The sequence below is a fragment of the Anopheles merus genome, unplaced genomic scaffold, assembly GCF_017562075.2.
Source record: "Anopheles merus strain MAF unplaced genomic scaffold, AmerM5.1 LNR4000016, whole genome shotgun sequence".
In the NCBI taxonomy this organism is placed as follows: domain Eukaryota; kingdom Metazoa; phylum Arthropoda; class Insecta; order Diptera; family Culicidae; genus Anopheles; species Anopheles merus.
Window position 1 is genome coordinate 270656 of NW_024427596.1, and position 72089 is coordinate 342744.

General features: G+C 40.2%; 3 protein-coding genes and 1 long non-coding RNA gene across 6 annotated transcripts; 1 reads left to right on the forward strand and 3 right to left on the reverse strand.

Moving 5' to 3' along the window:
• Positions 1 to 11955: 11955 nt before the first annotated feature.
• On the reverse strand, positions 11956 to 15652 carry LOC121600992 (replication protein A 70 kDa DNA-binding subunit C-like). The gene is made up of 3 exons (XM_041929774.1): positions 15350 to 15652; positions 14936 to 15265; positions 11956 to 13520 (listed from the first exon to the last, which is right to left on the reverse strand). The coding sequence occupies exons 1-3, from the start codon at positions 15392 to 15394 to the stop codon at positions 13491 to 13493; spliced, it is 405 nt and encodes a 134-aa protein (XP_041785708.1). The 5' UTR covers positions 15395 to 15652; the 3' UTR covers positions 11956 to 13490.
• Positions 15653 to 15724: 72 nt separating this feature from the next.
• Positions 15725 to 29314, reverse strand: LOC121600990. 3 transcript variants are annotated; one of them, XR_006005949.1, is made up of 5 exons: positions 28933 to 29314; positions 21876 to 22391; positions 21722 to 21813; positions 21604 to 21632; positions 20989 to 21068 (listed from the first exon to the last, which is right to left on the reverse strand). XR_006005949.1 is itself a non-coding variant. In XM_041929773.1 (3 exons), exons 1-3 carry the CDS (start codon positions 28969 to 28971, stop codon positions 18381 to 18383), a joined length of 888 nt encoding a protein of 295 aa, XP_041785707.1. In that variant the 5' UTR covers positions 28972 to 29314; the 3' UTR covers positions 18315 to 18380. The 3 variants fall into 3 exon arrangements, 1 of the variants encoding a protein (XP_041785707.1); XM_041929773.1 differs by lacking the exons at positions 20989 to 21068; positions 21604 to 21632; positions 21722 to 21813; positions 21876 to 22391 and adding exons at positions 18315 to 18514; positions 19030 to 19744; XR_006005950.1 differs by lacking the exons at positions 20989 to 21068; positions 21604 to 21632; positions 21722 to 21813; positions 21876 to 22391 and adding an exon at positions 15725 to 15910 and having other exon boundaries at positions 28926 to 29314.
• LOC121600993 lies at positions 18243 to 19036 on the forward strand. The gene is made up of 3 exons (XR_006005951.1): positions 18243 to 18326; positions 18387 to 18771; positions 18836 to 19036. It is a non-coding gene; the product is annotated as an uncharacterized LOC121600993 (long non-coding RNA).
• A 1756-nt stretch (positions 29315 to 31070) lies between the features above and the next one.
• Positions 31071 to 57416, reverse strand: LOC121600994 (protein vav). The gene is made up of 9 exons (XM_041929775.1): positions 57264 to 57416; positions 48861 to 48980; positions 48666 to 48782; positions 48373 to 48549; positions 48079 to 48281; positions 47432 to 47806; positions 32006 to 32158; positions 31769 to 31937; positions 31071 to 31657 (listed from the first exon to the last, which is right to left on the reverse strand). Exons 2-9 carry the CDS (start codon positions 48918 to 48920, stop codon positions 31604 to 31606), a joined length of 1308 nt encoding a protein of 435 aa, XP_041785709.1. The 5' UTR covers positions 48921 to 48980; positions 57264 to 57416; the 3' UTR covers positions 31071 to 31603.
• Positions 57417 to 72089: the final 14673 nt, after the last annotated feature.

Consider the following 72089-nt stretch of genomic DNA (forward strand, 5'->3'; position numbering starts at 1 on the left):
GGACTACCTTCTACATTACATGGGCGGCCCTACGTACGACGTATTATGCAACAAGCTGCAAAACGCCGATCCCTACACGAAGTCATTCGACGAAATCGTTGCACTCCTGAGAAATCACTTCAACCCTGCACCGCTAGAAATCCTAGAAAACTTCAAGTTTACTAGCCGTAAGCAATTGGAGAACGAATCATTGAGCGAATACTCAATGGAGTTAGAGAAGCTGGCTAAAAGCTGCAATTTTGATTCGTACTTAGACAAAGCGCTGAGAAACCAATTTGTCTTTGGCATTCGGAATCGTGGAATACAGTCACGATTGCTGGAAGTACGCGATCTTACACTATCCAAAGCCAAGGACATTGCGTTTGGAATGGAAATGTCATTGCGTGGGACCGAGGAAATGCATGGAACCAGCCCGAGATGTGAAGTGCAACAAGTTACGGCCAATACAAAGAAAATATCATCGACAAACAACGGTCAACAGCGAAAGTGCTACAGATGCGGCGATACAAATCACATGGCTAATAGATGCCAGCACAAGCAAACGGTTTGCAGCGCTTGTGGGAAAAGAGGACATCTACAAAAAGTGTGTTTGTCTCGCCACAACAACAGGCGTCAGGAGAACACACATTATTTGGAGGAAAACGACCCAAAGGATGTTCTTCATGTGAGCACGGTCCAGAATCATGCTGGTAAGTTTTTGTTGAATCTGAGGGTCGGTCAAGGTGTACTAACATTCGAGGTCGACACTGGATCGCCGGTATCATTGATAAACATAAAGGACAAACAAAAACATCTCAAAGACATAGAAATTTTGCAAACGGACTTAAGACTAGTAAGCTATTCGGACAATGACATAAATGTGTTGGGAAAATTATTGGTCACAGTAGTGGTAGAGGGAAGAAAACTCGTATTGCCACTGTATGTAACGAAGTCCAACAAACACCCCTTGCTGGGACGTGATTGGTTACGTGCATTAAATTTAGATTTTAATCGCATTTTCAAATCTGGCACACACACTGTTTCATACTGCGATAGGGATGATGAATGCAAGTACAGTGCATTAAATGCCTTACTTCAGAAATATCCATCAGTATTCAGTAAGGAAATTGGAAAAGTAAAAGGAATTCAAGCTTCACTAACAGTACGGGAACATACAAAACCTGTGTATATTAAAGCAAGACAGGTGCCGTTTGCGCTTCGTGATGCAGTTGATAAAGAAATTAATCAATTTGTAAATGATGGTGTATGGGAGCACGTAGACCATTCTGAGTGGGCGACTCCTGTCGTTGTGGTAAAAAAAGCTGGTGGTAAGGTACGGTTATGCGGAGACTATAAAATCACCTTAAACCCAAATTTAATGGTGGATGAGCACCCTCTCCCTACAATTGAGGAACTTTTTGTGACTGTCGCTGGGGGTAAGACATTCTCTAAAATAGATCTATCCCAAGCATACTTACAACTTGAAGTACGACCAGAGGATAGAAAATTGCTCACCCTTAGTACACATAGAGGATTGTTCCAGCCATCAAGGCTCATGTATGGTGTTGCGTCTGCCCCAGCTATTTTCCAGCGTCTGATGGAGGAGGTGTTACAAGGAATAGAAGGAGTGACAGTTTTTATAGATGATATCCGTGTTACTGGGCCAGATAGTGAAACCCACTTACAGAGGTTGGAATCGGTATAGCAAAGGTTGGACAAGTACAATTTGCGAGTGAATAGGGATAAATGCGATTTTTTCGCCAAGCAAATCGAGTATTGCGGCTATATGGTTGATAAAGATGGCATTCACAAAGTTCGTAATAAAATAGACGCTATTCAGAATATGCCCATTCCTAAGAACAGGGATCAAGTACGATCATACGTAGGTTTGATAAACTATTGTGGAAGATTCTTTCCAAATCTTAGCACGACTTTATACCCACTTAATAACTTATTAAAAGAAGATGTTCCATTCCAATGGACAAAGGAATGCGAAAGTTCATTTAAAGCCGTTAAAAAAGAAATGCAATCTGATCGATTTCTCGTTCATTATGATCCTTCACTACCAGTGACTTTAGCAACGGACGCTTCGCCTTACGGAGTGGGAGCGGTCCTTAGTCATCAATACCCAGATGGTACGGAACGGCCAATTCAATACGCGTCCCAAACTCTCAATAGAACACAACAAAAGTATTCGCAAATCGATAAAGAAGCGTACTCGATCATTTTTGGTATTCGAAAATTCCATCAATACCTTTATGGTCGTAGATTTATTTTAATAACCGATAACAAACCGATCAGTCAAATATTCTCGGAAACTAAGGGACTTCCTACTATGTCAACTATACGTATGCAGCATTATGCAGCATTTCTTCAAGGTTATGATTACATCGTGCGACATCGTCGTTCATCAGAACACTGCAATGCCGACGCCATGTCTCGGTTACCGACATGCACGACTGATCCCATGAATGAAATAGAAGAACCTGATTTTATTGAAGTCAATGCCATCGAAACATTACCCCTCACTGTTGATGAGTTAAGTTCAGCTACAATTGCAGACGATACTGTCCGTGAATTGCTTCGAGCCTTAAGAATGGGAAAGAGCATTGATGCTAAATTCCGATTTGGCATGGATCAGAATGAATTTAGTTTACAGAAGGATTGCTTACTCCGCGGTACTCGTGTTTATGTACCTCCTGCTCTACGTAAAAATGTTTTAAAAGAACTTCACTCGACACATTTCGGGATTTGCAGAATTAAGTCTCTAGCCAGGAGCTATTGTTGGTGGGAGGGCATTGATAAAGACATCGAAAATGTGGTTAAGGATTGTCAATCCTGCCAAGTGTCGAAAGCTAATCCTCCTAAAACATCATTCCACTGTTGGAATACTCCAAATGAACCATTTCAAAGAGTTCACGCAGATTACGCAGGACCGTTTATGGGATATTACTATCTGATTTTAATCGATGCCTATTCTAAGTGGCCTTCGGTTTATGTAGTAAACAACACAACTACTGATACAACAATACAAGTGTGCAGGGAGTTTTGCAGTACTTTTGGAATCCCATCTGTGTTTGTTAGTGACAATGGCCCCCAATTCACTTCAGCTGATTTTACAAAATTTTTAAAACTAAATGGAATAGTACATAAGCTTATTGCTCCATACCATCCGGCCACTAATGGACAAGCTGAACGGTTCGTACAAACAATGAAGTCCAAATTAAAATCTTTAAATTGCGATCGTTCTCAAGTCCATAGTGAAATATGCAATATCCTTTTAAACTATCGCAAAATGATTCATCCTGCCACTGGTTTCTCTCCTTCAATGATGATGTTTGGTCGACAGATTCGTTCAAGATTGGATCTTATGATTCCATCGGATGACCCTGAGAGGAGTGAAATTCAGAATAAAATTCGAGAGTTGACAGTTGGCTCAAAAGTTGCTGCTCGAGAATACCTACATAACAACAAGTGGAGCTTCGGCACTATAAAAGAACGGTTGGGTAAATTACATTATTTAGTACAACTTGGAGACGGTCGAATTTGGAAACGGCACATTGATCAACTGCGTAGTGTGGGCGATAATCTTCCCATATCTACCGAGGATTCAATTTTATTGCGCGCAGAAGAGCCCAATAGCCACACTGAAGACTTGACTGTGACCTCTGACTTACCCTCGACCCAGACCCCGTTAACGGACACACAGTCTTCAACAACCAACGTTTCTGACTCTGCACATCCGACTATACAAACTGTCCCTGTGCGTTCAAAGGTGATCCAGTCGTCGACATCTACTGAGTGTGCCACCTTTGAGGGGACTTCCGGTTCGTCAGGCTTGACAGCGGATTCTGGACTTCGTCGATCAACAAGAACCATCAAACCTCCTCAACGATTGGATCTGTAGCAGAGCGGAAGTAGGTGCTTTATTTCCGGGGGAAGAGCTGTTATATACAACATTGACAGCTATGGCATGTTGGCAGCTCTGCGACTGCTCGAACGAGCAGCACTGCTCGAAACAGGAAGGGAGCGAATGAAATGTCATGCATACAAGGAACTGAATAAAGAAAACGCGTGTAACATTTGTACTGCATCAAAAATACAATACGCGGTATAGAGGATAGAGGGAGAAAAACGATTATTTTGCTCCAAGATTTCTACTTTTGTTCCGTTGGGCTGTTGCGAAATCCTGCAACCGGGTAAAATTAACTAGTTGACACAAAAAATACATTCCAAAACCAAATGTACAACGAAATCCATAACTTATTTTGAGTATAAATAAAACCAATTCCGATCATGGCAGGTCAGATTCGTTCGGACTGCCAAGATAGGACGTTACGCTTTCTAAAACTTCGTGAACCAACTATCGGCTCTGCATTCGGGCATGGGCTGACCCGTGGGCGTCATTTGTACACGGGCAATCAGTCCGCTTCGAACAGTTCGTTCAACCGGCTCTATCGGTCGTCATCGATCGTTCATTGGAAACTGTACCTAAGTCTTTGATTAATATCAATTTAAACGCTCTGGACAGAAGTGCATGTGCAGTGCATGTTCCACTGAAGTTCAAAAAGCTAGTATTAAACATTTAAAAAAATTGTTACATAGTGATGTCTACGTGTGTACTAAACGATCCTCCATCTATCGTAATAAATTCGGAATTATTCGAAAGAGTTTAACAGGCTAAATACCTAGGGGTAATCCTAGGTGACAGATTAAAGTTCCACGCTCACATTGACTGGGTCATCGCATTTTAATGCTAAATATTCCTCAATGGATGTCGGTAGAGCAGAGGATTGAGTACCAGACCATGATCTTCATTTTTGAAATGATAAAAGGCCTGTTGTCTGGGTATCGGGGCGAGAGCATAATTCGGGGATACGACATCCATAGGCACTGCACACGCAGGGCTAGTGAGCCAGGGGACCCAAACTGCACCCTCAAAGTGCCAGAAACTCAAGGTTCTTCAAAGGGAAAAATGTTCTTCAAAGGGATTCAACGATACAACAACCCATAGATATTAAGAATGCTAGAAACTTATATGCTTTCAAACGTAAGTGAATCACCTATGTGTTGTGGGCTGCCGTGCCGACCCCTGGACTTGCCGTGGCAGTTGCGCTGCCACCGGTCAACGTCCAGGAGGACGACAGTGTGTCACGCACACTGTCGCACACACTAAGCAGCGCAAGGCTCAGTGTGTGCCGAGCGCACAATTAGAGTGTGTTTGCGAGCCGATCGAGCAGGAGCTCTCGGCAGGGACGCTCGGTGCGGCTGGTGCGCGACCACCGTACTTGTTAATATAAAGTTTATTGTGTATTGTGTGATTTATTTATTATTTTATGTTGTAAACAACGTCAAATAAAATACTCTTAAGAACTGAAGGACATAAGACACAGAATTACACGTGCTTTTCCAACTGCGTACACAACGTGAATTTTCCTTTTTTATTATCTATTTCTGACAGCTCGGCCGGGTTGCCAAGATTTTACAATTGTACAAGGTTTGGACATTATTCGGTTGACAGTTGATGTATGAGGTTGACGTTTATGATCCACATACGCCTACAGCTCGGCCATCCTGAACATTTAATTGCCCTCAATTCAAGCCTAGCCTAGTTCTTAAACTAATCTAAGGTAAATGTTGCCGTTAATCATCATTAGCCTAAAGACACAAGCATGGTTCTATCCATTTTTTTAGTTTATTCGCTTCTAACACACCATCGTATGGCATTTAAGTTACCTGGCAACCATCTATATCTCTGATAACGTACCGATCGCTTGGTAAAAATTTATGAACGTTACTCGTCGCGAAACGGCGCAAATCTTGTTCATGGAAAAAATCATCCTAGGAGAGATAGATTCACCGGACCTTTTAGCTAGAATTAATTTCCACGTACTTGCTCGTATTTTAAGAAACTTTAAGCTACTAAGAGTTGACCAAACTAGACGTGCATATAGCGATAATGAACCTTAGACTGCGATGGCTATCAGATTTAATGCACATTATGACTCTTTTGAATGGAATCCCTAAGTTATCCTGTTTTTCTTGCTGTGATACTCTGTGTTATTTATTTTGTGCTGATGTTACATTGTACCGTGATGCTTCATGTTATTATAAGTTTACTTTATAAGATCAGTGATAAGGTCAATGATGGCCAATCACTTAACATTTACAAATAAACAAATAAATAGACATATGGTTCTTTATATTTTGGAATCAGTTTTTTGTTAGTGTTCGTGGTAGTGTCAACGTTAGGCTGGAAATAGACGAACCGAGATCGTCGCGGTACCGCGAAAATCGCGTATGACTTGAGCTGTCAATTCTGTTATAAAATGTGACAGATAGGCGAGATAATCGCGGTTCGTGTATGGAAGCATCCGAGGTCTGGTGACGATTGAATGTACCAAGAAGCAATATTATTTATCGATTTGCGAATCAAATTATTTATTTTACATAATTCATGCAAAATAAAGAACAAAATTCATTTCTCGACACCGACAAATCCACCAGAAAAAGTAAAAATAATCTGTTCGCGCTACCGCGAAAATCTCAGCAATACCGTAGTTGGGTATCTCTGCGAAACAGCAGGCGTGATTGGAGGCGCGGAAGATTTGACAGCTCAACTGTTCTACAACTGTTATAAATAAGGCGCGAATTTCGCAGTACCGCGACGATCTCGGTTCGTCTATTTCCAGCCTTACGTATAACTACAAAATCACCTTTTGGAATTTGGTAGCAGGTTTATGATTTTTATTGAGGTAATTTTCGTTTATCTCCTGTGATCGTTTTATATTTTCTGATGCTTTATGACGGATCTCGATCAGCGGTCGATTTACATTTAGAGTATTCTTTTCATCCAGAAATTCCTCCAATTCATCCACTACGCAACTTCGCTGTTCGATGCCAAAAAGAAGAATAGAAGGAGTAAACCCAGGTGACAACTGTTCTACATTTTTAGCTTAAACTACTTGTGAACAGCTCGATTTAACCCATTGCCTCATATAAACGTTTGAAAACATGGGTGTGTGAGTGAACAACACACGAAGTTTATGTCAGAACTTCGGTAGAAGCCGGGCAAACAGGAAGCTTGCAGTTTCGTCCTCGGTGTACAACAATCAAAACACTGAGTAAGAAGAAATAAACGATCTATCCAGGAGTATCAGAATAGCAGGGAAGCGCATTGACCAACAAAAAAAGTGAAAGAGTGTTTTACAATATACTTTTTGTTTCATACGGATTGAAAAGTACACATGTTTTTTTTGGGCCGGTAGCTTTTGCACAACGTGATGACAATTCTCAAAATGGCACCAGCAAAAACGCTTCACTCTGACGTTTCAACTGTTATAATAAGCTTAAAGTCGTTGATATCGCCAGCTCTTTAAGCTAACTTTAAGCCTGCTCTTTAAGCTTCCAGCAGCTCGAAAAACGAAAAAATCTACTCGAAAATGTCACTTGGGAAGTTTGTAGACGCATGTTTAGTGTTGTTCAAAGCATATTCTGCTGATCGTAATTGAGAACTCCAATCGCTATGATCATGAAAGTCCGAGAGCTTACTAAGCATAGGACGAAGAACGCGATTGACTCTTTCAACCTGCCCATTAGCTTGGGGGGAACTTGTGGCATTTAAGATGTGTTGAATACCATTATGTTCGAGGAAATTTTCAAATTGGTTTGAAGTGAAACACGTAGCACGATCGGTAATGATTCGCTTTGGGCGGCTATAGTATGACATGTATTGGTTGAGGATATTACAGACCTCTTGGGCATTTGTTGAGCAAGTTGCATACATTTTCGTAAATTTAGTGAAGGCATCGATGACTACTAAAATGTATTTCTTTTGTGATCTAATTGAAGGTAAAGGACCCAAATGGTCTATATGAAGTGTATGGAACGGTGCTGGTTCTTTTGGGATGCTATGTAGGCTTTTGTTATTAATACGAGTAGGGGCCGAATAAATTATGCACTTTAAACAATTTCGAATGAAATGTTCAATTTTTGACTTCATATACGGAAACCAATAATGGGTACCAATTTTGTCATACGTCTTGTCGACAGCTAGATGACCTATTTTTCATGAACATGACGAATGATGTTTTCTGACATTTCACGTGGAACGTATAGTTGTAGTCCCTTGGAAGGTGATACGCGATATACTAACCCGTCCTGCAATGTAAAACTAGCAACAGGCCCCATGATATGATATATGATATGATATGATATGATATGATATGATATGATATGATATGATATGATATGATATGATATATGATATGATGATATGATATGATATGATATGATATGATATGATATGATATGATATGATATGATATGATATGATATGATATGATATGATATGATATGATATGATATGATATGATATGATATGATATGATATGATATGATATGATATGATATGATATGATATGATATGATATGATATGATATGATATGATATGATATGATATGATATGATATGATATGATATGATATGATATGATATGATATGATATGATATGATATGATATGATATGATATGATATGATATGATATGATATGATATGATATGATATGATATGATATGATATGATATGATATGATATGATATGATATGATATGATATGATATGATATGATATGATATGATATGATATGATATGATATGATATGATATGATATGATATGATATGATATGATATGATATGATATGATATGATATGATATGATATGATATGATATGATATGATATGATATGATATGATATGATATGATATGATATGATATGATATGATATGATATGATATGATATGATATGATATGATATGATATGATATGATATGATATGATATGATATGATATGATATGATATGATATGATATGATATGATATGATATGATATGATATGATATGATATGATATGATATGATATGATATGATATGATATGATATGATATGATATGATATGATATGATATGATATGATATGATATGATATGATATGATATGATATGATATGATATGATATGATATGATATGATATGATATGATATGATATGATATGATATGATATGATATGATATGATATGATATGATATGATATGATATGATATGATATGATATGATATGATATGATATGATATGATATGATATGATATGATATGATATGATATGATATGATATGATGATATGATATGATATGATATGATATGATATGATATGATATGATATGATATGATATGATATGATATGATATGATATGATATGATATGATATGATATGATATGATATGATATGATATGATATGATATGATATGATATGATATGATATATGATATGATATGATATGATATGATATGATATGATATGATATGATATGATATGATATGATATGATATGATATGATATGATATGAATGATATCGTCTAAATAAACTACTAATTTGTCTGCCTCAATAAATTCACGTAATATTTCATTTCATTTCATTTCATTTATTTAATACAATATCTGCCATCAAGGCTAAATATAATGGACTTAAAACTAATTAAATACTAACAAAAAAACAAAATGATTCATGAAAAACTAAGCCTAACTAACCTAGTCTTGACCTAGCAAAAAAGAAAAGAAAAAAAAAACAAAGGTAGAGCGTAGAGACTATCATAAACTTAACAAAAAAAAAGAGAGTAATAGAAAACTAAGGAGAATAATTAAAGGGAATTAGAAGAAAAAATACGGTTACGGAAAGAGTTAAGAGAGGAGTCGAAATCAAAGAGATAGTAAAAGTGGTTAAACAATCTGAAACAGGAATGAAGAGGGTCATTGAAAGTATAAAGAGTATGACGTGTTTCAATTGACAGAGGATCACGTGGACGAAGAGAACGAGAGGGAACATACAGCGAGATGGACGAGAGTAAATCAGGAGCATCAGTAGCAGAAAGTAATAAGCCACCAATAAAACAAGCCTGAAACACTTGGCGGCGGAAGCTTAAAGAGTGAAGATTGAATAACTGCAATCGCGTTTCATAGGGAGGTAGTGAGGCAGCACCGAACAAACGACGAAAAGCAATCCTGGTAAAGAGGCGCTGAATGCTTTCAATTCTCGAACAGCCATCAATAGTGGGAGGATTCCAGATGATACTAGCATATTCAAGAATAGGCCTTACCAAAGCACAATAAAGGATTCTTAGGATGCTTTGATCTCTAAAAATAGAGGTAAAACGTAAGATAAACCCAAGGGTTCGGTTTGCTTTTAGTAGCACCTCATCAAGCTGCAGTTTAAAGTTAAGACGACAGTCAAGTATAATACCAAGGTCACGGATGGACATAACACGAGAGAGGGAAGCGCTAGAGAGAGTATAGTTAAATAAAACAGGAGAAAGAGAGTGAGAGAAAGAAATAACAGAACATTTTTCGGGACACAGGCGAAGTAAATTGGATGAACACCAATGAACAAATGCATTGAGGTAATGCTGAAGTCTCAGACAATCAGAAGAAGAAGACACAGGTAAAAAGATTTTGATATCATCCGCATAAAGAAGATGACCATCAGGAGGTAAAACATTACAAACATCATTGATGAACAAAGAAAACAGAAGTGGACTAAGCACACAACCCTGAGGGACACCTGACGTACAAAAAAACTCCTCAGATAAGTACGACCCGGTTTTAACCCTGCATGATCGATTACTTAAATATGAGGACAGCCAGCTAATAATGCCATCACCAAAACCAAGTTTAGACAATTTAGCTAATAATAAAGAGTGAGGTAAACTATCAAAAGCAGCATGAAAGTCGGTGTATATTGCATCAAGTTGGGTACCGGCCTCAAAAGATCTAAAAATATTGGAAACAAAAGACATGAGATTAGTTGAAGTAGACCTACCAGGCATAAACCCATGCTGTTTAGGGCTAATAGCAGAACTACAACTATGAAGTATGGTTGGAAGGATACATAGCTCAAAAGTTTTGGCTGTGGCGCATGTTTGGGTTATCCCACGATAATTAGAAACAATGCTACGGCAGCCCTTTTTGTGTACCGGAAAAAGCCAACAGGATTTCCAAAGAGCAGGAAAAACCCCAAGAGAAAGTGAAAGGTTGAAAATTTTAGCAAGGTGTGGAGCAAGCACGTCCTTACAGTTTATTAAAACAGAGGCAGGAATGCCATCTGGACCAGGAGTAAAAGAACGTTTCAACCCAAATAACACCTGTACAACTGTTTCAGAACTAACCGAAATATCGGAGAGATTAATTAAGTTCTCTGGCGTGTAGAGAAGCCCACCCTCAATAAGGTTAGGGTCACTAACCGGTGGCTCAAACATTTGGGAAAAATGTGCAGAGAATAGCTCACAGATCTCAACAGGCGTAGAGGCAGTTCGAGAATCAAGTACCATTTCATTAGGTAACGTATTGCACCCTCTTCGTATTCTAACAAATTGCCAGAAGGATGCTGGATCAGAACGGAAACGCGATTGCAGTCTACTCGAATAGGCCTCAAAACGAGCCCTGTTGTATAGTCGATGCGCAGAGGCAGCGTACTTAAATAAACGAAAGTTGAATGCAGATCGGTTCAGACGATACCTGCTAAGATATTTCATTCTATCCTTTTTCAGGTTGCAAAGAGTACGATTGGACCAGGGAGGATTAGGAGGGGAACGAAAAATAGGTGTACATGAAAGGAGTGCAGAGGTTAACAAAGCATTAAACGATTGGACAGCCTCGTCGACCGATGTACATTGATAAAAAAAAAAAAAGACCAGTCGGAACGAGATAGAATTGAATTAAGTTTACGATAGTCTGTGAGCCGAAAATTATAACGAACACTCAATGAATTAGGAGCAGAAGGTAAAACATTCCTAACCCTACTAGCCCTAAATAAAGAAGACGGTAACGCAATTTCTAGGGCAGGATGATGGGCATCCTGGGGCAGGAGCAGTGACGAAGCAGGATACACAGAACAACAAGCTGCTGCAGCAGAGTTGGAGAGCACCAGGTCCAAATAATGATTTAAATGGTTAAGCACCCCGTTCAGCTGATAGAGTTCATGCAAGTTTAACATATCCAAAAAGCAGGAACTGGATGTATTCGAAGAAATATGTGGCACATAATGTCTAATAGCTGAAGATGAATCTGGCCTTACTACGGTAGAAAGCGACCACTCTAACGCAGGTTGGTTAAAGTCGCCCAGAAGGATAAGATGATCATTCGGTTTCATTTGCATGTATGCATCACTGATGAAAGCAGAAAGGAATTCCAAATAGTTGCGGTCGCTGCTCAAATACGGTGGCACATAAACAATCCCCACATAAAGACGAAACTTAGAAAAAGAAACACGTATACATAAAGCTTCAAGCGTGGGTTGATTAATGTTAAGTGCCACAGAAGGATATCGAACGGAACATGCAAGTAGCACACCACCCCCACGCGAACGTTCATTGTTTAACCTGCTTCGATCGCAGCGGTATATGTTGTAGGCATCACTATCAAGGACCATGTTGGATGGAATCGATTCATTTAACCAGGTTTCAGTAAGGGCAAGCATTTCAAACCCTGATTCATTCGCAGAAAGGCGCAATTCATTGTATTTGGTGCGAAGGCCTCGAACATTTTGGTAATATATCACGAATGGGTCTATTAATTGTGAGCTGTTCTGTTGCTGAGATTGAATTGTGATTGAAGCCCCACCCCCGGTGATAACTGAGGCGGTGTGGGAGGAAACTCCAGTTGAATAGCCTCTAGGATCTCGGTCAACTGGGATGGTGATAGAATCCCGCGCTGTGGGGGTGGCGATCGATGTTCCAAAAAATGATCCGGATGAGCGGTAGTTTTTGGCACAGCTGAAGAGCAATTTTCACTATTTGTACGATGCGAAATAAGCTCAGAAGGGTCAAATCGAGCCCTTTCATGTACACGTTGCTTTGGTAGGGCACGAGCAACAAACTCCCGAACAGTAAGTGAAACTGGCCAAATAGTAGACTGCAGCGCAAGCTCCTTAAGAGATTTAGGAACACTCACTTTGAACGATATGAAGGACATCGAGTCCAGGTTCACACCCTTTTTCGTGAGACGGTAAACATTAATATCGTCCGTTGGTAGCACAGCTTTAAGCCACACACGCATATCATCAGCGGAGACATGCGATTTGATGTTCGTGAAGTATAACCATACTTTCTCGGCTATGCCCGTGTTGGTGGTGTTTTGGTTCAAAACAGGATCAGAAGATGCTTGTGTATTTGTTCGGTAGTTTCCAGCACTAACATCACTAGTCGGCTTAGTACGATGATTGTAGTGGTTACAGTTGTCAGAATCTTCTACAGTGTTGGTATCGTTCGCAGCTTGGATATCAGCAGTGAGCTCCGTTGAGTTAGTAAATGTACGGCGAGCGGAAGCTGTTTTAGTCGTTCTGGATGTATTTGTGGCATTGAGCGACGATACATTAGTGGATGTGTGCGTAAGCGATGCGTTGCTAACAGACGGCTTAGCTAATATGGGTGCTAGCGCTCGCTTATCAACGAGAGCGAGGATCTCAGGAAGCAAATCGCTCTTGATAGCCGATCTAAGAGAAGAGAGAGATGAGTCAATTGTGGTGAGAATATCTGCTTTCACCAATTCGAGTAGGGCTGCTATCTCACTTGTGAGAAGTGAATTTATGCCATTGCGAAACTCGTGACATGTTTTGCACAACCACAATAACTGATTATTACGCCCAAGCTCACGAGTAGAATCACGAGACAACCCCGTGCAATGGGTGTGATGCTTGGAACCACAAACACCGGCACAGGACACCGAATTAGCACTATCGGTGGGTGCATTGCAGGTTGAGCACTGCATAACGATGACTCAGCACAAACTGATGAGTGAACAGGAGCAGCACCGTAATGTTATTGATAAATCGTTGGAATTCAGAAGGAGCGTTTTTTAATCCGAATGGCATTTTGACATAGTCGTATTGACCATCAGGGGTAACAAACGAGGTATATTTAATCGAATCATCGTGCATTTTGACTTGATGAACGCCACTTTTTAAGTCTAGTAATGTAAAAATTCGCTTATTACTTAAATGTTCCAAACATGTTTCTACTAACGGCAGCGGAAAATTATCTCGAACAGTGATTTTATTGAGAGGCCTATAGTCAATACACATGCGAATTTCCCCACTCTTCTTTCTGACCAAAACTAGAGGCGAAGCATACGGCGAATCACTTGGACGAATTATCTGTTTTTCTAATAAGTCATTAACTATTTCACGCACTTGATTTCGCTCTCCATATGATAGTCGACGGGGTTTTGTGAACAAAGGTGTGTCATGAGTAAGACTTATTTTCATGCTGTGATCGGGTGGAATATTTTTTTTTCAGATGGATAATTTATATAATTTTGATTTATAGAACATAAAAGAGCTGAATTTTCATGGCCAGTTAAATGTTTACCTATATGGAGTTCTGAAACATCTTCAGATAAATCAATCGCACATATTTCCTCAAATGCCTCATTTTGGGTGTCGTGATATTCTGCAGGGCATAGTCTTTCTAACTTGAATGGTACTAAATCTAATGTGTCTTGAGGCAATGGAATACTCTGAGCCAATGATGACATGCATGTTTCTCTGCTAAGATTGGTAGGTTCTTTTTTAAGTTCAATTTTTGATTTGTTTTTATACAAAAAGATATTGAATTTTTTTAATAGGTCACGACCAATAATCATAGGCCAGGCAATACTATCGCTAGGGAGGATGATAAATGTATGTACTGCCTCATCCTTTCGCAGATTTATTTTGCAAGACACCTCTCCACAGACAACAAGCATCTGGTTTCCGAGACCCTGATATCTTGATGTCAGAGGTGGTTTAACCAAAGTTTTTGGAACTATAGAAGAGTCGATAAAGCTCACTGGGCTTCTTGTATCAAGGAGAGAACGCACGCATGTCAACACTTTGCTCGGGTCATTTTGATTTTGGAAGGCAACACTCACCTGTTCAAATTCGTCTAAAGTTGTACCCTGATCTTCATTACCCTGATCTTTATAATGCGCGGCAGCCGATGGGATGATTATTTTAATTGGGCAGTTTCGAGCAGCATGCCCAACCTGACGACACTTAAAGCACGATCCTGGTGGTCGACGTGGCATAGGGCAGGAATTCTGATAGTGTCCAAATTTAGAGCAGTTGTAGCATCTCACTACAGCGGGTGCCTGCTGGTTATCCGATGTTCTTGACACATTACTTGGTTGGCGGATGGTCCCTGATGATGATGGTGTTGCAATGTGTTGAGGGCGGATTTGCTCGTACCGTTTCAATAGTCGCTTCAAATCAGTTAAAGAACGAGCAGCGAATCGAATAGATGCTGTGTTGATAGGATCATTGATTCCATCGATGATGATATTTACCATATTTTCTTCTGGTACTGGAGTTCCCCATGCTAAGGCTTGCATATCTAGAACGTACCGTATGATGGACTCGTTTCTTCCAAGTTGTCGTGATCTGAGCTGCTTGTATACATTTTCAAGCGATTTGGTTTCGCTGAAAGTTTCTATCAAACTATCTTTCAATTCATGATACGCTATAAAATCTAGTGATTTTGCAAATTTTGCAGCCGTATCAGTCCCTACTAGCAATTAGAATGAAAAAGTGTGCGAATTTCAGGCGAGGGGCATGTAGAAGCATGGGGAGACGGTTGGAAATACGCGGAATTACGCGGAGGCGCGAGCGTGTTTTGGTTTCTACACAGTTTTTGCACTCACACAATTACAGTCTTTCCCCGAGTTACGCGTCACTCGAGTTACGCGAATTCGAGTTACACGAGTTTTGAAAATTTGACAGTTCGCTGAGTTTATGATGCACACTTTAATTGTCAAATCAAACTTCACTTGTCATTTGCATAATTTCATATCGTCATTTCACTCCATTCAAAACAAATCAGAATCATTTTCAGCGAGTAAAGATGTCGTCTATTCGAAAAAATACCGTAAAAAGAAAGAAAAATGTGATAACTTTTGCTGAGAAGCTCGAGATAGTGAAGTTATTCGAGAGTGGGAAAGGTTTCACTGCCATCGCCCGTGCTACAAATCGTCCCGAGTCGACAATAAGGACCATTGTGAAAACAAAGGAGCGTTTCCTGGAATCCGTGAAAAGCAATGCGCTGATGCAGGGTACAATCGTAACGCCGTATCGTGATGAAACGATATTGAAAATGGAGAGTTTATTGTTAATTTGGATAGAGGATCTAACAGCTAAAAAAATTCCCTTATGTTTAAAAAGTATAAGAGAAGGCTGTATCGTTATATCACGATATTAAACGTAAATCCAATAAGGAGAATATTGAAGAACAATCATTCAAAGCAAGCAATGGGTGGTTTTCACGCTTTAAAAAACGAACCAATTTACGAAACGTAAAAATTCATGGAGAAGCGTCTAGTGCTGATGATGACGCCGCTAGCTATTTTCCTGATGTTTTTGCCAAAATTGTTGAAGAAAATTCTTATATTCCAGAACAAATTTTTAACGTGGACGAGACAGCGCTTTTCTGGAAAAAAATGCCCACCCGAAGCTATATTTCTAAAGAAATGGATACAATGCCAGGTTATAAGGTAGCTAAAGATAGAATAACTATAATGATTGGTGGTAATTTAGCAGGTGATTCAAAGTTAAAGCCACTAGCCGTTTATCGGTCGCAATGCCAAGAGCTTTTAAAAGCATAAATATTAACAATCTGCCGGTCTATTGGAAATCTAATACAAAAGGATGGGTTACTCGCTGTATTTTCGTTGAATGGTTCAATGATTGTTTTGTGCCAGAAGTGAAACAGTACTGCGAAAAAAAGGAAATATCATTTGAAGTGCTATTGTTGCTTGACAATGCTCCTGGCCATCCGATTGAACTAAACAACATGCATCCAAATGTAAAAATTTTATTTTTGCCTCCGAGAACAACGTCATTGTTGCAGCCAATGGATCAAGGTGTTGTAGCTGCTTTAAAATCCCATTACCTTCGACATACGTTCGAACAAGCATTAAAAACCGTAGAAACTGGGTCTAAGACGCTTAGTCAGTTTTGGAAAGCTTTTAACATTTTGAATGCGATAAATAATGTTGCAGCATCTTGGAAAGAAGTGAAACAAGCGACAATGCAAGCGGCATGGAAAAAGATTTACCCTCATTTTTTTGCTAGCAATGAACCACCAGACAGTAGTCAGGAACCTATATCAACTGTGTTAAGTGAATGTGTTTACTTGGCACACTTTCTTGAAATAGAAGTTAACTATGAGGAAATTGAGGAGCTCGTTAATTGTGCGGGAGAGCCTTTATCTAATGAAGAGCTTATTAAAATGCAATCCCTAGAAATACTCGAAGAGTACTTAGAGGACGATAGTGAGGGCATGGAAGAGGAAAACAAATGTTTCTCAACAAAAGGTTTAGATGAAGCATTCAGCAATTTGGAATTTGCATTATCAAACATCGAAGCGATGGACAGTGATGAGGAAAGATTTGCAAGAGTGAGCAACAGTGTACGCGAAAATATGAAAATTTATCTACAAATTTGGGAAGACAAAAAAAATCTACATAACAATTAACGATGGACAACTTTCTTATTACTTTGTAAATAAAAAAATATAATAATATAAAAATAAATAATGAATTTGTGATCGAATTAAATTCGAATGTGATCGAATAAAATGGACTAGATAAATTGGAGGACTTAAATTTGTGTGTCATTTTTCATGTTTTTTTAACGGTGATATTAAATATTCGATCTCTTAATACTAGGTATAAACCATGTGTCAAGCAGAACTCGACTTACCCTGCGCTCTAGCACCAATCGAACACGACATCGAACATGAAAAATGTATGGGATTTCACATGTTTGTCTTGTTTGCTTGTTTGTGTCTGACAGTGCACCTCCATATAGCGCGTGGCCACGGAGCTGAAAAAATGTTGAAAAATTTTTCAACTTTGTCAAAATTGCTTGTCAACTGCAAAAAAGAGCTTTTCTCGTGGCCGCACCAAAAATAAACACATTGAAAATATGCGAATGACAAAAAGCTTTGCCTATTGACAGAAGCCGTGTCATTTCGCATACAGTGACGAACCAAATATATATTTACGTTTTAATTTTCATGTTAAACATGGAACTTACGGTAAATTAAATTTAATGTCTATCTCAAGCATTATTGAGTTTTGCAATATAAAACATTTTAATAGCTTTGTGTGAAAGAAAATAGAAAATATATTTCGATACAGTTACATAAACAGCAAAGCACCTCTAACGTGTTTTATTTTGCAACACACTGTCGTTGTCAAATGACATTAACCAAGGATCTTTGAAGACATTTTCAATACAACAGCGCAATAAGTAAACGGTAAAAATGTAAGTCTAATATAAATACAACGTTATGGCGAGTATAATTTAACGAATATATCTTTATAGGGATGAAACGCAGATCATAGCAATAATGCATACACCGCAATGGTCTGGAATTTTGGCAAGATTGTTGACTATGACCATAATGCGTCGCCGACGTATACTTCGATCCATTAGGCGCTGGTGGATGAGGCCTATAATGGTTCAAAGAAATGAAGCAAGAGTCAGATTATTGAACACTTTAATGGAGGAGGAATCCAATTTTGCAACACTAAACTTGCTAAGAATGACGAAGCAAGACTTCGACCTTCTGCTTTCATGGACCGAACCCATAATTCGTATGCAGGATACAAATATGAGATTGGCTATTACTCCTAAAGAAAGGCTCTTAATAACTTTAAGATACCTTGCGACAGGTGATAGCTTTGCAAGTCTTCATTATTTGTTCCAGGTAAGAAATAAAAGAACAATCAGCACAGTTCATAGCAAGTAGCAAGTTCATAATTTTATTTCAGGTGTCTGTTAGATCAATTAGTCGTATTATTCATCAAGTATGTAAGGCCATTATAACTGCACTTAGCGAATTTGTTCAGGTAAGCATGTGTTAAGCAACATAGTGTTACTGCAAAGTTCAATTTTATTTATATTTCATTTTTAATTCTAAATTATGAATTAATTCTAAGTTTAATTCATCAAACTTAATATTCACCTAAACGATCATTTATAATTCTTAGAAGTTGGTTGAAAGTTTCTTTTCTGTTTGAAGAGTCCATCAACTGTAGCAAGTTGCACAGCGCCCTTCCATACTTCAATACGTCTTCGTCATGGTTGTATGTATTTGCAAATACTTCCTGGACCTTCCCAAAAGTATTTTGTCTTCTTTCGGCTGGAACTCTCTTCATCATTTGTAAAAATGCAGTAGACATTTCAACCGCTTCTGGATCTGTTATCTGCGATGTTTGATTGGTCAGATTCCTTAGCAATTGTACCAATTCTGCATCATTTTCAAGGAATTCAGCCATTTGTCTTGTTCTACCGTTTCTTACTTGCGCAGGTCGTCGATTTCGACGGTTTGATGGTTCGGAAGGCTGCAATCGGGATGTTTGTGAAACCGAAGATGGTGGAGTAGATGATTGTGTCCGAGCTTCCTGCGTTAACTGTTGTATGGATGGTTGGTTGTTTAGTATATTACTGATTGATATTCTTGTTGACGACTCCGACATAACTGGGTGTTGTATGTTTTGTATTGGAGTATTTGGTAAAACCCCCAATTCAGCAGTTTGTTCTAAATTATCTGGCGTAATAGTAGCCCTGACGTCTATTGGAGAATTTGGATCCAGAAATATAGGTATTTCTATGTCTGAAGTCTCTTGGTGTGATGTAAAAGGGTTTGATGATGATGATGATGGCCAGTTCCTTCCCATCTGAAATATAATCAAAAGAAAAGCGATGATAGTTTTAATTGTTTCAAATATAGTTATATTTAATGAAAACATAGGTATAGTTATGGTTTCTATCACAATTTAACTAATAATGATGAAATTTTATTTTTAGATTCCATCTACACCGGAAGAATGGATGCAAATTTCTGATGAATTTGAAGAAAAATGGGGGTTTCCACATGTTATTGGGGCGATGGATGGACGACACATAGAAATTAGAAAGCCACGTAACAGTGGAAGTGAATACTATAACTACAAGGGTTTCCACAGTATTGTGCTATTAGCAATTGTAGATGCTAATTACAATTTTTTATATGCAGATGTAGGATGTCAAGGTCGTATATCTGACGGTGGTGTTTTTAAAAATTGTGCTATATATCCCCAATTCGAAAATAATATTTTGAATCTCCCCGAGCCTCAAATTTTAAGTACGCCTTATGCGAAAAAAATGCCTTATGTTCTACTTGGAGACAAAGCATTTGCTTTAAGCAAATATTGTTTACGACCCTTCAGTGGCACTCCTCCCAGCTGTCCAATCCAACGAAATTTTAATGTGTGCCACTCAAGATCTAGGGCAATCGTGGAAAACACTTTTGGCATTCACAACAGTCGATTTCGAGTTCTAGATAAATGTATACCTTTGGAACCAACCCATGTAAAGGAAATAGTTCTCGCTACTGTATATTTGCACAATTTTATTCGAGCTAGTCATTCGGGAGACTTATACCTCGCACAAGGAACAGATGCACAAAATAATGGCGGGACAATTAACGGATCTTTGCGCTCCGAATCAAATTCAGCACCACCCATAACTAGATTAGCAGGTATTAGAATAAGACCTTCAAACGAACTCAATGATATGAGGATGCAATTTGCAAACTATCTGTTTAATCATTAAAGAACTATGTTTTCATTTTGTTAGTTTAGATGATTATGTATAAATGTTTGAATTAGAGTAATGCATGTACATATTGACACTTGAATGTAAACGGAATAAAAAATGAACTACTACATAAGAGGAGTACAATATTTTGAAGATGGATTTATCTAGATTACTAATAAAAAATACGAAAACAAAAGTTAATCATTCACATTTTCTACACTATCTACTACAACTAAATACAGTGCAACGCAATTTATCCGGGTTCGGATTATAAGAGTATGTTTTTTTTTAATTTTTTCAAAACATATACCTTGCAAAGGATGCCAATTTGTATTGAGCTGTCATTTCTAAATAGCACAAATACACGGACAACCGTATGAAAGGTACCTGGATAAACGATGCTCCACTATATTTATGTTGATTCTATAAACAAGAAATTGAGAAAATTACCGTTTCTCTGCTTTAGCCAATCTTCAGAAGGATATCTGTCGAACTCCTGTCAAACATATACGGAATTGACGATTCGATGGGTTTGTGGATAGGTAATGGTCAGAGAATCGCCGCAAGTAGCAAGAAATTAGTTTTCTCAATTTTCTACTTGTTTGGGATATTTATATGAGATATTGTTGTTTGTTGACAAGGATAATCATTATTTAATATTATTTGAAACATTTGAAATAAAATTGCAAGCGGCGATGCGGCAAATTAGCAAATGCTGTTAGGCCGTAAATATATTACGCGCGTTTCCGCGCCCGCATATAACGATCCATCCATAGAAATGAAATGTCATTCGATCGTGAAAACTCGGAAACGCAGAGATACCTCTACGGAACAGTTATACGCGTTTGGACGTGCCCAGGGAAACGCGCGTCATGTATTTGCGGCATTATAAACTTCAATACCCATACAAAAGCATATGGCGAGTCTCTGACCGTTACCTTAGTTTTCCATTACTTACAGTTATGCGGTTTGAATAGTCCGAAAGAGCTGATGTAGATATACGATTAAAGAATCATTTGAATGTAATATTTTGAAATATTTTGATTATTCGTTATGCGGTTGTAACTTTAACTTACGGTGTCCATTGTTGATGCAGTTTCCTTAACATGATGCATAAAATGCATTGCTCTGTATGCAAACCATTTTGGTTTATATATGCTCGATGAAGCTGAAATTCAAATCAAACATCAAATATTATGGAATGTCGATGATAAATGAACAGTTACATACATGAACCAGTCACTTTACTTTTTTGTTCCTTTGCATGGTAGAAACGGAAAGAGCCACAAAGTGACTTCCATTTCCTCACCAAACAGTCGACAGGTGTGTCTAAAATTACACTAATTTCACGCCATGCGTCATGCTGTTTGGTTTTATTTTGAAAGCCTGAATTTTTTCGGTTCCATATGCAGCTTCTTTCTTCGATCAAACTTATCATGAAAAGAATGGTATCTTGATCCATATCCACATTCTAAAACATAAACAACATTCATGGGTATTGTGGAAAAATTAAACACGGAAAAGATAAACAAAATACTTACCACCGCTTCTATTTTTTGCTGTGTAGCTAATGGTTTCATTTATTCTAACATTCGATGCACGGGATCACTATTTTTAAATAAACGTTTGTTCCCGCTTGCTTTTGTATTTGCTATTGCGTAGATGGTGCTGTTAAACTGATGATGGAATGTTTTCTTTCTTGGATGTTTTCTTTATATCAATTATTTTCTTGATGCAATTATTTTTCTTGAAAATATAATTTGAAGTTTTTATTTTCTCAAATTCATATATGATTATATTTTTGGAAATTCATGAAAAAGCATAATTTATCTATTAAAATATAATATAAGACTAGAGAAAATATATAATAATCAAGATAAAGCAACAACCGCAAACATACAATAACCACAAACATGAGTTTTAATTTCCAAGTAACAAACCATAACCGCCCTGAATATGAAATTGTTTACATTTTTGAGCAAACGTCAAATTTTGTCGCTTTTTGTCAACTTTTGTCAACTTTTTTTCCTGGCTGCTCCAGGTTACAAAATTTTGACAAAAGCTCACATTTTGAAAAATTTGTCAGCATTTTGTCACTCCCGTGGCCTTTCGCTTATATGATTATATGGGTTTGTTCGAGTCGGATGTCGTGTTCGATTGGTGCCAGAGCGCAGCCTTACGCGAAAATCCGAGTTACGCGAATGTCTCCGGAACGCATTATTCGCGTAACTCGGGGAAAGACTGTACACATGTGTGAATGTGTGCGTTCGCTTTCAGCCTGCGCGCTCAGTTTGGTTTTCTCGCAGCGGCATGCGGCTATCGGTGTCTCGCTCGCACTAGTGCAGCGAGTGTTTCTCTGTGCGCTCCCTTTCTTGCCACCACACGAAATCGTCAGTTCAGCTCAAGCGTTCGCCGTGAAAGGCCGCGCGCGTGTTAGCCTAAGCCCCGGGCGATCGAAGTTTCGCTAAGTGTTGAAGTGTTGTGCACATTGAAATGAAGCTGCGCTTATTTTTCACCATTTATCTTAAATGTGTGATTTGCGCTGCTTTATTTCAATATTTGTTTACTGCATTGAACAGCAACAACGGTATTCATGCAGTTAGGTGACTATTTGAAATACGACGATTTTTTATATAATGAATGTGTGTGGTTTGAAGCAAGATTGTGTGGAGCTTTGTATTTAAATGTTCTTTTATTCGCAATAAAAGTGATAAAATTTAAACCGAGTTTGATGTGTTCAAGTTTTTGTTTTGATTCGGGTGCACCAAGTCCGTGTGAAGGAAAGCACACAGCGCGCTACGAAAGCAACGAGCGGGAGGGGGTGTCAGTCCAACGCAGCGCAATTCGACGGAATCAAGTAGGAGGGGGTACCAGTTCAGCTCTGCGCAAGCCGAAAGAAACGGGAAGGAAGGGGTATGATGCAACAGCGCGAGCGAGCGTTCTTTACAGCGAGAGCGCCTCGTGTATTTTAAAGGCAAGCAAGAGAGCGCATTCTCTCCGTGGTAGCGCTCCATCCGCCATTTTTAATTTCGAGCCCAAAACAACGGACTTCGGATCCGATCTTGGGCCGGGCCCCCACCGCGTGTTTCTACCTACCCCTCGCCTGAAAATTTCGTTCTCTTTGTCTGTCGGGGTAAGCAATCGACGAGTATAGTGGAGCTTCATTGTATTATCCATATTGTATGGGAGAAACGCACACTCCAGTTCCTTGAAGCAACGCTCGATGTGATCATTATTGTCACCGCTAAATTTATCAAAAATTTCTTCAAAATTGAATATCGGTGGTTGTGGCCCCGGGAAAGGAACGGTTGGAGCTTCTAGGGCTGTAATTCGTTGTTTGAGCTCGTGAGCTTTTGTGAGGTAGCGAGAAACATGTTGCGGCGAGTGAGAACCTCTATTAATTCAGAGAGAGGGGAATGAAATAAAGGGGGAAGCGAAGAACAACACATAATGAGAGGGAGAATGCCATGGCGAGGAGTAACAAAGGATTAGGAAGAAATAGAAGAAAGTAAGAGGTGTTGTCAAAACGCGAGTGAGAAGCTATGGAGGAAGCACACAGCAACACATACGGAGAGTGAGGATGCTATAATGAGCGGTGACAAAGAAAGAGAAAGAGTGATATGAAACAAGGAGCGTGACAACACATGGAGAGAGTGTAGCTAAGGGGATAAGAGAAGAGCCACACATACGAATAGCAAGAATATTTGCGCTTGCTATAGCTTGCTCAATTTTCATACATGCCGCTCTTATTAAAAAGCCGGTAGGTCTTCGCTGATGATCATTTGAATCAAAATCAAAAAACTTTTTGCGCAACGGTACCGTTTGTATTTACGGCCGTTTGTACGTAAAATCGGAAAGTTTGAATGACTACCTTAGCCCATCGACGCATTCGCCTGGAACCGTCCGAAGCCATCCGCAGCCGTCACGAGCTGTTTAGAATCGGCTTTGGATAGATCCGACGAATACGACGGCTCAAGTTACCGACTAACGCAACCGGACAGTCCTGGTCGGCTACAACAGATGACACCAAACATTACCGAGATTGCATCTACCTTTCACAACTTGCGATTATTGTGGAGTAATTCGGCAGCGATTCCGGTGTTTTTCAAATTTATCCATCGCTAGTAGCTTGGCCCTAAACGGCCACACTTATGATTCTCAGATGGAGAAGAAAACAAAGACAAATTGACATGCGAGCGCGCTAGGGTTTTTCTTCTCGAGACCTTCTAGCGAACTCAAAGAATCCTTTCGATCTCCAAGACTCGCTCGGCCACTTATTTTGCGTAGAGCTTGATGGCAACAAACAAGAACGCAGTGAATAGTATTTTGTTCACTCATAGCGTAGGCAGGTACGTGCAACCAAGATAGCCGAAAAAATTGACGATGGATCCAACACAACGCCGGTAAAGTATGAAAACCTAAATGATTACCCAAGTGACATTTTCGAGCACGAATTATCGGGAATTCGAGCAAATTCCCTTAAACTGGAGCCTTAAACTTCCCTTAAACTGCACCAGTTTAAGGGAATTTAGAAAAAGGCCTTTAAAATCAACTGTAATGCGGCTTTTTCGTTGATTTCTTCTAGATTCGAACGGAAATAATGTTTCCTATTGTTATAGTTGATCATGTACCCATTTTATACTTAAATAATACTCATTTTTTATAAAATAACGCCACACAAAATTAGCTTTTGTTTTTCCTATAAAAATCATAGCTACAAATGTAAAATGAGCTCGACGGCATCGTCCATCGATAGAAGAAAGTCTAATTTACGAATTCACCAAATCTTAGCACTTTCAACACACTTGATCACACACAAATCCACAATTTCAGGCGTATCGAGTACTAATCGAGCAGATATGGGAAAACAATTTCGAGCAAATGTCACTTGGGTACGCTCTTCTTCCAATATTCTCTTCTATCACAGCAAAGAAACGCAGCGACAAAAAAACGTGCGAGAGAAACGAAGATCCGCCCTCAGATTAAAAGCCACAACGCACCAAGAACAGCTGAGCGTTGAAATACACACATAAATACAAATACAGAGCGAACAGAGCGGATGCAGGTACAAGCCACCCACGGCCGTGGCCCCACCCCCTTTTTTTGTAAACCGTTGTTTGCATATGACGTCATATTCACCAAACCTCTTGTTTTGCTGAAATCAAGAGGTTTTGAGGTGAATTTGTGGTGAAAATTGTTATATGGGTTTCCACTAACCGATGAAACATCATATGGATTCCCGCTGCGCAAAGCGACGGAAGAAATCATGCCGTTCGGAGAATTTTATCATGCCATCTTTTTCCCTCCAACGGGAAATTTGTCAAGCAGCTCGTCGAGCTGCCCGTCCCTGGCTCCGCCTCATACCCCTCGCCTGAACGCGCTGTCGAAGGTTTGGTTGTGTTGGTGCGTCAGACGGCCAATTGCTGTCAGCCGTCGTCCGTGCTTTTCCCCTCCATAGCGCTATCTCTTTCTCCCGTATGGTTAATGGTCATGAGTTGCTGTGGCGCTTAAAAATGCCGTTAACAAACATTGCGACGATGAAGTTTAATTTTCACAAATCAAACCAAAAAAGCGCAATGAGTTCAAACGCTGTCAAGTAAAAATGACTAAGGAATCGCTAGCTCACGCTGGAGGGTTTGCTGTGCAATGCGCAGAACCCTAATCCGCATTAACACATTCAACCCGGCGCTGATTTTCATCCACATTCTGTTCCAGCGGCTTCAAGAACGCAAGCTGATTGTGAAACCAGTATACTGGAAAGTTCACTGGCACCGCCCTGGGGCCTGCCATCGAACTGAACGTGTTAAGCATTAAGCATAACTTTGTTACCATAAGCTTTTGCTTTCGTATGGTGTAGATTACACAGATATGCTGAGCCGTCTGCGCAAGGGTGTGAGTGTGTGTGCAAAACTGTCGCCGAATGTATGCTCTTCCGGAATGTTATGATCCATCGGAAAGGAAGGTGTTCATGAAAGGCTGAAAGACGAGTTGAAGCCCCTGTAAATGGTAACTGATGACCGGGGGAGGGGGGGATACTGACACACAGCTGTTGGGAGATTTAACAGCATATCTAAATTGCCAGCGGAGGGAGGAAGGGGAGAGGGGGCTTAGGCCTTGAGACCTTTACGATCATCGGTCACAGGCCCTACAATTATTGCCGGCATGAGGGGGGAGGGGGAGGGCAAATGGTTCTCCCGCCACAGGGCCCCAACAACCATCTTTCCGCGGGCCCTTGTCGCTAATACTCTGTCCACTTGTAAACATACGCCATACTACATACTAGAGATCTTCGGCGACCGCCTAGTCCGTCTACCGTTAGATCCGCCGCTGGTTCATGACGGTGTTTTTTTTGTTGAGGAGGTGCATCCTTCCTCCTGCCTGCTGCGTATGCACCGGACAGGAAACAGTGTGGCAGTATGCAAGTTGCACGCTGGATATGAGCGGTCCCGCAGCACCGCCGTCATTCCTCACATCTGCATGCTCGTCTTGGGTTCTAACCGCGTATGAACCGTCCGCCGTAGCAAGAACTAACTATCCGGCTACGTGTACGCCAAGTCCTGAAAAGGCCAACATGATCGCGTAGGCCGTAATGACAAGAATAATAATAAGAAAAAGAACTTTGAAGCGCCATCCGTACCGGGAAAGAGTTTGTTATGACTTTGTTGCTGCCGGGTCTACCGCCGTGGCGCGACAAATGCACGGAATACACTTGAACAAAGGACATGAACCTACCGAGCCTTACCCATTCCAAGGCAGTGCCGGTCGCACGGCGTCATGATACCGACTCTAAGTCAACAAGCCGCGAGATTCTGAACGGACAGGTGCAGCACCATACGCGCACCGTACTAAACCAATCCAGAATCCTCTTTTGTATGAGTTCAATTCAAGTTTTGATTCCACTTGCGTCCGCTAGCTGAATTGGAAAGAAATGTGCTACATATCACACGCACGTTTGCTTCGATCGTGTGTCTTTTTAACACCCCCAACAGCAGAGCCGATCGCAAAGATCGTGGTGCCAATCCGATAGTTGTGTTGTCTCTCAGGTAGCGAAATCAAAAATGCCTGGACTTTGTAGCCGCAGTGGATGAAAATGTACGCATCAGAGTCAAATAGTTTTGGGGTTTCCACACGCACACACACACACACACACACACACACACACACACACACACACACACACACACACACACACACACACACACACACACACACACACACACACACACACACACACACACACACACACACACACACACACACACACACGAACGCGAGCACACACGCACACATGCACGTACGCGTGCACGCGGGCACGCACCCGCGAAAGCGCGAACGCAAGCACGCACCCACGAAAGCACGAACACAAGCACGCACTCCCCCCCCACCAGACCACCCCCCCCCTCCCCTTGCCGCATGATCGATTACGGCTACCGTATCGGTAGAACGGCTGGTTCAGCTTTCTTGTATCGCATCCTCATCCCTAGCGCCGGGCGGGGTGGGGGATCGCGACATGATAGAGTGAACGGTCACTTTCCCCGCGCTGTGTGTGTGTGTGTCGCGACCCGAAAACTCGAGACAGATTTCTGCACATTTAACAAAAGTTATTTTTTTTTCATTATACACTGTGCTACATGATGCTTAGAAGGTCGTTGAAGCATCAAACATGTTCAAATTAAAAAAAAATAGATTAGTGTTAGACGTTCTCCTCCGCTTGTTTTAAATAGGGTTCTTCACCCTCAACTGGCAGGGGCATCGAATGGTCTCATCAGCAGCGGCGCGAAATAAAATAAACCATCAATACACCGATAACACTTTGAATCCCAATCCAGCTTCTCCCACAGCGTCTCAAGGGTCACACAGAAATAAATTAATGCTATCACTCACCAATAACAATACACAACCGCAATGTGCACATATGAGTATCAACGCATACACCGCAACAGCCAATCAGCTGGCGGCGGAAGGCACGGGCAGAAGCGCAAGTAAGGCAAGGCAGGGTTAGGGAGGGAGAAGAAGCAGACGAGAAAATGGGCGCCAATAATTTTAAATTTTTTGACCGTTTTTTTCTGCTCCGCCGCCATAAATAGTTCGTCCATTTCGCCAACAGATGACGCTAACCCTGCGCAGGCCTGCGCAGGAATCGCTGAAGTCCCGCGCGGGAGACCAGTCAAAATCTGCACTGGCCAGCGCAGGCTGTGGTACGTTTCCTGCGCAGGAAACTGCTCGAATTTGCGCAGCGGGTTGTTCATATTTAGTACGTTTTCGTAGGTAGTTTCGTACATCTTACATATTTGCGCAATGGTGGCATTCGGCGACACAGGAACATTAGCGCATTCCAGGGCGCACAGCATTTGGTCTTTTGTCAACATTCCGACCGACACGCTAAACTTTGCAACGCTATTAATTTTCACTCTATAATTTGTCGTATCCCACTTCTGAGATGTAAACAACGTCAAATAAAATACTCTTAAGAACTGAAGGACATAAGACACAGAATTACACGTGCTTTTCCAACTGCGTACACAACGTGAATTTTCCTTTTTTATTATCTTTTTCTGACAGCTCGGCCGGGTTGCCAAGATTTTACAATTGTACAAGGTGGAATGTATAATGAGGTGAAGTTATAGCGCTTTTGGCGATCCCCCCCCTGGGCTCCGATTTTGACAGATGGTTTTCCGCTTGCATATGTATTGATGGATTGTTTACGTTTTGCATGGTCAATATTTGGTGGAGATCAATTTGGGTGAATATTTTAGTTTATTAGAACACAGCCCGTGATTTAAAATGGAAATTTTCCTTCGAGAACTAGAAGCGTTCGCCAAACGCGGAAAACTAACTGTCAGTTTCCTTCGTCAATTCTTCTTCCACCTAGCTGTCAAAACGGGCTTATAACTTGACCTGATATCAAGGTGGAATGTATAATGAGGTGAAGTTATAGCGCTTTTGGCGATCCCCCCCCTGGGCTCCGATTTTGACAGATGGTTTTCCGCTTGCATATGTATTGATGGATTGTTTACGTTTTGCATGGTCAATATTTGGTGGAGATCAATTTGGGTGAATATTTTAGTTTATTAGAACACAGCCCGTGATTTAAAATGGAAATTTTCCTTCGAGAACTAGAAGCGTTCGCCAAACGCGGAAAACTAACTGTCAGTTTCCTTCGTCAATTCTTCTTCCACCTAGCTGTCAAAACGGGCTTATAACTTGACCTGATATCTTTACGGTCCTTGCCTGATATCTTTACGGTCCTTGCAATTGTACAAGATTTGGACATTATTCGGTTGACAGTTGATGTATGAGGTTGACGTTTATGATCCACATACGCCTACAATGTTTATCAGTGTAATCAATAAAATGCAAAAGTACCAAACATAACACTATGTTAAGCAAACTGTGTAACGAGAAATATGTGTAGAGGTCCTATGTCACTATGAAATGTGTAACTGCAGTTGTCATCACGATCTTGATGCTGATAAGTTTGGGTTTTTGTTTGGGATTGGGATTGGGATTGGGATTGGGATTGGGATTGGGATTGGGATTGGGATTGGGATTGGGATTGGGATTGGGATTGGGATTGGGATTGGGATTGGGATTGGGATTGGGATTGGGATTGGGATTGGGATTGGGATTGGGATTGGGATTGGGATTGGGATTGGGATTGGGATTGGGATTGGGATTGGGATTGGGATTGGGATTGGGATTGGGATTGGGATTGGGATTGGGATTGGGATTGGGATTGGGATTGGGATTGGGATTGGGATTGGGATTGGGATTGGGATTGGGATTGGGATTGGGATTGGGATTGGGATTGGGATTGGGATTGGGATTGGGATTGGGATTGGGATTGGGATTGGGATTGGGATTGGGATTGGGATTGGGATTGGGATTGGGATTGGGATTGGGATTGGGATTGGGATTGGGATTGGGATTGGGATTGGGATTGGGATTGGGATTGGGATTGGGATTGGGATTGGGATTGGGATTGGGATTGGGATTGGGATTGGGATTGGGATTGGGATTGGGATTGGGATTGGGATTGGGATTGGGATTGGGATTGGGATTGGGATTGGGATTGGGATTGGGATTGGGATTGGGATTGGGATTGGGATTGGGATTGGGATTGGGATTGGGATTGGGATTGGGATTGGGATTGGGATTGGGATTGGGATTGGGATTGGGATTGGGATTGGGATTGGGATTGGGATTGGGATTGGGATTGGGATTGGGATTGGGATTGGGATTGGGATTGGGATTGGGATTGGGATTGGGATTGGGATTGGGATTGGGATTGGGATAAAGTCGAAAGCCTAGGCCGGCATAAAATGCAACACAATACCAACAGATAATGTTTTGGTACGTGAAACGTTCCACATAGACACAATTTATTTAGAAAACAATCAGCACAATTGTATGCCTCCTAATATGTTATATCTTTTAATCGTTGTTGCTCTGTTTATTATTTACGTTTCTTAGCGCTTATTCATAACATGCTTTTACAAAACATTGCTTGCACATCAAACATTCAAAGCACATACATATGTAATACTAGTTTATGCCATGTTTAACTTTTTTTTTTGTAAATCTGTTAAACTTTTTAAACACATTTTAAATCATCTACCCGATGTTATTCTGTTTTATTATGATGAAAACACGTAAAATCGTTTTTCACTTAGCTTTCCTGAAAAACTGACAACCATACGTGGAATATCACTTCCTAGTTAACCTTTTTTTAAATGGCATCATTATAATTCGACTGCTGTAGATAAGTTCGAATCAGACTCGTTGTCGCATTGAATGTTGCTTTATCCATCTGCCAAACCTTGTAATTAAAAACAAAAGAACAGGTCCTGTATTTGATTAACGAAGTCACTAACTTTAATACATGACAGCGTCTCAATTATCTCATTCTTTATATGAGTGGATTGTGTTCAGGATGTTATGAACTTTAAATTGATCATTTATACTTCACCGATTACTGCTGGCCGTACATACTCTTTGGGGAAAAATCCAACCTAAAGTATGGACAAAATAAAAGTATGCAATCAAGCGAATAATTTTGCGATTAAACAGACACATGATTTGTATTAATATATTAATTTAAAAAAAAATACATTCTGTTATACCTTTTCTAATGTTTTGCCACGCCACCAGCCTTTACTGTCTCCTTCTTTTCCAATTACAATCACCTGACATCCCTGGCGCATTGGTAGTTGATTGAGCTCATTGGGTGCAAAATCATAGATGGCTACAACAATTTCCTCTTTAAAAGGCCATTGGAGAAGTTGATTTAGGCTGCAATTCATATTTTTTTTATTGAACTCGTTGAACACATTAAAAACAGATATTAATCAGTCTTTTACCCAGCAAAGTTTTCGCCCAAATCGTTCCTTTCATAAAAAGAAACCAGTTCTATTATAGTTTTAAAGTATCTTCTTGTCGAAAGATAATAAAACACATTCTGGTGCTCTTTTTTCTGATAAATTTTCATATGTTTAATTATTTTCTTATCGGTTCTGAAAATAAATAGAAAATATTATTCGCGACATGAGAAGCTATATTCCTCGTCTGAAAATAACTATATGATATCTTGATGATGATGACGATATACGATAATTTTGAGATTATCAGTCAAACTATAGCTAACTCTCTTATAATTTTGCTTGAAGTGATAGGTTTTAGCCACTAAATTAGTAATTTTATCTGATTTCAACTTAAATTACAATTTTAAATCTCTTGAAATGGTTTTTAAAATTCGTATAAAATGAAATTTATTTTGCATTTGATATTCTATGTGTCAAATTAGAACGATTTCCTCAAAGAACTATCAAATGTAGAAAATAGCGCATAGCGAAATCACGTATATTGAGTACGGCGTATATCGGGGACTCCCTGTACAATTGGTACAGGTAAATCGGTAAATACGGTACAGGATCGGTAAATACATTTTTTTTCCGGAGTCGGATCGATCCGATTCCGATACTCCTCGGAGTCGGACTCGGAGTTGCTCCGGACTGTTTTAGGGGAGGGGGGGGGGGGGGGGATGTACACGGGAAAAATGTCGGACTCAATCCGGATCAATCCGGATTAGTTCAGATCAGTCCGGATCAATTTGAATCAGTCCGGATCAGTCCGGATCAGTCCGGATTAGTCCGGATCAATCTGGTTATGATCTGGAGTCGGAGTCATATTTTGTGCACCTTAGTAGGGTTGATCCAAGACTCCACTCCGGATTACCTTACATTTCTGTACAATCATTATTTAAGCTACGTCAGTTAATGTGAACAGGGGTCTCTAAACTTTCCAGTTCGCGGGCCGCATCGATTCGCACATAACCTGGCCCTTAAATTTTATCGTTAGCTTTAGATAATGGGTGAAAGTTAAATGAACCATAAATCCATAAATGAATGAATGGAAAATACAAACTAAATATATGAAATTTACATACAGCATACATACATTCTCTTATTGAAGCTTGATTTTCGATTTTTTTAAAAGTAGATGTTCAAATTCCGATTGAATTCTTCTTCTTCTTCTTTTTGGCTCAACAACCGTTGCCGGTCAAGGCCTGCCTGTACCACACTACTTGTGGGTTTGGCTTTCAGTGACTTATTGATCCCCCCATAGCAGGATAGTCAGTCCTACGTATGGCGGCACGGTCCATTTGGGGCTTGAACCCATGACGGGCATGTTGTTAAGTCATACGAGTTGACGACTGTACTACGAGACCGGCTATCTATATTGTCCGATTGAATTACTCATCAAAAAAGATTATTCATTCCAATATTTACACAAAGCATCACGGGGCGCAGTAGAGATTCTCGAGAGCGCACTATGGGGCGACCTCGAAAAAACCGGGGCCATAAGACATTTTTTAACTAATTGTGATAGGTCAGATCGAATATTATTTAAAATCTGGATTTCCAGTGATTTTGTTTTGGAAATACAGATGGTGCCACTGTACACCGTTTACAGGGGTTTTCATTTGAAACAAACACAATATAGAGACATTCGGCCCAATAGCAAGACTGACCAAGAGGATCAGGGTCTTCATACTACAGAGAAAGTCTATATTTGGTGACAAAATCTTTCTATCAAGTGAAAACCCTGTATCTCTTTGCTGTACATTGCCACAAACACATATTTAAATCGGTGAATACAATCGACTCATCAACTTAGTTTTATATTTGAAAACTTTTGCATTGTTTTGAATAATCTTCTTCTTCTTCTTTGGCTCAACAACCGATGACGGTCAAGGCCTGCCAACCCACTTGTGGGGTTGGCTTTCAGTGACTTATTGATTTCCCCCCATAGCAGGATAGTCAGTCCTACGTATGGCGGCACGGTCTATTCGGGGCTTGAACCCATGACGGGCATGTTTTTAAGTCGTACGAGTTGACGACTGTACCATGAGACCGACTTTTGAATAATACAACGTTAAAAATAATCAAAACGAAATTAAAAACTGTGAATGTAAATACCTCAAAATAATAAATAATTATCATCAATATTCCAAGGGTTCAAACAATTCTTTATCTTTATATATAAAGGGTTTCACACTTTATCTCAAGACCGCGGGACCCCTTCCCGAATATGTCTTAGCCAAAGTGTAAAACCCTGTAAATTTTCCTTAGCGCGTAACGCTACCGTGACGCCGTTACAGCGAAGCCGTTACGCCCAAGGACGCAAAAACCGACGGCGGCCTGTGTAATCTGAGTTCTCTACAAAGCTCTCTACGAAGCTCTCGTTTGCAGGCTTGTCGAGAGCATCGCTAAAGGCTCCCGAACCATCCGTCACGCACACATCTAAACGTTCTGGTTTCGTCAGCCGCTCACGCATACCAATGTGTTTGCTCCACCCCCTTTTTCGGATTGCTTATAGAAATTATGAGGCTGTTCACATTTGCTTTAAGCACACATTCGCATGCTGTTAATTGAATAATATAGCTCTCCCTTCCCACATGTGTTTTGGCATACTCCCGCTGTGTGAACGCTTTCCCCCTTCCAAATTTACCATCCGTGCGGCGCGTGTTCAGCTGGCTTCAGTTTAGTGATGACGTCATGAACAGGAGCTGCGCGTGTTGAGCCGGCTTCTGTTAAGTAATGACGTCCTCACCGGGAGCTGAATGAAGCAATAATGAATGTAAGTAGTATGTATTACCATGGAGAGTTTAACACATATGATTAGATCAAAACTTACCTTAATATTTTAAAACTGGAAAACGTTTTCTTTGCGTCGCTCACTCTGAAGATTGTTGACGAGGCTAGCAGGTAGTCGTTGATAAATAGCGCGCACACCTGTAACTTTTTAGACGCCAAAGGTTAGTTGAACGAAGCTGCACAAGCACACATGTGAGCATGAAACTTACCTCAACAATTTGCTAGGATAAATCATTCCATAACTGAAGAAGAAGGAACACGGCCCAAAACGTAGACGAGCAAAGTGCGTCGCACAAGAAATCGCACCTCACTTCAGTACATCCTTCCATAGGCAAAGATCTGGACAGACTGAGGATGCCTAACACCCGGATGAGCGCGATAGCAGAAAAATCATGGTGGATCGAGAGAGATGGCTATACTCGGTGCAGCGATATCCGCTGGTAAATGCATGTGTGTGTGACGAACGAAAGACTTCAAACCCCGCTTCCCCCGTATTTCATCTATAAATTTTCGTCACACGCACACACCTCTACACGGGCGGCGGTTTGTCGTGCAAAATCTAGAGAGAGAAGACAGGGCCTCTCGCTTTGGCACACAGAAAAACCTCTCAACAACATCGGCTCTGCTACTTGGGCGGTGACGGTGTTACGGAGACGGTGTCCACGCAAACAATGAGACCCCAAATTTTGAGTGATTCAGGCCGAGGGGTATGAGGAAGCTTGAGGAAGCAAGGAGAAACGCGCTGCGATGAGAGTTCGCATTCTGTTTTACACGCGCTATTCACTAACACCAATACAAATACCGTGCTTTGACGAGCCGTCTGTGAATGTTGGTGCGCATTTCGTTCAAAGTCTCGTGCGCTGGTGTTTTTTGGTGAATTTGCTAAACAGAGGCATCGCAGATTGTCGACAAGTTTCCTGCAGCCTGGCTCGACCCGGTACTTTACAGTATGACGCCATTCGTGTGTACGATAGATTCTAAATGTGTTGTGAAAGTGTAGTTTATGTTTCAATAAAGTGTTTAATGAAATAAAAAATGACCGTGTTTGTGTTTGTTGTTAGAATAAGTGCGTATTTGCGATCGTGTCTATGCATGAAAGAAAACGAGAAACGAAAGAAACAAATATCTCATTCCTCTAAGAGTAACTGCTAACGGGGGACGGTACTCAAATCACTCAAAAATACACTCATTTTGCCGGACGGGTGTGTTTCTCATTGGTTGCTCTTCTTCGTACACGTGCACCGTACTCGGGCACTTTTGCTGACCGGTTGTTTTGATCTAGCAGTCACTTTCAACCGTACGGATTCGATCTGGTTGATGGATTTGTATTTGTTTTTTTTTTGTGGAATATTTTTTTAAAGCCGTTGAAACTGTTTAACTGGTGCTGGGCCAAGTTTTGTGTATCAATTGAATTGCTTGGGTGTTGATCAAACGTGTGTTGAGGTGAATCGAGCTTGCGGAAAGGAAAGGCATGTCGATATTTGCGAAAATGGTGCTTTCGTCTAATCAATTTGAAACGCGACCAGTTTGGTAAGTTAAATAACTTTTCGTACAGATGTTTGTAGTACTAACCATAAACAACCCAACAAACAAAGCCGAAGTCGCTCGAACCTTTGACTCTGTGCCAGAGCGAAAAAGCTTGCATTCTGCATCAAGTTCTACAGCTGCAAACACAGCGCGTGAAGATGTGTGTGTGCGCGGAGCGGATGTATGGATGAAGATGGGAAGCAGCGGGGTTTTCTCGTTCAGTTGACGGGACCCGAACAATTCCCCATGGTTTGGTCAGTCCAATGCCAACGCTGCTGTAAGAAGGGTGTGTTACTTTTCCGCGCGGTGGGATTCACGCTCATGATGATGAAAAACATTATGTTCTTTGGAATATTTGCTTACTATGTTATTGATTTCACCATTTTCTAAATTTTTCACTACTTTTCAAATATTTTATGAAAATACACGTGAAAGTTTCTATGGATAATATTTTAAGAAGAAACGGCGCAAAAAAGTCGCATTGCTAAGATTGATGATATTATCGATTTAAAAAAAGATTCTGAACCCGTAATGAAAAAAAAACAAAAATACAAAAAACTTTTTCTAAGTATATTTTGAGTTGCTGAATCTAGCTCTCGAAGATCGTTTTTGGATAGGATGAATAGTTTCAAAGATATTTATCAAAAACCTGTTGATTTCTTCTAACTCACGTATTTGAAATGTCCAGCAGTAAGCGGGTATCTCTTCATTGCGCGGATGCTTGCGCCTGTGATACTAGACAACAATCATACGATGGAAAAGATCCATTCTTATTGCATTAATAATCTCGCCAAGCGCGATGTAATAAATGGTTAAATTATTTGACCGGCAGGTTTCAAATATTTCTTCCATCACAAACGCTGGATCAAGACCCAGCGGTAAGTACCCTTTAATCTCCATATACAAAAATAACTCTCCATCCAGTTCACAGGCAAACAGACAGCAAAGAGGATTCCACAAAGCACAAGCGGCTCAGGCTTAACCCACCCACCCACCCACCCCGCCTGCCCCTCCAAGGCGAACACGAAAAAAAGGCACGCCCCAAAATCAAACTGCGCAGTGTGTGTGCGTGTCTTGTTTTACTTTTTTCCCATTCGAAACCCGAACCAACTTCGGCTTTTTACACGAAGAAAGGTTCGAGCCATCCCCAAGTAGCAACCGAAGCTTTTTTCTCCCAGTTTCAACCCCCTCATGTCCACAAACTGCCTTCGCTTACTATTCCTATCCCGTTTCTACATTCCACAACGTTTGTTGCGTTCTCACTCATCAGGGTGTTAGTCAATTCTCTCTTGCCACACGAAGAGAATTCTCCTGCACACTTCGTGTGTTTGATTCTACCCATCCCTGTTGAACACACGTCATTTTCTTCCATCGCACTCATCAGGGTGTTTGCTCTTTTCCATCCAAGCCAAAGAGCGACTTCAGTGTGCTCTGAACCGTGGACGTGAGAGTGTGTGTTTGTGTGCTGCGTGAACTATTTTTCCTGCGTGAAACACTTTCCATACTGCGCCATCCGCGGTGTTCTTTCTGCTTTATCGGAGGACAAATTGTTATCATCTAATTGTTTCGGTAAGTGTCCTTTTCTAAGTGTCTAGTGTTATGTGACATTTATTCTAATTAAAACATTGCACTTTACATGTTTCAGATGTGTGCTGCTACCGCTAGCTGTTCTCCAAACCTCTTCAAATTGCGACACTGTGTGCACAGGCGTTCAAGGTTCAATTGATCCTCGAGCACAAAGGTAAGTTTGTCACATCTTTAAATCAAGTGTAATTTTTTTAACAAAGTGTGTCTATTAATTGTGTACTTTCATCAACAGCCTTCATACAACACCGCGGTTGAGGCGCGTCAAATCTGATGACATCTTTCCTGAACCAAGCAGGCTGAACACGCGCACCACCACGGGCTCCAGCGCGGTGTGAAGAGGAAAGAAGAAAAGATAGAATTGGAAACAGCCGCGCCAGGCTTCCAACCACCGTGTGTGTGTATGTAAGTATGTGAGAACACATGTGTGAATCCTCTTGTGGGAACTGCAAAAGAAGAGAATAAAGAGTGTGAAGCAGCTAGACTGCCGCAACCAAATCAAGAGAGTGAATTCTCATTTCAATCCGACAAACTGGGAGAGAGTGATGACATGCGAGAGATAATAAAACTAGAAACACGAGAGAGGGCCACACGAAGCGCTTTCGGGTTTTTTCGCCTTCGCGCACATTTTGCTTTATGCGCGCGACTAAGTGAGCCTTGATGAGCGCGATGGCTCCCATACAAAGGCCTTCGGCTTTGCTAGCTGGGTCGCTTCCGCTCAACGTCGAGCAATGGTTCGAGCGATAAGCTCCCTCGAACCCATCTCGAACCTTATTTCCTTCGAGCGACTTCGGATTTGTCTGTTGAGAATGCATCTTTTTCATGTGTGTATGAATCCTTGACCAGCGTGATCCAATCTAATAACTTCAAGGACATCAAACGGTAACTCAGATGGAGATCCATACAGTATGAAGATGAACACAGATGAAGATCCATACAGTATGGTGAGTATTTTATCGCACATCGATATCATTCGCAGCTGTTAGCAAATAAATTAACCAGCCGTTTTTCTTTTACCTATAGCTTTTGAAACAACGGAACCACTCAAGAAGACAGAAGGAAAAGGGTGGCTCATCTCGCACCTAAAAACGAAACGATGGGCGTGTGCAGTGTCCCGTTTCAAGAAGGGTTTAGGAAATGTACGTTATGAATGGACCAAGCAAGTACAGGTAACTAAACGTCCAGTTGTACAAGCCGAACGCAATAGAGTAGGAGAGAAGATGGACAGGCGCAACAGGCGCTACAAAAAAAAAAAACAAAAAATAAAAAAAGTACAAAGAAAAAATAAGAAGAACATGCATGGCAGTAGCGTAGCTGTGAATGCGAGTTTAAATAAAGAACGTACGGAAGTGCTCCGGCAAGAAATTCAAAATTAACAACCAGCGAATTCTCTTTTTTACTTTCCGAAATCAGCCAATGATGTGTGTGATCCCTTAGCAAAGGGAAACCCGAATCGCAAGTCGATTAACAACTATATTCAGATGCTTGATCATAAGCATACATCGGCATATGACTGGAAATGAAGTTGATTATGTAAAAAAATTGATGACGATGATGATTTATACAAATGCATGTTCGACATCGCCCTTGAAAAATTCATGCAAAATATCATAGAAAAAAGTGATTAATACCGATTGGCTTGTATAAGGTGTTAATTTAAGCAACATTGTAATAAACACAATTACAACGTTTAAAAACGGTTTTACGCTCATTCAATATCGGACTCAAATTGTTACCACTGTGGCGCCGTTTCCTGAGTATAAACATTAGCGTCCAAGTACTGCAGGACTCATCATCTATAATTTATGAAACTCAAAAACCAGTGATTATCAATTTACATTTAAACACTCAAAGCAAAACCGTGAATGTTAAGCAGAATGCATGTTGTTAATCATAGAGCTATGGCGTTTGATTCAGTCAAATCACATTTTATACAATAAAATCCTCCAGAAGGTAGAGCACAGATTAACACGTTCAGTCCTATAGCGGTCTACAGGGACCACCAGCGAACTTTCCCGTACGCCGGTGGCGGTCCGTGTGTCTTTTGATGGGAGATGAACAATCATTACGATCAACTGTACTCTGCCCACATGAATGGAAGCAGTGCACAGGTTGAAAAATTTCGTGTTCTAAGAATTATTACGGTTGACAAAAATATTATCGGACACACAACAGTATTGATGAACAGTTGAGTTGAAAACTTAGCAAAAATAAAATCAATTTGCATCGTGTTCTTGTTCTTCTTCTAATTGGCGTAAACGTCCTACGAGGACATGCCGGCCTATACAGGCTTTCAAGACTTTATTCAATACCACATAGCCGCATAGTCAGTCCTTACTACGGGGGGGACGGTCCGTTCCAAGCTTGAACCCATTGCGGGCGTGTTATTGAGTCGTTCGAGTTGACAAATGTACCACGAGACCGCCCCATTTGCTTCGTGTATATTTGGTTAAGTTAAACTTAAATTCAATTAATGTAGATGGAACGGAAAGTTAGTTAAATTCAATACCGGGTTGAACCTATTTATGGTAGTTTGTGCAAAGGAGGACAATCAGTTTTGTCAATGGGATGTGCTGCCACATTACAATGATTTTTTTATTTACGTGATGTAAAATAAATTTAAAATGTGATAACATCTTCAGGTATCCAGATAAGTTGATTTCTAAATATTGTTAATCAGTTAAATGAAAAAAAGGATTAGGATGGTATCAGTCTTAAAAAGGAACCTGTAACACGATAGAACACGATGGGGCGGTCCCGTGGTACAGTCATCAACTCGAACGACTCAATAACATGCCCGTCATGAGTTCAAGCTAGGATTTATTATCCAGCTGTGTAGTAATGAATTTAGTCTCGAAAGTCTTATAGGCCGGCTTGTCCGCGTAGGACAGTACGCCAAATAAAACATGATAGAAACACATTTATGAAACCGAATTGCGAATTTGGCTCGAATCGAAATTCCGACTGTTTAAATGGGAAACATCAATAACACCAGCAACAGTAACTGTACAGATGACAAGGTAACTTCGCCATCTATCAAACAGTTTAAGAGCAATAAGTCTGCTGGCAGTGATGAGCTAGAGGCCAAGCTCTTCAATACAGAGCCGGCGAGGCTTACCCTCGAAATGGTTGGTGCATTCATGATTATAAGAATCTGGGAACAGAAATATAATAACGAATGGATATAACGGACTGGAAGACGAAGGCGCGAGACCGTGAGCGGTTTCGGACACTCCTGAGGCAGGCCAAGACCGCAAATCGGTTGTAGCGCCGGATAAGTAAGTAAGTAAGGGAACAGAAATAACTGCTAGAAATGAGTGGACGCTGGGTTTCATTCACCCATGACGTTTAAATTAAAAAACAGACAAGCTGGAATGCTCGAGTTTTCGTGCCATCACAGTCTTTAATGCCGCCTACAAGATCCTGCCCCAGATCCCAGATCCCCTGTTCTGCACGTATGCGTCCCTAGCTACAAAGGCAAATCCATCACTGACCTATTCATCGACGTCAGGCAGCCTACAAAACGTTAGTCCGGTATAAACTATAGAAAATCATGCAGCGGTACCACTTTCTTGAGAAGTTGATCCGGATGGTAGAAGCCACTATGAACGAGGTGCAGTGCAAGGAAAGAGTATCAAGCTAGATGTCGGAATCGTTCGAAACGCACAGGGTACTGTTGACGAACACAGGTTGTGAGACAAGGTGACGGACTCTGCTGTCTGCTCTTCAACATCGCCCTGGAAGGTGTCATTTTTTATGCAGCCGAAGAAATTGTTTGAAAATGACTTTCAAATGGTTAATGTTTCATTATTGAGAAACAGCGAAGGTGTGTGAGGCGTATAAACGCAGGTGACTCAAATGCAAATCAACAATCATTGATCAGACTCAGACCAACTGGGGAGCAGTTTATTAGTTGACGGCGACAGTCTCGAGGTCGTAGAGGAGTTCTTCTATCTTGGTATGGTCGCTACTTCGGACAACAACATCAGCAGCAAATTCCGTTCAGGGGAATCGTGTATACTATGGGCTTCACCGACTGCTGAGATCCAGAAGACTCTGTCCGCATGAAATGTGAGATATAACACACATTGATTCGCCCGGTGGTCCTCTATGGAGTCCTGGATCATTCAAGCGGAAGACGCAAACGCTTTGAACGTGTTTGAGTAACGCATTTTCCGACCACCTTTGGTTCGAGCATGAAGTTTGGAGGAGAAGGATGAACAACGAGTTTGCTGTGCTGTACGGCGGATAGAGCACCTTGAAGATGGTGAAGGCTGACAGGGTACGTTCGCTGGGGCATGTTATGAGGATACCGAAATCATGTCTCGCCAAGAAGGGGTTGATAATCTGGATCAGATAAAGTAAGTTTTGTCGGAGAATGATTATCTACACGGTTTAGATGCTGCAACTAGGGACCAAACATCATGGAGAATTGTTGTTCAGACCATGTAAGGACGATGTGCTCGATCGTAAAAGAAAATATCGATAAGATAGGGGAAACAGGTGAAGGTGTTTGAGTACAGTCTCAAGTGATACAAAAACACTCGGGATTCTGTTGCAAAATCCTGTAACCGGGCCGTCTTAAGCTAGTCACTATTATAAAATTCTAGGCAAGGCTGATCAGCGTTACTTTCCAGCGGTAGCTTAGATTGTTTTTTTTGCTTAGTTTACATCCATACAATGCAATACAATACAACCGCTTTGGTTATGGAAAACGCAACGCCGACTTGGTGTTTAGTGTTTTGATAGGTATGGAGAAGAATGATACAAATTACAGTATAAATTTAATAATTAAACGTTTTTCTGTGATCTTTCGAGATTTTTCTATACATGGGCCTAATTTTTGGTTTAAGCATATCTAAAGATTGTCTTCTACGACGTGTAGGTAAAGTTTTCCAATAAGTGGTCCAAAGAGCTGGATGCGGATGCATTAAAACGCAGCGAAAACATTCATACGAAAAAGTAACTGAAATAAATAACCTTCTTGTAGGAGTAACGGGTCATTCCGGCCTATAAGGCTTTCGATACTTAGTACCACTGAGCCGGATAGTCAATCCTTACTAAGGGCCATGGGATGGGCATGTTAAAATGTCCGAGTTGACGACTCTCCGCTGGACCCCTCGATGCAACAAAAAATAAAAATAGGAAAACTGGACTGGATGGTTCCATTAGTGCGTATTAGGTGGGAGCAGTATCATGGCTCGGAATCAGGATCTGTTCCATGACTGACATGGAATCTTAATCATTTCAAGGGGTTCAGTTCCAGTACCGAAAGGTATATGTCGCAGGATGTGCATAGAGTTAGGATCGGTTCCAGTACCGTTATGGAATCAGTGTAGGTTTTGGTGTGGGTTCGGGATCAATTCCAATGCCGGTACGGTTTTGGAGTTGTTATGCCGGTATATATACAATTTCAGTACCGGTAGGGTAAATGTACCAATAGTTCATATAGTCGTAGTATTGTGTTACTATAGTGTTGGTAACCAAAAATACCTAAAAAACTATTCCTAACTATACCTAACTATATAACTATTTATGGTAACCAAAAATACCTAAAAATACATAGAAAAAGTGTTGGTAACCAAAAATACCTAATATAACTATTCTATTTGGCGTAACGTCCTACGCAGATATGGCGGCCTATACAGGCTTTCGAGACTTGATAATGCATTACCACGCAGCCGGATAGTTAATCCTTGCTACGGGAGGACGGTCCATTCTGGGCTTGAACCCATGACGGGCCCAGAATGGAAACCCATGAGTCGTTCGAGTTGACGACTCTACTACGGGACCGCTACATGTCCCGTGTATAATATACATGCAACTTAGTTTGAAGTTGTTTTCATTTGAATTGTAAGAATCATATCCATAATATTAATTTCTTACATAATTTGACCGTAAAAAATGTATAGTGTGATTGGTGAAGCAAACATTCAAAAGCCGGGGAGAGTATGCTTGATTCGAAGTCGATTTTTCACTCAGTTGGATGTGCGAATTTTGGACTTTTTTGGTAAATTACTAACAGGAAACTCATTTCTGTTCCTTATTTTTGGGGAAAAAATACGAAATGTCAACAATATCGCAGAAAAAAAAATCTAAAATGTCCTGTTTTTACTAATTTTATATCTATACCCACTATTTCAACATGCCTATTTTGTGTACCTTATATGGCAATATGGTAAAAACTCAAAAGAATGTGAAAATATGGTCATAAGACAATGAGTTTTAGAAAATCAGTAACATTTTATGAAAGCTATGTTAAAATAATAATAATTGCGTTGTTATGTGGTCATTAAAAGCGTTATTTTGCGTTAATAATTATGAATTTTGTTATGAAATCCTATGGATTTCGGGAGAATGTTGACACATTTCACAAAATATAGGATTTTTCTATCACTGTAATGGAACTGTGCTTTAAAAAAACAGAGAACATCAAACAATGACATATACTACATATATTAATTGCACTTAAATTATCGTATGGGGGCATCTTAGAGCCATACTACCACTATTGGTACTACCACCACTATAGGTACGTTTACCCTATAGGGTTAAGATATATTTCAGATCCGGTATGGGAATGGGATCAACTTCACGACCGGAAAGGATCAAGATCAGTAAAAATTACCAGTCAGGGTTTAGGATCATTTCAACGATCAGGTTCATGTCTAGTTATAACACCTATTCGGGAATGGAATCAGTTCCAGCACCTGAATAAGTTGTATCAAATTTCAGATTCAACATGGGTTCGGGATTAATGCATCACCTAGAATTAAAAACCACATGGAATTTGCGTTGTATTTTAAGAAAAACGTTACATGCAGGTTAGTATATACCCCAGAAATTATCTAGCATAACCCTGTAACCGAGCCAAATTAACTAGTTGAAAAATAAAATAATGTTTTAGACAACTACGTTATCTCAATCGAAATTTTTAAATAAAACAAAATATTTGAAATACAGTCGAGCGCCGTATATCCGGTTATCTTTTATCCGACTGGCCGCTTATCCGTGCTGTATAGAAGTGACAGTTCAACACAAAGGTTAAAAAAATATAAATGAATTTGTAATAAAATATATACTTTGACTCATTGTCCGTGTTATCAGTGGCGGATTTAACGGTAGGCGGACTAGGCGGTCGCCTGGGGCCCCGCCGATCGGGGGGCCCCGTAGATCGCCATTCTATAGTATGCTGTATGGACAGAGTACTAGCTACAGGGACCGCCGCAAGGATGGCTGTTGGGGCCCCGAGGCTGGCCCCAATCATTTGAACCCCCCTCCCCCCCCCCCCCCCACGCCAGCAAAAATTTTAGAGCCTGTGACTGATGGTCGAAGGAGACCCCGACAGCATTTCTAGTTTACTGTTCACTATCCCAACAGCAAGTTTAGTGCCGCTACCCCCCTCCCACTCCCCGCCCCAACAACATTTACCATTTACAGGAGGCCTCAACTCGTCTTTCCGCCTAGGGAAACGATACCCTTAATCCCCCACTGCGTGTTATGCGAATATCCGGGCGATGTCGAGTTACGATGAATCCGTACAAACGGCGCTCCAATGTAATTAGTTTTATCCGATATTTCCAATTAATTGATCTAGTTTGACACAACGATTTCAACACCGCTTAGCGCAGTTTCTAAGCCGGTACGTTCATTTGATGTATCTTCGACAATAACGCTTAAACCTTCCGCGTTAGTAACAAAATTTGTGTTACGGTTTCTGGATATGTTATTACAAAATGTACGTAAAAGAAATTGTGGTTTATCAATAGTTACTAGAATCCCGCCTAAAACGCCTACAACTAAAAACGCCGCAACCGTTTGTACGATAGTCTAAGAGAACGATTTATGTATGTCGCACCCTGCAGGGGCGCTCCAAACATGTTTGAATGGATTTTTGTTACATTTGAGATTACATGATAAATTTGTTTTTTTTTACAGTTTCTTGAACACAATATTCGAAGAAATATAAGGGGTGGACTAAACTTTTTTTTATTACCAAAGATAAACATATTGTTTTTAATCCTAGTTTTTGCAGTTACATGCGGACCCGAGATACACAGTAGGCCCGATTATTAAACACAAACGGAAATGACACAAGACAAGTGCGTCAAGACAAACGGAAAATAGGTATGCATTTTGAAACCGTTCTTGTGACAGACAAGTTTCGTTAAATTTTTTCTTTCGTTAAAGCTGTGTCGATGTGTCAAAATGTTCAAAATCAAAACAAAAAAACGTAAACAAGTTTATTTAAGACACGATCGTTTATCAAGCTAACAATCCTTGTTTAAAACATCGAAATGATTTTATCCCACTTCGTAAGTGACGATAGCGGCAGTGAAGAAGAAACAACGGTAGATCTGGCAAAACAGCGCCGACTGCTTCGAAGTGTTTTCGACCCGTTACAGCTTTATAACCAAGCGTGAGTTAAGCATACGGATCATTTGTGCAAACCGTGTTATACATGTTTCATTTCGTGGTTGTTAATTTCACATTTAAGAAAAAAATTCGTGCGTCGAAGGAAATTTTCCTTAACATTCTGGCGGAGATCGAGCCCTCCGAGTATTTGTTATTACTAAAAGTGTATGCAGTATTAGATGTGATAATTTCATGTGCGTATGCTGTTGGTTGTTGAAGCAGCCACTCACTGAAGAAGTTGCTGGAATCCAATGCTGTTGAACACACACCAGGTGCGTGAGCCCTTCATCTTTCGACTACCATCGAAGAACAACAGAGGAAGGAAATAACAGCAGCTTCTTAACCCAAAACAGCATCACGTTACCAGTATCTCCAGCTTATCGCCATTTGATGGATATGGCAGTACACATATTTTTATTTAAAATGATAAAATTGATTATTTCTGAAATAAAATACTTATTTTTTGTCGTGAAAGCAACAGCAAAAACTCTGTTGTTGTGTTTTGTCGGTCAAACAATCTGAGATTGGCGCCTTTCCGTGACAAAAAGCTGACGGAAAGCAGTTTGACAATTATGGATTTCCGTTTGTGTTTCATAATACGTATCTTGGTAGTATGCTTGTGAGTTTGTGTTTCGTCAAATTTTTTTTCCAACACACAACACAAACGGATGTCATAATACAAATCTTCCGATTTTGACAACTTGTCTTTACAATTTGTGTTTAATAATCGGGCCTAGTATCTTTTATACGCCGATTCGGAAACACGCGGTTTTATAAATTTGACAGTTCTTTGAACAAATTGTACTGATTTGACACATCCATTGTCAAATGTTAAATAATTTCAAAATTGATCTAATTTTAAAAACCAGTTCAAAAGATTTATTTAGTCAGAATCATATCAAATAATTAAATAAGAGGCTAAAACAACCCCCTACTTGCGAAATTATAGGAAACCTAGTGTTATTTTGGCTGGAAATCCCGAGATTCGAATTATGAGATATGGTATTTTGCAGTTTTCGGTCCCCATTAACGGTTTATCTCGAGGACCGCCTGCATATATATACATTATTCGATAGTGAGAGCAGAAAGTATAATATTACTTACTTCAGGCTAAGCGCATATATTGTTTCACTTTCATGAGAGGCACCTTGCGGACGGACACGTAGCAGATAGGTTCCAATCTTTTTGTTTTCTAGACGCTGGGTAGCTGAATCTCGATTCATTGTACCAACAAACCAGTTGAACTCCGAAAGCAATCGATCACATACCGGCGGCGGTGTTTGTTGCAATTGCTTGCATCGACCAGTTGACGAAATACAACCTCTGTGTACTACTATTTCACATACTTTGCATCGATAACCTTGATGTATTTTTCCCTTCAAAAACTTCGAGCAATGGCGACAGATGACAGGCGTATCAAAAGTGTGTATAACAAATTTATGATCAGTATTCTTGCATCCTACGGGTTCCAAGGTTTCCCTATAGAAAATTTCAAATAAAAATTGCAAGGGGTTTAAAATAATACTAACTATGTCTCATGAGCATAATTATGCCAATAAAATGAACAGCATAAATGCCTTAAACATATGGTTATGAAATTCCCTTGGACTGAAAGATTATATTTCATACAACTAGTAGTACATTAACTACTTATTGTCAATAGATTGGTTATCACAAAATATAAAATTATTAAAGAAATATAAATTTTATTTAATTTTTTATACAAATTTACTATTTGAAAATTTACTTACATTGCTGTTTCAAATGCTCTCTTCCATTTTTCGCGTTCTTCTTCAGTTTTCATATAAAGCGTGAAAGCAGTAGCTTGCGTTTTGCGTGCTAATAGCAGAGAATACTTCAAACGACCATCACGACCTAAAGTGCGACGAGAATTCAATATTTCTATCCTGTAATCCAACAAATTGTGAGCTTCTCGAAAAGAATACTGTGCTTCCTATAAAGAAAGGTAGAAACCCAGAGAAAATTAATTCTAATTTAGTTCAGTGAAAAATGGCCATGCTTTTAACATTTCAATCAAATCTTACCCCGATCTTAGTATTGGAATTTTTTACCAGAATCATAACCTTTTCGAAGACAAAAGCATATCGATGCTTCATTTTTTGGTCTTCGTGTGCCTTTATATTAAGATCCCCGTCAAGTAACAACCGTCCGTATTGCTCGAGATTGTTGCCATTGGGAAGGTTCAGATCAGAAATACTTTCCTGTTGTTAATATGACACAAATATTAAAAATTATTTAAAAAAACGTCAGAAAAACGTATAAAACATCCAAACATAAAAACACGTAATAAGTTAAACGTGTATTGTGAAACACAAACCTTTACTTTTTGTATCACTATAAGATGTTCAGAATCACGCTTTACTTCATTAGAATACTGTGCAACATCTACCATCGCTTCTTTGGCCCGTTCCAATCCTCTAAAATCGTCATGCGTCTGAAGTAATCGTTATAGTATATAGATATGAAGGTTAATAAAACAAGAAGTATATTGATTTAACTTTAAATTACTTACTGGCACCGTTTCTTGTACAAGCTTATCTAACAATAGATGATATTTTAAAATTCGTTGCATCGGAACAGACAAAATGTCTCGAAGTTGTAATCTTCCATCGCTGTGTTCTTTTTGGCTTTGCTGAAACATATGTTTGAAAAAGGTATACCTTTACCAATAATTTAATTTTAGCTATGGTAAGTTAAATCAGAAGCAACAGCATTTTGCACTTTTTCATTCATTTTGGAAATCTGGTATATAAACAACAAACTAGTGAAGTGAGCTTGACTTTCAGTGACTTATTGTTACCATAGCCGGATAGCGGCCAGTTCTTTGTTATCTGTTAAAAATCATGTGTTGAAACTGAAATTTCATTTTGAAACAAATAAACCATTTGACAACTGTCGAAAAACATCTTGGATGCGGTTAAACAATGTTTACATTCGAAACTGACTTGAAAAACCCTGTAAATATGTACCACTAAATAAAACTAATTAGACTCAATTATTTTAATTCGCCTGCTTATGAAACATAACAATGAATATAACACATTAATTCCAATCAGTCGATTGATTTTGGGCCGGTCCCGTGGTCAATCTTAGAAGATGATGGTCAATAGTTTAAGTCCCGTATGGATCAGACCTCCCATACGTAGGACTGACTATCCTGCTATGGGTACACCAAATTGGCACCACATAGCCAATATTATTAGCGGCAAAAGTAGTAGGCTTACACCAAAAACTTGGTTTGATATTGGTAGATCCAAACTTGGAAATAATGCAAGAATCGGGGTATGATCAACTGCCAGGAACTTTGAACGGGCCTCTTTACAGGGTTTCTCAAGCCAGCTCAACATCGTAACACTATTTTTCGAACACGTTAAACGATTGTCAACATCGTACATACAATTCGAATCCATAAACTCTTTTCGATTTGGTAACACTAGGTTTTGAATGCGTAAAATCCCAACTCGAATCTGGAAAATGTATGATGGGTGACAAGACAGCCAACATACATTTTCCAGATTCGAGTTGGGATTTTACGCGTTCAAAACCTAGTGTTACCAAATCGAAAAGAGTTTACGGATCCAAATACATAAATATCATATACATATACGGCACAGCCGTGCGGAGTTAAACTGTGTGCTAATAAATGGTGTTAGGTTATAAACAGTGGCAGTAACTGATTAAAAAAGACTGCGTTCGGAATCCGCTTGCAGCATCCACGACAAGTAGGTTTATCCGTTGTGTGATTCGAGGTTCCCCCGCCTATCGCCTTAGCACCCGCTCCCGTAAACGACGAATCTCCGTAAGTAACTGAAGAGGACGTTTTGCAATAACGTCTCATCTACTATTGTTTTATTCTCATTTGTATTTAAAAAAAGAGAAGCATTATAAGTGGAAAAGTAATTTTGTTACGTTTTTTTTTTTTGCTTTAATGTGGCAAATTCGAGCCAACGACTCAAGCACTGAAAGTGATTCTTTCCCTTCCCTCGAATCAAACCACGAGTTAGCCTATATTCCTACCGTTAATACAAGAGAACTGACCCTCAGTGACCTATCAATACAAGGCGACGGTATGGGCCAAATTGCCGAGCAGCTGTCCCGTATAGCAAACGAAATCACGGCACTAAAGGCAGAACTCGCTTGAGACAGCGTTCTCGACGATACACGTGGAGGGGCAACAAAGGGATAGAACACACGATCAGGTGCATGTGAATACGAACACTCCTAGCCAACGGAGCTATTTTTTCGTAATTCCGGATTTAATAAAAGAGCTACCATCATTTGATGGTAATAAAAAACAACTATTGGCTTGGATTTCCAAAGTTAAAACCACTCTGAATATTTTCAGACCTATGGTATCTGCCCATATATTTAAAATGTACGAAATTGTCGTAAGTGGAAAATTAATATGAAAGGCAAATGATGTCGTCTGTCAATATTAATAAATGCTTTCGGCGACCGCCAAGAAATTTCCACTTACTAATGCCAATTATGACAGTGGAAATTGACTAAAAAATGACAATACACAAGTATTATCATGGTCACAAAAAAATAGTCGAAAAAATAAAAAATATTGCTAAACAAAATCCATTATACAGCAACGATTGGGAAGCAATAAGTCATTTTATAGAAGGGGAGTCGTTGGCCGCATTTATGGCAGGCCTGCAAGACGATTATTTTGGCTATGTTCATGATACTCGACCTAAAGACGTAAATGACGCCTACACATTTTTATGTAAGCTTAAAAATAAACGTGATTATGGTGCAAATGTGCAGATAGGTTCTAAAACATTTTTCAAAAATAAAAAGATAACCGACCATTAAATTTACAACACAATTCGCGTTATCCAAATGCAAATCGTACACACACTAACACGGTAAACAACCACTCCTATGGAAACACTCCTATGGAAACGAACACAACTCGCTCAAAGCTTACCCTTAAAAGATCAACAAATAATCATGAAATTTTGGAAAACAATAATGAAAAAAACAGTGATGGAATTTTTTGCTTTGCTTTTGAACCGAAATTTCCGGAATAGCCCTGAACAAGTATAACTTTCTTCCTTATATTAAAATATTAGATAAATCTCATCAAATAACATTAAATATTCTTATTGATTCTGGCGCGAATAAAAATCTGTTGCGACCAGGAATATTAAAAGGATTAAAAGAATGTCATCATATATCCGTAAAGAACATGTATGGTGTTGGCACGATATAGGCCACATGTAATTTGACAAACGAATTGGGATATTTACAGATATTTACAAACATCGAGCTGTCATGTCCCATGAGCTCGAATAGGTAGAAAGAATCGCAGCAGATGGCGCCACAGTACAACAACAGATAAGGATAAAAATATGAGACAGATATATCAACAAGATTAAGGCCAATTAGAGAAAAGGTTGGCGACGGTCACTAAAAGGGTCAATCAAGTTCATTGCCAAACAGCTGATCTGGAACAGCATTCCAGCATTAGCAGCAAGTACGGAAACATTATCAATCCTCGAATCTATTCTTAACTATAAAAACGAAACTATAACCTTACTGAATCAAACAATAGAATTTCATAAACAACCTATAGAACCATTATCAAAAGAATTCTTCATGTTGAACTGTTTAGCTCACATAGAAGAAAATAAACTAGAAGATCAAATAAAAACAGACCATCTTAATGAATTTGAAAAAATAAGATTGATCCAAACAATTAATAAACACACACAAATTATTCCCAAAAAAACGAAAAGCTGTCCGCTGCAATTAAAATAAAACATCATGTTAAAACTACAACAGATAAACCTATCTACACAAAGTCATATAGATATCCACACGCTCATAAAAATATAGTTAAAACACAAATTCAGGAAATGCTCACCAGCGGGGTTATTAAACACTGGAATTCTCCTTGGAACGCACCTATTTGGGTCGTCCCAAAAGGGCAATGAACAACATTCTAGGAGAACACATAGGTGAAAAATGTTTTGTGTCTCTAAACGATGTGATAGTATTCGGAAGAAATTTAGAAATCCAACTTTCAAATCTCAACCTAGTATTAGAAAAGCTACAGAAAGCAAATCTTAAAGTCCAAATGAAGAAATATGAGTTTTTGAAGAAAATTTGTGAATTTCTCGGCCACATTGTTACAAAAGATTCCATTAAGCCCAACCCAAATAAAATTAAAGAAATAATCAATTGGCAACTGCGATCAAACGAAAAAGAGATGAAACAATATTTGGGTCTTTTAGGATACTACACAAAGTTCATAAAAGATTTTCTTAAATAACTAGGCCAATGACCAAATATTTAAAAAAAAGAACAGGTACTCAATTTGATGGATCCCGTATACATCGAAGCTTTCGAAAAGACAAAGAAAATGCTAATAATGGATCCCATTTTGGCATACCCAAATTTTTCTAAATCATTCATATTGACCACCGATGCCTCTAACTACGCATTAGGCGCAGTCCTTTCCCAGCTATTCGACTAAACCCTAAACCACGCTGAGGTAAACTATTCTACCATAGAGAAAGAGGCCTTAGCCATCATTTGGGCGGTCAAAAAATTCAAGCCTCATCTTTTTGGTCATAAATTTACCTTAGTAACAGACCACAAACCTCTAATTTTTATGAAAAATTCTTCTAAAAGTTCAAAAATCATTCGGTGTTTTAGAATTAGAAAATTATGATCATGATGTGACCTATAAGGCAGTTAAAGCAAACGTAGTCGCCGATGCCCTTAGTAGGAAACTAGAAATGAGCAACAATGAGACCAACTCAGATAATTTATTGCAAACAACACATTCAGATACGAACACACGCCATCCCGCAGAGACTTCAGAAGACTTCTTTATACACTTTACCGAAAGACCAGTGAATTCTTATAGAAACCAAATATTCTTCAAACTAGCGGAACAAGAACAAATTTACGAAGAATCTCCTTTTCCCAGACATCATAGAACAACCATTTGTAAAAATTCATGTAATTCCGAGGAGATTGAATCGTATCTGAGGAAATTCCACGATGGAAAACAAAGCGCAATATACGCCCCTGAAAGCCTGTTACAACTGATCCAAGAAGCATGTAGGACGTATTCTACAGATGTACTTTCTCATTTGGTAATTTGGTAATATCGAGGAGATTGAATCGTATCTGAGGAAATTCCACGATGGAAAACAAAGCGCAATATACGCCCCTGAAAGCCTGTTACAACTGATCCAAGAAGCATGTAGGACGTATTCTACAGATGTACTTTCTCATTTGGTAATAGCTCCGAATATTGTCGAGGACGTCGTGTTAGACGACGATAAATACGAAATCGTACAGCAAGCTCATAATCGTGCGCATAGAGGCATCCAAGAGATCGAGCAGCAACTGAAAAGATTGTATTATTTTCCTAAAATGGTTCAACATATACGAGAATATGTTAATTCCTGTAAAATATGTGCCCAACACAAATACGAACGCCGGCCAGCTCCGTTAGAAAGAATCCACATGGATATTTTTGGCATAGACAAGGACTATTTCTTATCGTTTGTGTGTGCATTCTCTAAACATTTGCAGCTCATCAAGATTGAATAAAAAAACACGATAGACATACAATCTGGCCTTACACGTTATATCTCTACCTTCGGAACCCCACGACAGATAGTATGCGACCACGAATGTTCATTAAGAAGCATTCAGTTACGAGGATTCTTAGACAGTCTTGAAATCGAATTAGAATTTGCCTCTAGCTCGGAATACAACGTCCAGGTAGAGAAAACGCACAGTACAATCATCGAAATTTTCAACACAAATAAGCAAAAATTTACATCACTCAATACATCCGATATCATTCAGCTTACTGTATCTTTGTACAACAATAGTGTACATTCGGCAACAAATTTCACACAAAACGAAATTGTGTTTAATCAAACCAACACATTAGACCCTACGATAATTATGACTCACTCAAAAGAGATATTTGATAAGGTAATATGCAATCTAGAAAAATCAAAAAAGAAAATCGAAAAGAATAACGAAGAGAAAGAAGAACCTCCTACAATACAGGAAGGAAATGGCGTTTTGATTAAAAAGGAGTTAGAAAAATGTTAGACCCACGATTTCAAATGACAACCTGTCAACAAAATTATATTAAAACTGTAAAAATCGGCAGAAACGTAAAACGAAATAAGAGTAAGCTAAAGAGAATAAGAAAAAACTGCAATCAATAAAATTAAAGTCATTATGGTTGTTTCTCAATATTTTTCTCCTATTCCTCTTTTCGGTAATGAAACGAATAATGGGCTAATTGGCAGAGATAGTAAATAGATCACTGTAAATTAAGTTGGTCACACATCAGTCTTTAGTTTTAAGAATAGGTTATGCGCGATTAATTATTAGTAGCTAGGATTTACGTGCTCAAAATGTATAACCACTAAGTAACGGAAACACCAATGCAATCGCTACTCTCTACCAAGAGAGTCCTTCATTCTACGAAAGAATACAATTACGGACGAGGACGTCCTTTTTCTTCCCCCGGAGGAATTATAGGATCAAACCCACAATCCTAAACAACACGGATAAACCGCCTTCAGCGCATTTATCCTATAATGAAAATGAGACCACCTGCGACCTGCAGTAAGAGGATCGTCCTCTTTCATTTCCGGAAAAGAAAATTGGAAATTTTATCTGGGTTGGGCTTAATGGCATCTTTTGTAACAATGTGGCCAAGAAATTCACAAATTTTCTTCAAAAACTCGCATTTCTTTATTTGGACTTTAAGATTTGCTTTCTGTACTTTTTCTAGCGATAATTATATATAAATCATTTACATTTGAATAATCTGAAAATGCGTGTTTGAATTTACAAAACGATGCGAAATGCCTCTAAAAAACAACTTGAGCGATTTAAAAATCAAATTGCGCTATTGAAAATAGCATCGGTGCGGTGAAACAACAACTTTTGACAGCTGAACTGCATCTTGAGTTTCTGAAACTGTTTTGCTGACATTCGATTCTGACTTGTAAAACCCTGTAAAAGCAGTTATAAAATGCAAAGGAATTAATCCAGGAATTCTATTTATTTCACATAGTTTTACGTCTTTTTTATAATAATATAAAGACAATTTTGAGAAGATTAATCTTCGATTATTTCTTCGTTTTGGCATCGTGGCAAATAGTTGAATAAATTCCTAATATAGTTCTCGCAATCCGTACGGGTTATCATTGTACTGCCATTTTCAATTAAGGAGTACAAACTATCTTCATTTTCTGGGTTCCCTCGTTTAACGATATTCTTCCATTTAGAGAACATATTCTCTATAGGGTTCAAAAATGGCGAATACGGAGGCAGAAACATTATTTTGAACCCTGTATGTTCTTCGACCAGCTCTTTAACCCTTGCAGAATGATGGAACCTAACGTTGTCCATGATTAATACGCCAGCTGTTATATTCCTCTAATTTTTGAAAAAGATCTTCCAAAAATGCCACGAAAGAGTCTGTGTTGAACGGAAAAGGTTGTGAGGAATAACTGATGATTTCATGTTTGTTGATCGCACAACAAATTGAAATATTTTTCGATCGGATATAGGGTACTCTTTACACTGCTGGTTGGCCGACTAAAGCCTTACCGCATCCTAATCGCATAGATACATTAAAGCCCACCTCGTCAATGAATATCATATTTGATTCAGGAATTGTCGCTAAATTAGCCATAAAGTTAAGTGCATAAGATTTTCGAATGCTTTATGTAGAATTACAATTTCGCCTCTCTGGTATTTTTGATGTACGTTTAAAGAAAAATTGAAATTTTTGATTGACCTCTGAATGGTGGACGTGCTAACAATCACACTACATTCATTATCTAATCTGCGTTTAATTTCTTTTAACGACAAACAGCAATCCTCGTCTAACCATTGCGTTTTTTTTTGTTTTGGGCGTCTTCATTCACTTTTGATGTTGATGGATTATCTCGTTTTTGAATTGACACATTCCCTGTTTCCCTATATTTTTTAAGAATTGCATTCACTGTTGTACGCTGTATTCCTAACAATTCTCCTATTTCTTTTGGTAGTTTTCCGCTATTGTCGTTAGATGATTTGAAATTGAAATTAAATGTTAAAAGTACAATTAAATAACCCTAGCTACGCGTCAAATTAGGTAAACTCATGTAGATATATTAAGAGGCGAAATTTCATAAACAAGCGACAAAAATTGGTGACCATGGGACAAAAATTGGTGCCTTCCAGACAAAAATTGATGCGCACTGACAAAAATTGACGCATTCGAGACAAAAATTGATGCACACTGTCAAAAATTGACGCCTTCGAGACAAAAATTGATGCACACTGTCAAAAATTGGTGACTTCGAGCCAAAATTTGACGGCAACGGCTGTATCATTAGTTTTAAGAGAGAAGTCTTTTCCATTTCAGACAAATGATCTGTTCTGATAGTTTCCTATATTATTTTCTAAAACTATGGCTGAATTGGATCCTATTTTTCATGTATTCATATAGTGTTTGCCAAATTTTATGGGACCATATTTGCTTTCCAAAAGGCCATATTTGGTCCAAATAACTTAAACTACCTACTGTGTTTGTAGTGTTAATTTCATTTTTACTCTTTAGTATGGTATTTTTAACAGGTTATCCTCTCAATACCTTATCGCAACAAATTTTTGTTAGCGCCGGAGTCTAAAAGTATTTTAATTTTTTTTTTATCATTTTCGACATACATGATTGTAATTAAGTCATGATTTATGTTGCGTTCGGAAGATCTTCCGATTTGCGAAAATTTTCACTAAAATCATCGTTCGAGATCCACCTCTTGATTGTTCAGAGTGAGACGGCTGCGAACACTTCTATCAATATCCATTGGTTCACTTCGATTTCCCGTAAATTTGAGGATTTTTGAAGGGATTAGTTAATATTTACCTTTCGTGTGCTGCTATGTTTCCATTCAGCTGTTTTTTGTGGAAGGGATGTTTCTTTTCTTCATTGTTTCCAAAAAATTGTCTTGGTTTCAAATGTGGTTTTATGCTAGTATTCATATACATGTTGTTCTCGTTGCTGGAAAATTTTCATAAGAAGACGTGAGATTCTTCGATGTTCTTAGGCTTAGAAGCCTAAACGTAACCAAAATAGGGGGTTTGAAAGCCGCTTTTGCAAGCTGCTAGGCTATATTCATCAATGAATTCATTGATCGTTTCCCAGCGGTTTTTGTATCTCGGGTTTTGTTATGCAATTGTTTTAATACTGTGAACAATGTTTTTTGTTCTTTGGTAGTATTTCCACCGACAAACCGACGTGACACTTCGAACAAAATGAGCTTCGAAACTTGTCTCGTTATTTCAAATGAAAATACGTTAAACACTAGCGCCATCCCTATAATGTGTGAAAGAAGTTCGAAAGAAAAAAAAATCCACTTGGTCTGTGGTGAACAAAAGTCGTGCTCTTTGTAATGCCGATTTTTAGTTTTGGCATTAAATATTGTTACGCCTAGTGCGCGGTTCAATGGAACGTCGATTGGTTAGCAAGTTTCGATGAGAAAAAGTTTTTTTTTTTCTTAATTAGTGCATTATGTCAGTAAAAAGCAAAGGTAGTGCTTAACACTTTTCTTAAAGCGTAACCTGTACAAAACGTCTATCTGGTAGTACGTTTTGGCCTTTGAACACTTAACGGTGGAAGGAAAAACGTCTATCTGGTAGTTCGTTTTCACTTTCCAATTTTGGCGGTTTTCACTGCACTACTCTTGGCGATACTGGTTCTTCCCTTTGTGTCCTAAATAATAATTTTAATTATTATAATTTTTTGGGAAATAATTTGGGAAATATTTTTTTGGAAATAAAGAAAAGGGATGATTTTTTTTCTTCATTGTTTCCAAAATATCCATCCAATATAGATATATACACATTAATTTGTTTGAGTAGATCCTATGCTTTTTTTTCTTTGGCTCAACAACCGATGCCGATCAAGGCCTGCCAACCCTCTTGTGGGGTTGGCTTTCAGTGACTTATTGATTTCCCCTCATAGCAGGATAGTCAGTCCTACGTATGGCGGCACGGTCTATTTGGGGCTTGAACCCATGACGGGCATGTTGTTAAGTCGTACGAGTTGACGACTGCACGATGAGACCGGCTCAAGAGAGCTCTCAAGAGAGAGATCCTATGTTTACATCCCAAATATATGGGGGTGTTCCCGTGGCACAGTCGTAAATTCGAACGGCATTAAAAAATGCCAATCATAGGTTCAAACCTTAATGAACCATTACCACGCGGTAAGGACTGAGTATTCGACTTCGAGGTACTTATTAAATCTCGAAATCATGTGTATATGCCGATATGACTACTTTGATTATTACGCCGAAAAGAAGAAGAAAAATCCATGCCCCCTTGCCTTCGTTCGGGTTGTTCCACTGTATTAAAATACAAATTAAGATAAAATTTATGTTTTCATTTTCAAAATTTCATACTCGGTTTTAGTCTCTGTTTTCATTTTAACGCAGTAGATATCCTACATCACCTCATGTTGAATCTCTTAACTAAGTGTTTTATTTTTTTATTTTCGACTATTTTTTTAAATTACTTTCAGTTTAACTTTTAGGCCAATTTCGCAAACATATTTACAGTTTTAATTCTTCTTGTTTTCGTATTGTACAGACTTCCTCTGACTGCACAGACTGCATTCAATTTTTCATTCTTAAATATCCTTAAAATAGCTAATAATCATTCCTCAAGCTGTTTAATACATGAATTAGTTGAAAAAAGCATATTTTATCGAAAACCGTTTGTTTACCTCCTGATGAGAACGATCAAAGCTGCAGTCCAAGGGGCACGAAAGTGACAGCTCTACAGTATAACCGAACATGTCAACCCCTACTTCCGAACAATTCTATATCTCGCTGAAAGAGTCTATTATATGCCTGAACGATTCTACAATTCGCTGAACATGTCTATATAATCCCCGAAAACCCTGTATTAGTATCAAAAAAGTGATAGTCAGTCTTTGCTTCTTGAAGGTATTCCGAAATTGGAACCAATCGCATCTGATTTTAAAGCTGCAAGCCCGCGAATCCTGAGTTTCCGCCATAATACCTTTCTTTTTTCTTTCTTTCTTTCTTCATAATACCTTCCATTTTAAATTCAAATGTTCAAATTTCCTAGCAGTTAATCAAATCCTGATTCTGGCACCAATAAAGAGATCAGGTTTTGCTCCAAGCTTAAATATAGTAATGTCGGACCAAGTTTTAGGATTCTGGCTGTATATATACTTACTTAGTTTTCCGGCGCTACTACCGCTTTACGATCTTGGCATGTCTCAGGAGTGTCCGAAACCGCTCACGGTCTCGTGCCTTCGTCCACCAATCCATTATCCCGACCTTAATCGCGGTAGCCTCCACACCATTCTGCCACCTCAATTTGGACCTACTACGCCTCCTCTGTCCTTATGGACGGCCTAAAAAGACTTTACGGGCTGGGTCGCCCGTTTCCATGCATCCAGCCCACCGGAGCATGGCGAGCTTGATACGCTGTACGACAGTGAGGTCGCCGTACATTTGGTATAGCTCGTCATTATAGCGGCTCCTCGATTGTCCTTACGGGGCCAAGTATCCGACACATACGGGGACAAGTATCCTTCTGAGCATCTTCATCAGATTTGGACAGTGTCCATGTTTCAGAGGCGTATTTGAGTACCGGTACTATATAGTCCCCTATATAATTTAGCCGGTCTCGTAGTACAGTCGTCAACTCGTACGACTTAACAACATGCCCGTCATGGGTTCAAGCCCCAAATGGACCGTGCCGCCATACGTAGGACTGACTATCCTGCTATGGGGGGATCAATAAGTCAATGAAAGCCAAACCCACAAGTAGTGTGGTACAGGCAGGCCAAACGTTAAAAAAAAAAAATATAATAATAAATATTATTCTCAGCTCGCTCGTACAGTGGCTTAAGTCTTACCTAATTAATCGCACATACATCGTGAAAATTGATAACCACATGTCCAAAGAAATAGTCAGCAGCTCGGGTGTGCCACAAGGAAGCAATATTGGCCCGCTTCTCTTCATATTGTTTATCAACGATGTTACCCTCGCTTTACCTCCCGACAGTATCAGTCTGTTTGCCGATGGCGCAAAAATTTTTGCGCCTATTTACAACACAGGTGATTGTACATTCCTGCAAGACTGCATCGAAATTTTCTGTTCGTGGTGCAAGCGTAATGGACTGACTATCTGCATCGAGAAATGCTACTGTGTGTCTTTTAGTCGATGCAGGAGCCCAGTGACTGGGACCTACTTCATGGACGGCTCTGCAGTTAATCGACAGAATCATGCCAAAGACCTGGGCGTTCTGCTTGACTCTAGTTTGAACTTTAAAGAGCATATCGATGACGTTGTAGCCAGAGGAAATCAATTACTTGGCGTGGTTATCCGGACAACTAATGAATTCCACAACCCCATGTGCATCAAAGCTGTGTACAACTGCATCGTTCGTTCGGTTCTGGAATATTCGTGCGTAGTCTGGAGCCCAACTACCGCTTCTTCAATTGCTCGACTTGAGGCGATTCAACGTAAGCTCACGAGATATGCCCTACGCCTACTTCCCTGGCAGGATCGCAATAATCTTCCTCCGTATGCTGCGCGGTGCCGTCTTCTAGGCCTTGAACCTCTTTCGGTTAGAAGACGCAATGCACAGTGCTCTTTCATCGCTGGATTGCTAAATGGCTCTATCGACTCATCGCCTTTGTTGCATCGAGTCGATATCTATGCACCATCCCGAACACTTAGGTCTAGAGAAACTCTACGGCTCGCTCAACCCCGTTCCAGTGCTGGTCGGTCTGACCCTATGTTCCGCATGTCGGCTGTCTTCAACACTGTCTCGGATTGCTTCGACTTCGACATCTCAACTCAGTGCTTCAAGGAACGTCTCCGGCTTTTGCCGTGGCCGCAGTGAATTGCGATGTAAATCTTATTTTTGCTATGTATTTTTTTTCTCAATCGAACTGTTACATCTTAATTAGGCCATACGGCCCGTTGAAGATTAAATAAATAATAATAATAATAATAATAATAATAATAATAATAATAATAATAATAATAATAATAATAATAATAATAATAATAATAATAATAATAATAATAATAATAATAATAATAATAATCATAATAATAATAATAATAATAATAATAATAATAATAATCATAATAATAATAATAATAATAATAATCACAATAATAATAATGATAATAATAATAATAATAATAATAATAGTAATTGGGAATCTATGTATTTTCGTGCTTCAAAGAAAGACACGTTGTAATCAATTTTATATTTAATGACTTCCTGTTCCTAGAGATAAAATGGGCAGGATTTGTCAAAAGAATTTTGGTTGTCTTTGCAATTCACACGTTTCATTGGAGCAGTGCATTCACCATGGGCAGGAATACCACAATTGTGTCAAACCTGTGAGGTTTTGCATCTCAGTCTGGTATGACCATAGTGAGCACAATTAAGACAAAGAATGGGTTTGGGATAATATGTACGGGGAATCACTTGGAGTGGGCCAAGGCAGATAACAGAGGAGACACGGGTTGCAGCAATACGGAGGAGGAAAGAATTGGTAGGTATTATTTCACTATTAACTTTACGAGTTAAACGACGCACTTTAGTAACTTGTTGGTCTTTTAAATTTTCTAGAACTTCTTCATCCTTCACATGTTTAACGTCGGTAGAGAAAATTACGCATTGGACGGTATTAAGAGTAGTGTGGGGTGTGATGGCGAGAAGTGTTCCATTAATGAGTTTAGTTAGTGTTTTTAAATTTTTGTAGTGGAACAATGATCGGGGTTTTAAAAGGTACTTGGAATTATTGTTAATCAGGATACCTTCAACCGATCGTCCAACATGTTGTTGTAGACTTTTTCCGACAATGAACGGTTCTGGTAGCAGCTTTCCTTCTTCGGTAGTAAGGAACAGATACATTACCTCTCCCTCCTCGCCCTTAAACCATTACGGGTATGTCCTAGCCCGAGAACTCGTGCCGTTAGGGGGATGAGCCCTCGCGGCAAGAGGAGGGTCCGACATATCGTCGGCCCTCTCAGCACTGGTACTTGAAAAACGTCACTGTCACAATTTTTCCTCAATGTCCACTGCACCACAATACCACTTCACTTCTGAACACAGATGTCTTATGAGAGTCCACCAGACTAATGTTTTTAAACACTCACTTCATAGAAACTTCCACCATCTGCACTCACAAAACAGGCTACAACCTTGGGCCACAACACTTAACGTAGCGCTTTGAGGATAGCGAACAACGTAAAGTGCGTTAGGATTCTCCTTGAAAATGTTAAATTTTAACTTTTCCGTCTCGCTGTGAAAACAACGAACGACGTAAAAGGATGTCTAAGTTTGTTTTTTTTGTGTTGGTCTGTGGTCTAAGGAACTTTCCATGGTGGAACAAAATCAGATAATAGGTGAAAATATGAGGTGCCGACATTAGCTGGCCGCCACTGTATACATCACCTACCACAATTATATGGACAGTCGTTTTTCGCGCGAAAAAAAAAATACGGAGATAGTATTTTGTATAGTATAGTATTTTGCACAACTCATACATTCGCTGTTTTGATTTATCTCTTACGGATTTTCTGCAAATCGCGAAAAACGACTTTCCATGTTATTATTATTATTTTATTATTTTATTTATTACAAATATCTGCCACGAAAGCTCAATATAGGACTTAAAATTAATCTTAAAAGTAAACAAAACATCTTAAATGTTGCCTAACCAGACACTAAACGCTAGGCCCTCGGCTATTTTAAATCGAGTAAGGACACACAACGGTATGGAGCATTAGGCTAGGGATTATTAGGAGGGCGACACTAAAGGAATCAAAGTGACGTATGAACATAGAACAAAGGGAAGCTGGAGAAAGATGGAAGTCAAAATGAAGGGAAGCTTGGTTGAACGTTCTGAAACATTGAAGCAGAGCATCACAAGACCCGAATAAAGTACGTCGGGTGGGCAAATGGAGAATAGTAGGATGGCGTAAGATGGGAGATGGTGCATACAACGGAATTTGTGAAAGGAGGTTAGGAGCATCCGTTACGTTAAGTCAGCCCAAAAAATATTCAACAAGCTGAATATTTTACAGAAAAAGGCGAATTATGGCCGCAATAGGCATGGGGTGGTAAAAGTAATTATAGGCGGTATGAAAGTTATTTTGAGCCATAAACTATCGCCATTGTCCTTCCACATATTCGGGGCCAAGTACTCTTTTGAGCATCTTCCTCTCGAACGCGGCTAAGAGGGTTTCGTCAAATTTGGACAGTGTCCATGTCTCAGAGGCGTATGTGAGTACCGGAACTATTTAGGTTATGTGCTTTTTAGTTGGCACGTTTTTCAATACATTTTTTTTTTCTCGGCAAACCATGAGATTTTTGTGAAATTTAGAAAAACCGGGTTTTCCATACAAACGCTTACTTTTAATTGAACCAACTTTTTTTTAATTAAGCCAACTATCGAGCGTTCAACTATAAAGCATGCCAAGTAAAAAGCGTTCAACTATTGAATTCTTACTGTATTATTTTCCTCTAACCGCAGGACTCCACACAGCATAACACGGAGCGCAACATAACAACTGACAGCTGCCAAACGCGTCAGAAAACGCTTTATTGCCGGTACCATGTTTTGAATATCCTTAGTAGGCCGCTCATTTCTCGTTGAAAAGCTACCAACCTACTGCGACCCGCTGCGCAAATTCGAGCAGTTTCCAGCGCAGGAAATGTACCAAAATCTGCGCTGGCCAGCGCAGATTTTGGCTGGTCTCCCGCGCTGGACTTCAGCGATTCCTGCGCAGGGTTAGCGCCATCTGTTGGCGAAATGGACGAACTATTTATGGCGGTGGAGCAAAAAAAACGGTCAAAAATTTTAAAATTATTGGAGTCCATTTTTTCGTCCGCTTCTTCTCCCTCCCTCAACCTGCCTTGCCTTACTTGCGCTTCTGCCCGTGCCTTCCGCTGATTGGGTGTTGTGGTGTATGCGTTGATTCATGTATGTGCATTGCGGTTGTGTATTGTTATTGGTGGGTGTTAGCATTTATTAATTTGTGTGTGTCCTTGAGACGATGCGGGAGAAGCTGGATTGGGATTCAAAGTGTTATCGGTGTATTGATGGTTTATTTTATTTCGTGTCGCTGCTGATAAGACCATTCGATGCCCGTGCCCATCGAGAGTGAAGAAGCCTATTTCAAACAAGCGTAGGAGAACGTCTAACACTAATCTAATGTTTTTTTTTAATTTGAACATGTTTGACGCTTCAACGACCTTCTAAGCATCATGTAGCATAGTGTATAGTGGCAATAAAATAACTTTTTTTAAATGTGCAGAAATCTGTCTTGAGTTTTTGGGTCGTCACACACACGCACACACACAGCACGGGGAAAGTGAACGTCCACTCTACCATGCCGCGATCTCCCTCCCCGCCCGGCCCTTTGCATGAGGATGCGCTACATGATAGCTGAACCAGCCTTTCTTCCGATAAGGTAGCCGTACTCGCTCGTGCGGGAGGGGGGAGGTTGGTGAAGGGTGGAGGGTGCGTGCTCGCGTGTGCGCTTTTGTGGGTGCGTGCTGGCGTGCGCGCTTTCGTGCGTGAGTGCTCGCGTGCGCGCGTACGTGCATGTGTGCATGTGTGCGTGCGTGCGTGCGTGTGTGTGTGCGTGAGTGCGTGCGTGTGTGTGTGTGCGTTCATGCATGTATGCGTGCGTGCGTACGTGTGTGTATGTGTGTCCTGAGAGACAACACAACCATTGGATTGACACTACCATTTTTGCGACCGGCTCTGCTGTTGGGGTATTAAAAAGACACACGATCGAAGCAAACGTGCGTGTGATATGTAGCACGTTTCTTTCCAATTCAGCTAGCGGATGCAAGTGGAAACAACATTATGAATTGAATTCATACTAAAGAGGATTCTGATTTTTGTATTACGGTGAGCGTATGGTGCTGCACCTGTCCGTCCAGAGTCTGGCGGCTTGTTGGCTTGGAGTCGGTATCGTGACGCCGTGGGACCGGCACTGCCTTGGAATGGGTAAGGCTCGGTAGGTTCATGTCCTTTGTTCAAGTGTATTCCGTGCATTTGTCGCGCCACGGCGGTAGACCCGGCAGCAACAAAGTCATAACAAACTCTTTCCCGGTACGGATGGCGCTTCAAAGTTCTTTTTCTTATTATTATTCTTGTCATTACGGCCTACGCGATCATGTTGGCCTTTTCAGGACTTGACGTACACGTAGCCGGATAGTTAGTTCTTGCTACGGCGGACGGTTCATACTAGGCTTGGGCAATTTGATTCTTTTCAGTGAACGCGTGCGATGTAGTTCGTTCAGTATGATGAACTGAACGCGTGCGGTAGGTCAGTCGCTCAATTGTAGCTAAGTACCATTTTTTTAAATATTATGTTTAATTTTATCGAGATTTTAATGCAAGAACAAAAAGTTATTGCTTTTAAGGCTGCATTTTTAATTATAAATACCGTCAGTCCGAGATACGCGGTTCATACATAACTAGGTAACTAGGTTTTTACATTAAACCATTTATGTATCACAATTCATGCAGAAAATTTGAAAATTTCTGGTTTTTAAGAGGCTCTAAAATTTTTGGTAAAACAGTAATTTATCTTGCATTTGAGAATCCTTTGAGCCAATTATACTAATTGCACACAAGAACTTAGAAAACGTAGCTCGAGAACAAACTGTATATACTTAAGTTGATTTGTAACAAAAGCTAATATAAATGAGTAAAATCTACAAGCTTTCTTTTTTATGTTGCTGTGCGCTTAACGAGTTCTTTTTGTGCGACTGAACTAACTGAACGCGCGTGCGGCAGTGTGCGGCAAGAGTTCTTTTTGTGCGACTGAACTAACTGAACGCGCGTGCGACAGTGTGCGACAAGAGCTCTTTTTGTGCGGTAGTGTGCGACTGACCCCACTGAATACGAGTGCGGCAGTGTGCGACTGAACTAACTGAACGCGCGTGCGGCAGTGTGCGATAAGAGCTCTTTTCGTGCGGTAGTGTGCGACTGACCCCACTGAATACGCGTGCAGCAGTGAGCGACCGAACTAACAGAACGCGCGTGCGGCAGTGTGCGACAAGAGTTCTTTTTGTGCGGTAGTGTGCGACAGACCCAACTGAACACGCGTGCGGCTGTGTGCGAATGACCCATCGGCTATGAGTGTTCTTTCTCACTCAGAATGGGGTCTGTGTGCGGCAGGAGTTCTTTTTGTGCGGCTGTGTGCGATTGATCAATCTGACCACGCTAGCAATATGTGCATTCTTTCTTGCGCAAAGTGCGATCGATCTTCTTGTGTCGTTGTGTGTGACAAATTCTGCCGACCCAAAACGAATGTTTTTTTTTTCGTTCAGTCTATGACACCGACAGTTATCTTGCATCTCTTTCAGAGCACATTTCAGTTAGTTCTGTATGCGTGCGGAAGACCTACCCGTTCACTTTTTCGCGTGCGGCGATCAACCGCACACTATAATGAACTGAGTGTGCGGCATAGGTCTCGCACAATTGTCCCATGCCTAGTTCATACGCGTTTAGAACCCACGACGAGCATGCAGATGTGAGGAATGACGGCGGTGCTGCGGGACCGCTCCTATCCAACGTGCAACTTGCATACTGCCACACTGCCTCCTGTTCGGTGCATACGGAGCAGGCAGGAGGAAGGATGCACCTCCTCAACAAAAAACACCGTCATGAACCAGCGGTGGATCTAACGGTAGACGGACTAGGCGGACGCCGAAGATCTCTAGTATGTAGTATGGCGTATGTTTACAAGTGGACAGAGTATTAGCGACAAGGGCCCGCGGAAAGATGGTTGTTGGGGCCCTGTGGCGGGAGAACCATTTGCCCCCCCCCCCTCGCCCCTCATGCCGGCAATAATTGTAGGGCCTGTGACCGATGATCGTAAAGGTCCCATGGCCTAAGCCCCCTCCCTCCCTCCGCTGGCAATTTAGATATACTGTTAAATCTCCCAACAGCTGTGTGCCAGTACCCCCTCCCCCGGTCATCAGTTACCATTTACAGGGGCTTCAACTCGTCTTTCAGCCTTTCATGAACACCTTCCTTTCCGATAGATCATAACACGGAAGAAAACACATTTGGCGAAAGTGTTGCACACACACTAACACCGATGCGCAGTGTAACAAAGTTATGCTTAATGCTTAACACGTTCAGTTCGATGGCAGGCCCCAGCGCGGTGCCAGTGAACTTTCCAGTATGCCGGTTTCACAATCAGCTTGCTTTCTAGATTAGGCTTGGGCAATTTGATTCTTTTCAGTGAACGCGTGCGATGTAGTTCGTTCAGTATGATGAACTGAACGCGTGCGGTAGGTCAGTCGCTCAATTGTAGCTAAGTACCATTTTTTTAAATATTATGTTTAATTTTATCGAGATTTTAATGCAAGAACAAAAAGTTATTGCTTTTAAGGCTGCATTTTTAATTATAAATACCGTCAGTCCGAGATACGCGGTTCATACATAACTAGGTAACTAGGTTTTTACATTAAACCATTTATGTATCACAATTCATGCAGAAAATTTGAAAATTTCTGGTTTTTAAGAGGCTCTAAAATTTTTGGTAAAACAGTAATTTATCTTGCATTTGAGAATCCTTTGAGCCAATTATACTAATTGCACACAAGAACTTAGAAAACGTAGCTCGAGAACAAACTGTATATACTTAAGTTGATTTGTAACAAAGCTAATATAAATGAGTAAAATCTACAAGCTTTCTTTTTTATGTTGCTGTGCGCTTAACGAGTTCTTTTTGTGCGACTGAACTAACTGAACGCGCGTGCGGCAGTGTGCGGCAAGAGTTCTTTTTGTGCGACTGAACTAACTGAACGCGCGTGCGACAGTGTGCGACAAGAGCTCTTTTTGTGCGGTAGTGTGCGACTGACCCCACTGAATACGAGTGCGGCAGTGTGCGACTGAACTAACTGAACGCGCGTGCGGCAGTGTGCGATAAGAGCTCTTTTCGTGCGGTAGTGTGCGACTGACCCCACTGAATACGCGTGCAGCAGTGAGCGACCGAACTAACAGAACGCGCGTGCGGCAGTGTGCGACAAGAGTTCTTTTTGTGCGGTAGTGTGCGACAGACCCAACTGAACACGCGTGCGGCTGTGTGCGAATGACCCATCGGCTATGAGTGTTCTTTCTCACTCAGAATGGGGTCTGTGTGCGGCAGGAGTTCTTTTTGTGCGGCTGTGTGCGATTGATCAATCTGACCACGCTAGCAATATGTGCATTCTTTCTTGCGCAAAGTGCGATCGATCTTCTTGTGTCGTTGTGTGTGACAAATTCTGCCGACCCAAAACGAATGTTTTTTTTTCGTTCAGTCTATGACACCGACAGTTATCTTGCATCTCTTTCAGAGCACATTTCAGTTAGTTCTGTATGCGTGCGGAAGACCTACCCGTTCACTTTTTCGCGTGCGGCGATCAACCGCACACTATAATGAACTGAGTGTGCGGCATAGGTCTCGCACAATTGTCCCATGCCTATTCTAGATGCAGGCAGAACGGAAAGTTGATGAAAATCAGCGCCGGGCTGAACATGTTATTGTAATTGGGGTTCTGTGCGTTGCACAGCAAACCCTCCAGCGTGAGCAGCGATTCCGTAGTCATTTTTACATTACAGCGATTGAACTCATTGCGCTCTGTTGGTTTGATTTGTGAAAATTAAACTTGTTGATGACAGCGCCGCATAATTAGGTCATCACGGCCTGGGAACTGACCGACCGAACGAAAAAAATTGTAAGCAAATCTAATGTAAACAATATCGACCAAATAAAAACTGCTGATCGCGATCTATCAGCAGAAAATTAGTATATAAGTTAGGAATAAGCATGAATAAATCGACTTTCAAGCACAAGAACTCAAAGACTAAGTTGTTTGTCTGTTCCAAGCCAAGTCGGACGGTAAAATCCTCCTGTCTTGGCGCTTCCCAACGAGTTCAGACTCGGTGCGGAAAATATATGGTGGCTCCAGAGAGGAATAGTAGAGACCTCGCAACGTACAAGTCGGAGGTTAACTTCCGATCTTGAAACCCAGAGTCGGCAGGAACATACAAGTCGGAGGTTAGCTTCCGATCTTGACGAACGTGTTCCTGACCGATAGAGAAAAACAACCGGCGCTCCAACGGAGGAAGGTTCGTAAAAGCGGAAAACATCGCGAATGTATAATAGTAGCCAAAAACTTAAAGTGCAACAAACCAAACGAGTGCAAAAAAAAACGCCTGAAACAGTGCTTAAGAAGTCCAAGGTACAGAGACAGAATTCAGTAAGGCGCCGTACGATCACCGATATATTGTGATTGAATAAGACACCGGTGGTAAAAAACGACGTTCGCTATATCGTTTCGGTCGTACCACAGGTTTGAAAACAAAAAAAAGGGTGTGTGTGTGCAGTGAAACGCAACCTCAGAAAGGGCGTTTAAAAACGGACGACCTGAGAACATCTGATCGAAATCATTACGTAGCGTACTAGTAACAAAGTGCAGTGTAAACAATTATGCGTGTGGCACACATTCGCGTTGAGAACGTAGTAAAACTCACAAGACGCTAACGACCGCGGTTTACGGACGTTCCCGTAAAGCACCGGCAGTGTACTCCAATTACAACAACACAAGTAAATGTGCGGATCAAGAAAAGATCAACAGTTGGGGAGTGTAACGATACGGAAGTGCATACAAAAAAGAAATCTTCGAGCTAAACCGTATCCGGCTTTAGCATTTCCGGGAAACCACAAACATAAAGGTGTTGATAAGAGTGCGAACTAGTGGAGTGGTACGTGTCCAGCTTATTGACGTGTGTTGATACGGTGATCGGTAGCCAATGGTCATCGCCCCGGAAGACCCGATTATCCAACGAAAAAGCGTGGCGGCAATACTACCCAAGCAGCGGATCTGAAGGCGACCAGAAGACAGGGGTACTGACGACATCGCGGGGGATCACCTGAAGACGACCTCGAGCAGGACAGCAGGGGCGTTGTAAGAGCAGCAACGACACGACGACACCCATCCAGATCGGCAGCGACAGCCCAGTTACTTTATCCACCGGTTACGCAAAGTGAGTAGTATGGATATCATATTTAAAAGCAACCCGAAAGGCAATTGCAAGCTATGCAAGAACCCCGATGAGTGGGACACACAAGTTAATTGTATCGAGTGTGACAGATGGTTACATCTCAAATGTCTGAAGCTAGAAGGTCCCGTTAAAAAATATGTGTGTCCAAAATGCTACACAATAGCTGAGGAACGCAAGGGAAATAGGGAGGCCTTAATGCAAACAGAGAGGCTACTAAAAGGAAAAACTGAAGCGGAAAAAAGAACTAGAGAAGAAAACGAAAAGTGTGAGAAGGAAATCGAAAGACTAGAAGACATATTAAGAAATGAAGAAGTACATAACCAATCCGACACAACTCACCTACAAGACGACCTACAGACACTTACAACAAACGTAAATAAAATGGCAAACTTGGGTTTTGCTCCACGCAAGAAGACAGCTTTAAAACTTCCGGATTTCTATGGCAATTATAGAACATGGCCTCGTTTTAAACTACTATTCGAAGAAACCACTCGAACAGAAAAATTTACGAATTTGGAAAACCTTACACGGCTCCAAATTCACCTTAAGGGAGATGCATTGCGATCCGTTAGCGGGTTGATGTTGAACCCAAGTAACGTGGATGCAATCTTGGAAAGATTGGGGAGGTTATATGGCAACCCAGTTAGCATTTTTAACGCCTTACTAAAAGACCTTATGGTGGTTAAACGGGCATCTTTGGAAAATCCATCTTCGATTATTGAGTTCTGTAACGCACTGAATAACAGGTGGAAAATATGACCATGTTGAACCAAACGGAGTACTTGATGGACCAAAGGCTCCTTACAGATCTGGTCGCAAAACTCTCTCCGGACCTTAAAACCAGGTGGCTCAGAGATTCACTTAACGAGGAAGGTGACAAAATCAAAACCTTGAAAGATTTCAGCAAATGGTTGAAACCAACAGAAGACGTGGCGATCACACTTCTTGCTATGGAAGGTGGTCAAAGAGACAGACCGGCGAGGCTGAATACTCACTATTCAGCCAGCCATCAAATTTCAAATAAAAGCTGTCTAATTTGCAGCCGTCCTCATGAAACCATATCTTGTTACAAGCTAAAGAATGCCTCAGTAAACGAAAGATGGAAAATGCTGAAGGAGAAAAACGTTTGCACTAACTGCTGCAAATTCTCTAACCATGCGGCCATTAACTGTCGCTCAAGGCCGCAGTGTACAGTGGATGGTTGTGGACGACTACACAACACCATATTGCATGAAGAAAAATTCAACTCAATGGGCGCGGCGTCAAAAGCACATTTAAATTTTCATCAAAACTCGGAACAATACCTATTTCAAGTTCTGCCAATAACTGTCTATAACGAAAACAACTCCATCGAAACATTTGCATTGATAGACCCAGGATCCTCAACGAGCCTCATGACAGAAAGCCTATGACAGAAACTAAATCTGCATGGCCCAAGGAAGCCGTTAACACTTTCGTGGACAAATGGATGCAACCAGGTAGAAGATACAAGCACGTCGGTATCTCTGAAACTCAGAGGTCCAAACGGCAGGCTGCTTTATGTCAAGGACATTAGGACAGTAAATGAACTGGACCTACCCACTCAAAGCATCAATGCAAACGTGTTGAAG

What these genes read in the sequence shown, in the direction of transcription:
- LOC121600992 (XM_041929774.1), bottom strand. Translation starts at nt 15,394, where the DNA reads ATGCAAGCCTTAGCATGGGGAACTCCAGTACCAGAAGAAAATATG. An exon ending in CAGTACCAGAAGAAAATATG is followed by an intron (nt 15,266 to 15,349) that starts GTAAATATCATC and finishes ACTGATTTGAAG; the next exon opens with CGACTATTGAAACGGTACGA. An exon ending in CTTTAGACGAATTTGAACAG is followed by an intron (nt 13,521 to 14,935) that starts GTGAGTGTTGCC and finishes CTCTTCTCTTAG; the next exon opens with ATCGGCTATCAAGAGCGATT.
- LOC121600990 (XM_041929773.1), bottom strand. Translation starts at nt 28,971, where the DNA reads ATGTTCCTGTGTCGCCGAATGCCACCATTGCGCAAATAT. An exon ending in TGCCACCATTGCGCAAATAT is followed by an intron (nt 19,745 to 28,932) that starts GTAAGATGTACG and finishes ATTATATTTCAG; the next exon opens with ATGGGAAGGAACTGGCCATC. An exon ending in AATTATAAATGATCGTTTAG is followed by an intron (nt 18,515 to 19,029) that starts GTGAATATTAAG and finishes GAACCATTATAG; the next exon opens with GCCTCATCCACCAGCGCCTA.
- LOC121600994 (XM_041929775.1), bottom strand. Translation starts at nt 48,920, where the DNA reads ATGCAACGAATTTTAAAATATCATCTATTGTTAGATAAGCTTGTACAA. An exon ending in AGAGCATTTGAAACAGCAAT is followed by an intron (nt 47,807 to 48,078) that starts GTAAGTAAATTT and finishes AATTTTCTATAG; the next exon opens with GGAAACCTTGGAACCCGTAG. An exon ending in TTGGGCGAAAACTTTGCTGG is followed by an intron (nt 31,938 to 32,005) that starts GTAAAAGACTGA and finishes TATGAATTGCAG; the next exon opens with CCTAAATCAACTTCTCCAAT.